This window comes from Elaeis guineensis, chromosome 15 (assembly GCF_000442705.2).
Source record: "Elaeis guineensis isolate ETL-2024a chromosome 15, EG11, whole genome shotgun sequence".
Classification (NCBI taxonomy): domain Eukaryota; kingdom Viridiplantae; phylum Streptophyta; class Magnoliopsida; order Arecales; family Arecaceae; genus Elaeis; species Elaeis guineensis.
The window spans coordinates 47,218,127-47,290,215 of record NC_026007.2 but is presented as its reverse complement, the minus strand read 5'-3'; the positions used below and the strand labels follow the sequence as shown (position 1 = coordinate 47,290,215).

At 38.7% G+C, this 72,089-nt stretch overlaps 2 protein-coding genes and 1 long non-coding RNA gene across 4 annotated transcripts; 2 read left to right on the top strand and 1 right to left on the bottom strand.

Annotated features, from left to right (window-relative positions):
* Positions 1-21,466: 21,466 nt before the first annotated feature.
* LOC105032344 (vicilin-like seed storage protein At4g36700) lies at positions 21,467-24,860 on the top strand. The gene is made up of 5 exons (XM_010906777.3): positions 21,467-21,773; positions 22,117-22,295; positions 22,395-22,475; positions 22,700-23,005; positions 23,113-24,860. Exons 1-5 carry the CDS (start codon positions 21,506-21,508, stop codon positions 24,472-24,474), a joined length of 2,196 nt encoding a protein of 731 aa, XP_010905079.1. The 5' UTR covers positions 21,467-21,505; the 3' UTR covers positions 24,475-24,860.
* Positions 24,861-24,921: 61 nt separating this feature from the next.
* Positions 24,922-29,424, top strand: LOC140854127 (uncharacterized). Its single transcript, XR_012137234.1, has 3 exons — positions 24,922-27,860; positions 27,939-28,535; positions 28,607-29,424. It is a non-coding gene; the product is annotated as an uncharacterized lncRNA (long non-coding RNA).
* A 13,344-nt stretch (positions 29,425-42,768) lies between these two features.
* Positions 42,769-60,722, bottom strand: LOC105032343 (probable protein phosphatase 2C 55). Of its 2 annotated transcripts, XR_829797.4 has the most exons (6): positions 60,411-60,722; positions 59,162-59,992; positions 55,543-55,864; positions 54,105-54,254; positions 53,378-53,722; positions 42,769-43,249 (listed from the first exon to the last, which is right to left on the bottom strand). XR_829797.4 is itself a non-coding variant. In XM_010906775.4 (5 exons), the coding sequence occupies exons 2-5, from the start codon at positions 59,854-59,856 to the stop codon at positions 53,429-53,431; spliced, it is 1,461 nt and encodes a 486-aa protein (XP_010905077.1). In that variant the 5' UTR covers positions 59,857-59,992; positions 60,411-60,722; the 3' UTR covers positions 53,268-53,428. The 2 variants fall into 2 exon arrangements, 1 of the variants encoding a protein (XP_010905077.1); XM_010906775.4 differs by lacking the exon at positions 42,769-43,249 and having other exon boundaries at positions 53,268-53,722.
* Between the last annotated feature and the right edge of the window lie 11,367 nt (positions 60,723-72,089).

Here is a 72,089-nt window from a genome sequence, read left to right as displayed (position 1 = left end):
TAAAATAAGAGCTTGCTATCAGTAGACATGCAACCATTGGTGGTGTCACCAAGAGCGTGAACATAGAATTCATGAAGCCCTCGCTTGAGCCCAAAGATGTTTACAATTACCTTAATAGGATCGCAGCTGGGGCTCGAGAAGGTGGGAGGCAGCCAGGGGCTCACAGTCGGGGGCTCGAAGAGGTGGGAGGTGGCCAGGGGCTTGCGGTCATAGGCTTGGGGAGGTGAGAGGCTGTCAGGGGCTCGAGGAGGCGGCTGGGTGCTTACGGCCGGGGGTTCGGGTAGGTGAGAGGAGGTTGGAGGCTCACGATCGAGGTCTCGGGAGGTGGGAGGCGGTCAGGGGCTTGAGGAGGTGGTCGGGTGCTCACGGCCAGGGCCTCGGGGAGGTGGGAGGTGGCCAGGGTCTCGCAGCTAAGGGCTCAGAGAGGCGGAGGCAGCCGGGGGCTCCAAGAGGTGGGAGGCGGCCAGGGGCTCATGATCGAGGACTCAGGTAGGTAGGAGACGGTCGGGTGCTCGCGGCCAGAGGCTCGAGGAGGTGGGAGGCGACCGGGGGCTCGGGGAGGTAGGGGGCGGTCGGGGGCTCGGGGAGGCAGGAGGCGGCCGGGGGCTCGGGGAGGTGGTAAGGGGCTCTTAGCCAGGGGCTCGGAGAGGTGGGAGGCGGTTGGGGGCTCGAGGAGGTTGGAGGCGACTGGGGGCTCGGAGAGGCGGGAGGCGGTCGGGGGCTCGGAGATACCAGATCCAATGGTGCAGTAGGGCAAAATGAGGATTGGAGGACCAGAGGCAGGAGAAAGAGGGGGTTGGGAAAAGGACGGCGCACAGGGCACGAAGGAAAAAATGAGGGCATGCTGGGGAAGGAAAAAAAAAATACTTATTAGCGACAGCAAGTCGCCGTTGTTAATACCTTACTGTTGCTAATAAGTTTAATAAATAATTTTTTTTATGATGACTAATTTTTTGCTAATAGTGCCATCGCTAATACTTTTTCCACTATCGCTAATAAGTTTAATAAATAATTTTTTTACGATGGTTAATTCTATTGCTAATAGTACCATCGCTAATATGTATTACGTACCGTCGCTAATACTTTTTTCATCATCTTTAATAAGTTTAATAAATATTTTTTTATGATGGCTTATTTTTTGGTTGCAATTGGTGGTCAGTAAAAACTATTATGAGCGATGGCAAAGTTGCCATCGCTAATAGCCATCGCTAAAAATTATTTTTCTTGTAGTGTAATGCCTTTGGCAAAGGGGTCACAATAAGGTACTTTAAGTTTGATCACTCTCTTGCCTTTTCATTTCTTATTCTTTTAATCTTTTCTATTTTCCATTATGTTATAAGACCTTCACAATTGGATAATGCTCTAATAAATTCTTTGCAAGATTTTTGTAGTTCAAGTGAATAGCCTAGAGCTGATGAAGATTAATGATATATTTGCTATTTTCTTCTCTATTTTTGTTAAAGCCTGCTGCATAACGTGGGTTCCATGCTTGTGTTAAACATGTAAGGAAAGTTCTCTATGTATTGGTTTTTGGGGAAGATTAAATCCTAAATTCATCTTTTAGGTCTTTTCAAACAAATTTACCAAGCAACATTTGAATATAGTCCATCAATGCAGAGCAGCAAAGGCGAATGCAACAAAAGGTTAAAAACTTAAAAAGATTGCACAAATACATTATAAATATTTTCTGCACAAAAGCAAAATTTGTATATGTGAACCATTTCATGTGGACAATTCACAAAATCTCTCTATTTGTCACTCTAAATGAACAAAACAGCTGTAACATTCAGTATAATAGTTTGTACAATCATGCACATGTCATATGCACTTGTATATATTGTAACACTCTTTAACACATCTTATAATCAACGACCTAAAAATTTTGTACCTACATTTTCATGTGCCAAGGAATTGCTACCAAGCAATAGACAGTTCTGGATATTCCCTTCCAAAAATGATACCATGTTAACCAAAGTGAATTATCTTCTCCCCCCCTCCCCCCCCCCCCCCCCCCACCCCCTCCCCCACACCAAACCCAAAAAGAAAAAAAAAGAAAGACCAAAGTGAAATACCGGAACCAGATCCTTATCCCTGAAATAGAAAGAGAAAAGGCCTAGATCTTGTTCATTAGAATAGGAATGGTTAGATTACGGCTAATCTTGTCCTATTCACATTTTAATCATGACCATATTGATGCGAGAGAGAGAGAGAGAGAGAGAATATATGACCAACAAAAAGCTTAGTTCATGCTGACCATAGATTACTAATTGAAACAAAAGCAAGATAAGCCATGTCATTAACATTTCATCTAAAAATTGTCACATACAAATGCAAATGCCTACAACTAGTTTTGTTAGAAATAAGAAAGTATTATGTGTTTATCTTTATAAAACTATCTAAAAAATTCTAAACTGAAACACACACACACACACACATATACATAATCTATACAAATATATTAAAGGAGAAATTAGTGGTCTCTCAATGCGACAAGTATCGCACATCCACAATACCACATGTCTCAAATCTAAGATGCCACATGTCATACATCAAAGAGCTTGCAAAATCTACTTTACAATTGAAGACATTATATTTAGAAATAAAAAAAAACATGCTGGAGGCTTACATTTAATACTTTAAAAAAAAGGAACACATGCTCTGAATCTACTTGTTGGTTGATAAGACCGTCATTTAAGAGGATGGAAGACCGGATCTAAGCATTGATTACAGGATGGGATTGCTTTAAATGGAGTGATTCCTGGATAGTTCCTTCTAACTAATGGTTACTCTGATTGATATTTTTGAATTGCTAGATAATAGACTATTTGAGAGGTATTTCATTGATTTGGATAAAGGGTCATGCATGCTGGTGACTCTATTCCATTTGATGGAGGGGATTGCTTAGGTAGAGGAGTAGAAGATCCGATCAGATGGTGGACAGCCAGTAAGAGAAAGGATGATTATATATCTCTTTCTAGATAGTAGGCAGCAGACATGTGTAGAAGAAGGAATTCTCTAGTGATTTTTTTCACTCTAGCTATTGTTTTGTTTATATAGATTTTTTCTTTATTTTGAACTCATCAGGCTGCATGGGGTGATTGCTGTAGGTGTATTGTAGTCATCCGTTTCCTTTGCTGTATCATCTGAGAAAGGAAGGATTCCAATCTAACTCGAGGTAAGGTTTTTTTGTGTTTTACCATCAGAGCTATGGGGCATTGCTGCATCATTTGAAAGCCTTCCTCTTTCCATGCTACATCATATGGAAGATAGGGTTATGGTGATCAATGTGGATATTTGGCCACTATTGATCACCATTTGGGAAGATTGCTACATACAATAGCCTTCCATTCCCAAAAATCACCATGGATGATGTTTTTAGCAGCCCTCCATAGTGGTGTAAGGAAAAGAAAAAAGAGGGATCGGGATGGTTGCTGCTGAAATTCAATAGCCCCCCGCTCCCTAACTTTAGTTTGGGTTTCAAGCTGAGGGTTTGGATCCAAACAATTAGTTTTGAACTCCAAGTTTGGGCTAAGGGGTTCAGGTTAAATAAATTGAGTTACAAATTCGAGTATTAGGATCTGGGTTATCCGATATCGGGTTATCGAGTATTGGGTTATTGAGATATCGAGTTATTAGATTTTGGTTTGTGGGTATCGGGACATTGGATAGTCGAGTTATCGGGTATTGGGTTGATGGGTTTCGAGTTGGGAGTTTTCGAGTTGGTTTTCAATTAGGATTAGCTTGGATGTTGGGTTAGAGCTAGGGTTACCGATAGGGTTTGGGTTAGACTTAGGGTTTAGGTTAGGTCCCTAATTAGGGTTAACATGAGCTATCGGGTCAGGGTTATGGTTAGGGTAAGGGTTAGGGTTGGGGTTTGGGTTGGTGTTAGGGTTTGGACGATGGAGATGGAGATGGTGGAGGAGAGAGCTAGGGTCTTCAATTGGGAAGAGCCATGGAGGGTAAGGGTTTAGGTTAAGGCTTGGGCTAGCATCGGGATAGTGGTGGGGAGGGTTAGGGTTAGCGCTAAGGTTTGGGTTAGGGTTAGGGTTTGGTCTATAGAGATGGAGATGGTAGTGGAGAGAGCTAGAGTTTTGGGTTGAGAAGAGTCACAAAGGGAAAGAATAAGGTTAGGACTAGGACTGGAGTTGCAGAGATCGAGATGGTGGTGGGATTGCAGAGGGCTCTCGGTTAGGGTTAGGCTTAGTGCTAGAGTTGGCATTATAGAGATGGAGATGGCGATGGAGAGGACTAGGGTTGGGGTTTAAGTGGGTAATATGAGAGGAAACGAAGAGAGAAATAAGAAAGAAAAAGAAGAGCAAATCATGAGCAGCCGACTGCGAATAAAGAGAGAAAAAAGAATGGGATAGGAAATGGTACCGGAGATGGAAACCCTCACAGCGATCCATAGGCAGCGTGTCTTGCCGACGGCGTGCTTCCTCATTTGCAAAGAGAACGATGGATCCATGGCTATAGACATGGCCCTCTCTAGTGCAAATTCTCAGATAATGAGATCGAGCCATAGTAAAGGGATCCGACTGGTGAGGGATGAGAGGAGTTGATCCGACATAAAAATAGACCATAAAAGAGAGAAGAAGAAGAGAATCAGAGAGAGATCGAGAGGTGAGGGGTGAATGAGGGAACCGACGGAGTGGAAGAGATAGGAGAGAGAAGGCATTTCAAATGAGGTATTTAAAGAGGTGGTTGCATGGTGTAATCTATGCATTTTAAATACGTAAAAGCTCCATGCACCGGCTTATTACGTAGGTGTCCCTATAAAAAAATTATACAGGAATTGATTTTAAAAATATGTTGCTGCATTTAAATTGTATGCAGTCGTTTGCATATTTTTGATGTTTTGGATTTTCTTTTGTGGGCATCCTCATATAAATATTATGTGAAAATTGCAACAAATTTTATTACATTGGCTTTTATTTTGTTCTAATTTATGGGAAAAAATTGATAATATTTTAATAAACTAAATGTTATATAATATTAGTATAAATTAGTGTGTGACTAGGGTAATATAATATGTTAATTAAATATTTTTTTTTAATTCAAGTTAGTTTATGATTTAGTTAATTTAATATCTTAGTTAAATAGAATTTTTCTTGGTTAATTCGATTTGTGAGAATTTTTACTTTGGCCAAATTTCAAAATGAATCTAGATAATAAATGGATAGGTAATATAACATTTTTGATAAAATAATTCTCATATAAATTAGCCCATGATTAATAGTGTGTGATTAATTTTTAGTATATGATTTGGCTAATACAATATAATAATTACACTAATCCTTCTTGGTTGGATTTATTGTTTAATTATTGTATGATTTGCGAGAGTATTTACTTTAGTTAAATTTGAGAATGAACTAAAATGATAATTTAACTAGATATTATTAATTTGATAGATTATGTAGCTAGAGAGAATGCCCTCTTCCGATTTGTTGGGTTTTAAATATATTTTCTTGATTTTATGTTCTTTTTGATCTGAAACACTAATCTTTAACTACTTACAATTGTAGAACTAAAAATAATAAAAATTTTGCTGAAAGTCATGCTCGGGAAGATAACTGATAGATTAGGATTGGACATGCCAATTTATGAATTAGAGGTCTAGGATGATAGGATGCTGAGGGCACATGTCTAAATTATGCTGGAGCATGATAATAAATCACCTAAAATTCTTAAGATTTGGGGTCATTCGATGCATGATCAAAATGAATTGAAGGAATTTGCTGTAGGATTTGCAATAAATAGATTACAATAAATATTTAAATTTGAAGTTGAAGATTTCAACTTTGAAAATAAAGAATATTATAAGTATATATATCAAAGAATTAATGATGCTCATGAACTTCTTGAGTATGAGCATAGACAATTATGTTGGGAGTATGATTTATTCGGTTGATAGGTATAACAGGTTATTGGATGAATATAGTATCTTTGAAAAAGAAGTTGAAAAATATAGAAAAATATTTCATCCAGATTCTGAATCATCAGTTGGTGAGAATTTTATCTAGGACTATTTGATATATGTTTTGGAAGTATTAGTTCAAAACCAATGCTACGTTTGAGTATTGGTGCATGGGTATGTATTTTATATTTTGGATTTCACTGGGACAAGTTTATCTTTTTTCGTGATATGCCTATTCTACAATTGTAATATTTTTTGAATTAGTCAATAATATTTGATTATATTTTGGCAATGAATGAAGATGATGCTAATTTGACCTATATTTTTTTTGGGCATACGACTCTTGCACCAATTATCAAATATTTTAGTATTGATGTATTGAAATTATCTATACTATAAAATTCGACTATATTTTATTAAAAAATTTGAATATATTTTTGAATAATATTAATGTGGTATCAATAAATATGAAATCTTTTATTATGCATTCCACACATGAAATAAATAAACAAACACTTTTATTTATTCAGAGAATTAAAGAAATTGTTGGAAAATTTTTCTTTCCGACAAAATTTTGTAAAATTAAGTTCCATTGTTATTTTTAGGCCAAAAGGGATCAAATAGGAAATGATATTCTAAATCTTATAACTATAATAAAATATATGATCAACCAACATTTATTGAATTTGAAAAAGGATCAAAAGAAATGGTTTGATCCTCTTATTTCTTTTTAAATTTACATTCAGAATTTCATTTCTTTGTTCTAATTACTACATAAAATATTTATCAAATTACTATTATAGTTCTTTTATCTTTGGTATTTCTCTAGATTGCATTATTTATTGTTGAATTAGAAGTTTGGACTAAAAATTTCCTCTAAAATTTATTTACTATTTATTCTATTTTTATTTATTTATGCTATATTGAAATCTATTCATTGTTTATATCCTCTAAAATATTTTGTTGCCAACAAAAATGTTAGAATATTGTTCAGCTTTGAATTATTTTTTATTTAATTTATTCATTCATACCATAGAATGAATTCAAAGAAAGTACATAGGAAGAATAAAATAAGAAGGATGAATATCATTGCTTAACAAAGAATTAGAAGATTGTTCGAAAAGAAAGGTTGCACGACCAAGGGTTGCAACTTTTCCATAGTTGAAGGACTCACCTTCCTTCATGTGAATCCATTCCGCCATGCATATTATTGAGGAATAATAGTCTCAGAATGGATAGATTATGAAATCTTGTGGTATTTATATATTCTTGGATCTGTATTCATCTAACCATCTGGATTTTTAAATAGAATCTTAACATAGCATTGGGCTCTACATATGAGTAGGTGTGCTAAGGAATAATACGCTCTTATTTACTAATTCATTTGCCGCCCCTTTTTCTAGGTGTACATCCATCTAAATTAGAGGTGCAAATGGGTCAGATCGGATCGTGAGTGATCCTGATCGAATCTGATTTTTTGATCGAACCCTAATGTTGGATCCAAACCCAATCCAATTGAAAATCGAGATGGATCGGATCAGATCAATGATCAAAAAGTCTATCCCATTGGAATTTTTGGGTCAGGTCGGATCTATGTATAATCCGATCTCAATCTAAAAAATTTAGATCTGGCTTGGGCCCAAATTCTAGTCGGACTCAGTTCGTATGATAAACTAATATATGTGAAGTTTATGATAAAAAATAAATAAATATTACTTTGCCTTTGCTATTAATTTATAAGCAATTTCTCAAAATCTCACGATCGAATTGAGTAAAACTATATAAAAAAATAACAATGCTACAATAGCATTTAGAATTCTAATCCCACTCTATTTGCTGTATAGTTTACATATTGAATTCAATATTGAATTTAGATCGGATCAGGTCGGATCGAATTTTAATTCAGTAAACTCAGATTTGACCTGGAATATTGAACAGGTCCAATTTTAGAACCCGATCCGACCTCGCAGGTCTTTTAAAATGGATCGGATTGGGTCTAAGCGGGTCAGATTGGGTTGGGTCATGGGTCAACCCGACCCATTTGCAGCCTTAATCTAAATGCCTAGATTATTAATTAGATTCCATCTCTTGGGTGGGCCATCCATTTGAACATCTAGATTTTGAAACACAATCTTAACACACATCTTAAAGCAATCCAACTTTGTCATTCATCCTTCTGCAGAGATCTTAAAGCGATAAATGGATGCTCCAACGGTGGATTCGTGCGAAGGAAGGTGAATCCTTCTTTTGCGCAGATAAAAGAGACACCCCCAAACCCTCTCTCTTCTTTTTTTTCTAGCTTGGATATTGGTTTGAATTTCATCCAACCTATCTTCATATCATGTAAAATTTGTGTTGTTTATCGCTCGGACATGCGTGCTGGGTCTTGGTTGGGGTTCGGTTAGAAAATGCCAAAGCAATTAGACGGCCCTAGATTTGAAAAAGCTGCATAGCCAACCAAAATGGATTATAAGAAGAAGACCCTCAAATTTATCTAACTAAAGCTAGCCTAAATTATATTTGTTTAGTTTTGAAAGATGCAGATTTAGACATCATTAATTTGTGTTTAAATAAAGCTTCTTGATGGGTGGGTGTTGCGGCTTGTTTTTGATTGACGTCAGAAAATTGAGAAGCACAGCGCTGGAGTAACCTACAAAAAAGTCCGGACCGGAAGATTGTGCTCCGGTGAGGATCCTCCGATGCTCAAGTCAGAATGCGCAAACAGAGAAGTAAAGTTTTAGCTCTCTGAAATAGATTACTTATCTGGATCCTTGGGGTTTGAGTATTTATAGAGGAGATGGTTGTATAATTATTTTTGATAGATAGACTAGCCAAATCTGGTGTGGTTATTTGGTTGTGATTCTCAAGATTAGGTGGTTACATCTGAAAGATTCTCAAGATCAAATGATTACATCTGAAAGATTCTCAGAATCAAACGGTTATGCCCACATAGGATTGACAGCTATGGCCAGATAGCATTGACAGCTATGGCCAGTTGGTGCCTGCCTTTTGGATCTGTATCTGATCAATTTGCTTTTCAGGAGAGATCAGAGAGTGTGGCGTGCCGACTAGGAGTTGAGACTGATAGTTTTTCGATCTAGGGTTGGACCAAATCTTTTCTGCCCAAGGGTTTGGATCAAAAATATGTCAACGAAAGATTGGATAGCCTCCGACCAGGGGTCGGGACAGATATTTGCCAACCAGAGGTTGGACAAATCACAACAATTAGACCGCTTGAAAAGTACTGATATAGATCCGATAGGTCATAATGGGCTTGAATCTTCATACATCACCACACCATTCTAAATTACTCCTAACAGATACCTCCTACTCTCTAGTTTGAGCTCTGATCGAGCTATGGGAGTATTTATCTTAGCATTCTGAATGGTCGGAAAGGTGAAGATCTCTTTTTAAACCAAATGCCTATGCATAATTTTTTAGACAAAAAAATTATCAAATTAATGATGAAAATTTTGAAATCTATGCAGACACTACTCTTCTTACCATGGATGATGTCTTTAGCAACCCTCCACAATGGTGTGAATTTGGGACAGTTGCTGCTAAAGTTCAGTAGCCCCCCGATCCTTAACTTTAGTTTGGGTTTCAGGCTGAGGGTTTGGATCCAAACAATTAATTTTATACTTCAAGTTTGGGCTGAGGGTTTCGGGTTAAATAAATCGAGTTTACGAATTTGGATATCAGGATCTGGATTGTCAGATATCGGGTTATCGAGTACTGGGTTATTAAGATATTGGGTTATTAGATTTTGGTTTGCGGGTATCAGGCCATTAGGTAGTCGAGTTATCGGGGATTGGGTTGATGGGTTTCGAGTTGGAAGTTTTTGGGTTGGTTTTCAATTAGGATTAGCCTAGATGTTAGGTTAGAGCTAGGGTTACCGATAGGGTTTGGGTTAGACTTAGGGTTTAGGTTAGGTCCCTAATTAGGGTTAAGATGAGCTATTGGGTCAGGGTTATGGTTAGGGTTGGGGTTGGGGTTGGGGTTTGGATTGGTGTTAGGGTTTGGACGATGGAGATGGAGATGGTGGAGGAGAGAGCTAGGGTCTTCAATTGGAAAGATCCACGGAGGGTAAGGGTTCAGGTTTGGACTAGGGCTAGCATCGAGATGGTGGTGGGGAGGGTTAGGGTTAGTGCTAAGGTTTGGGTTAGGGTTAGGGTTTGGTCTATGGAGATGGACATGGTAGTGAAGAAAGCTAGGGTTTTGGGTTGAGAAGAGTCACAAAGGTAAGGAATAAGGTTAGGACTAGGACTGGAGTTGCAGAGATCGAGATGGTGGTGGGGTTGTAGAGGGCTCTCGATTAGGGTTAGGCTTAGTGCTAGGGTTGGCATTATGGAGATGGAGATGGTGATGGAGAGGACCAGGGTTGGGGTTTGAGGTGGGTAACATGAGAGAAAACGAAGAGAGAGATAAGAAAGAAAAAGAAGAGCAAATCATGAGCGGCCGACTGTGAATAAAGAGAAAAAGAAATGGGATAGGAGATGGTATCGGAGATGGAAACCCTCGCAGCAATCCATGGGCAGCGTGTCTTGCCGACGGTGTGCTTCCTCATCTGCAAAGAGAACGACAGATCTACGGCTATAGACATGGCCCTCTCTAGTGTGAATCCTCGGACGATGAGATCGAGCCATAGCAAAGGGATCCGATCGGTGAGGGATGAGAGGAGTTGATCCGACATAAAAATAGACCATAAAAGAGAGAAGAAGGGAATCGGAGAGAGATCGGGAGGTGAGGGGCGAATGGAGGAACCGACGGAGTGGAATAGATAGGAGAGAGAAGATATTTCAAATGAGGTATTTAAAGAGATGGTCGCATGGTGTAATCTATGTGTTTTAAATACATAAAAGCTCCATGCACTGGCTTATTACATAGGTGTCCCTATGAAAAAATTATGCTGGAACTGATTTTAAAAATGTGGTTGCATGTAAATTGTATGCAGTCATTTGCATATTTTTGATGTTCTGGATTTTCTTTTGTGGGCATGCCAATTTATGAATTAGAGGTCCAGGATGATAGGATGCTAAGGGCACATGTCAAAATTATGCTGGAGCGTGATAATGAATCACCTAAAATTCTTAAGACTTGAGGTCGTTTAATGCATAATCAAAATGAATTGAACAAATTTGCTACAGGATTTACCATAAAGATTTAAATTTGAGGTTGAAGATTTCAACTTTGAAAATAAAGAATATTATAAGTATATGTATCAAAGAATTAATGATGCTGATGAACTTCTTGAGTATAAGCATAGACAATTATATTGGGAGTATGATTTACTCGGTTGATATGTATAACAGGTTGCTAGATGAATATAGTATCTTTGAAAAAGAAGCTGAAAAATATAGAAAAATATGTCATCTAGATTCTGATTCATCAGTTGGTGAGAATTTTATCCAAGACTATTTGATATATGTTTTGGAAGTATTAGTTCGAAACCAATGCTACGTCTAAGTATTAGTGCATGGGTTCGCATGTTATATTTTGGGTTTCACTGGAACAAGTTTATCTTTTTCTGTTATATGTCTGTTCTACAGTTGTAATATTGTTTGAATTAGTCAATAATATTTGATTACATTTTGGCAATGAATGAAGATGATGCTAATTTGACCTATATTTTTTTTGGGCATACAACTCTTGCACCAATTTTCAAATATTTTAGTATTGATGTATTGAAATTATCTATACTATAAAATTTGACTATATTTTATTAAAAATTTTGAATATATTTTGAATAATATTAATGTGGTATCAATAAATATGAAATCTTTTATTATGCATTTCACACATGAAATCAATAAACAAACACTTTTATTTATTTAGAGAATTAATGGAATTATTGGAAAAAAAATTCTGACAAAATTTTGTAAAATTAAATTCCATTGTTATTTTTAGGCCAAAAGGGATTGAATAGAAAATGATATTCTAAATCATATAACTATAATGAAATATATGATCCACTAACATTTATTGAATTTGAAAAAGGATCAAAAGAAATGGTTTGATCCTCTTATTTTTTTAAAAAAATTTACATTCAAAATTTCATTTCTTTGTTCTAATTACTGCATAAAGTATTTATCAAATTACTATTATATTTCTTTTATCTTTGGTATTTCTCTAGATTGCATTATTTATTGTTGAATTAGAAGTCTAGACTAAAAATCTTCTAAAATTTATTTACTATTTATTCTATTTGTATTTATTTATGCTATATTGAAGTCTATTCCTTGTTTATATCCTCTAAAATATTTTGTTGCCTACAAAAATGTTAGTATATTGTTCAGCTTTGAATTATTTTTTATTTAATTTATTCATTCATACCATAGAATGAATTCAAAGGAAGTACAAAGAAAGAATAGAATAAGAAGGATGAATATCATTGCTTAACAAAGAATTAGAAGATTGTTCGAAAAGAAAGGTTGCACGACCAATATTAAGGAAAAAAATAATTATCAATACATACATTATCATTTTATGGTGAACAATGAAAGAAATTTAAATACCATTGCATATGAAAGTTTTCAAAGTTCTGACCAAAATAGAATATCTAGCGCTGAAGAAAAGACATGTACGATAATGGACGAGCATAGTATCTTAGAGAGAATCTCAGATTGACTGTAGAAAAAGGTATCAACTATTAGATTCTGATCTAAATTATTTATATTCTAATCTTATAGTATTCATTAATATTAGGATTCATTGAAATTTCAGTTGATAAACGATTATATAATCGAGAAGATTCTAGTCCAATTTCCCGTAATAGATAAAGTAAACCCTTTAGGAAGAGCACATTTGTTTATTTTTAATTTTCTTAAAGTTAAAGAAAAGTTCAATTAGATTTAAGATTTTTACTTTTCTTTTTTATGGTATAGAAAAGTTTACCGAACCATTAAACATTGGACTTCTTGAATATTGGTGTCAATTTTGTAGAGCTTTATTTTGATACAAAGAATATGTGCATAAATCACATGGTACATCTAGATCAATATTTAGTTTATGTTGTCACGAAGGAAGAGTAGATTTATCATTGTTGAAATAAACTCCAATTTTTTTGGATGCTTTAATAGATTATGATGGAGGGAGAAGGACTTTAAAATTTTGAGAAAATATTAGAGCATACAACTCAATGTTTATCTTTACATCAATTGGAGTCAAAATTGACAATGAAATCAGTAATAGATCTGGGCCATATGTATTCCAAATTAATGGCCAGAATCATCATATGATGGGCTCACTTCTTTCGATCGATGGAGGAAGATCTAAATTTCTACAGTTATATATATATGATACAAAAAATTAAGTAATAGATTGAACACACTAACTTTAGATGATGATTCATCGGATATAGATCAAGAAATTATAGAAAGATTGATAAAGATATTTGATGAAAAAAATCAAATTGTTAAAGCTTTTAGAATGACTAGAGATCATTTTGAACTATCTCAATCGTCATCTGTGCATCTAAAATTACTGAGAAGATGTGATGGAGATAGTTTACAGTATAATGTGTTGGGTGGATGTCTGGCCAGGACACTACCTCTCAAGATCTTTTCGATACTGCGCGATACAGTAGGAAGAAAGAAGAAATAAAATAGAGAATAATCAAAATACATGAATCAGCCAAAAAAGGACTCGCCTCCATAGGGCATGCAAACTTCACTATGAGAAAAAAAATTTTACAAGAGGAGATCTCACCCTCAACCCTCGTATACCTAATTTCTTCTTCACAGAAAATTCTCCCTCATAAAAAGCTCTCTCTCTAAGAAGACCCCCCTAAACTCTTGAAGTGATCGCTATCCGCTATCTAGAAGCCTCTTTGGAACTTCTCCTCTCAGCGTCATGCCTTCTCTCTCTTCACGAGATTCAATTTTCTATGTGAAGCCGTTTGTGTCCACATCTACAAGACCAACAGGCCACCATACACCCTGCTGTTCATGTACAGGCCCTTTTAAAGGGCTTAAAATCCAATTAGAACTCGTTTAGGAATCCTAATCAGGCCCAATCAAGCCCGTAAAAGCTTCCCAGCCACTGGATCGAGATCGGGATCAACCCATGCCCTCCAATCACACGTCGGTCCATGAAATAGTATCGTGGACCATGGAAAATATGTGAGAAATACCCACGCAGTCCACACAGTGGACTATGCACCGTTCGATCCACCATGGATCAGGCAACGAGCCTCACAGCGGGGTGCTGGGCCTGGGCCACACCCCAGTGCGCACAAGCCTGGGACGGCCCACGCGCTCGTGCACCTGAACCTGGGCCAAGCCAGCCCACTAGGCCGTACCCCACCGCATGCGGCCACACCGTCGTCACTCCGCCAGCCCGCCGCCGACCGCCGGCGATCCTCCGCTGCCTCGGATTCTATGCCGACTTCAAAAGCATGTATCTCCTCCGTCCGAGCTCTGTTTGGGATGATCTTAGTCTCGTTGGACTCTATTTTTCATCACGAACCTTACTGCGGGCTCAATATAGATTGAATCTCGAGACATCCAATCCTAATATAATGCACCTTCAACTTCTAAAATAGTAACATTGATTATTGGTGATCTAGGACAAGTGGGTCACCAACATAATATTATTATTGAACATAGAATAGAAGGATTGAGATGTATCAGTGATCTACATCCTAGTTTTATGGCCATGCAATATCCAGTTTTATTTCTATTTGATGAAGATGATTTTAGAATTGATATTAAATATAAAGAATTTTCACATGGACATTCAAATATTAGATAATATATCACTATGAGAGGATTCTATGCTTACAGAATACCATAAAGAATCAGCAAAGGAAAGATATTGATAAAGGATGGGAGATTATTTTAACAACATATAGTTGATGCTTTTTCACGTATTAAAAAAAATTGGATTATATTAGAAGAAATCAGAAGAATCTTCGATCAAAAATTTATCCAAATATTAAAGATGCCATTGTTTGTGGTGATATTGATGGTGATGCAATAGAAAAAAACTTTATTTTACTATCAAATTTTATCAGAAATCCAAAATATATGATTCAGAACTATCATAATGCTATTGCTATTCATAGATAACATGGACATCCTAATTTATTCATTATATTTACCTACATTGCGTAGTGGCCTAAAACTCAGACTGCTTTAGATTTAATTTTTGATCAAAAAGCTAAAGATAGACTCGATATTGTTAGTAGAGTCTTCAAAATAAAATTTGAAGAATTGATATCAGATATTACAAAGAAGCATTATTTTGGAAGTAACATACTGATTTTTGGCTTAAAATTTTATAGAGATAATTATAAGCAATTATTCTAATATATATTTTTTTTGTTATTTATAATTTTATGTATAATAAAATTTCAAAAACATGGTTTACCTCATGTACATAACTTACTTTATTTGGATTCGAAGGATAAATGTCAGGTGGTAGTAGATATAGATTATATAATATATGTTGAATTATTCAATAAAGTTATTAATCCTATTGGATATGAATGTATTGTAAAGTTTATGATGTATGGCTGTGTAGATTGGATAATTCAAAATCACCATGCATAATCAAAGGGTGTTGTTTGAAATATTTTTTCAAAAAAAAAATAGAAGCAAACAATGATTGATAAAAATAGATTTGCTACTTATAGAAGAAGAAACGATGGATGATATGCCATTAAAAGTAAAATTAAGCTTGATAACAGATTTGTTGGTCCATATAATTTAGATTTAATCTGCGATATCAAATACATATAAATATTGAATGGTACAATAAATCCAGAATGATTAAATATTTAGTCAAATATGTTAATAAGGGTGTGGATGGAACAAGAGCCGCAATAACAAAAAATATATCGATCAACAATGATACTAGAGAATGAAGCTATGAAGAAGTTGATGAAATGAAGATATTCCTTGATCACAGATATCTATAAGTATATTAAGCTGTATGGAGATTGTTCCAATTCGGTATTCATTTTAAAGAACCTACCATTGAATACTTAGTTGTGCACCTTCCATTTATGAATAGAATAACTTATCATAAAGATCAAAATTTATTATCTGTTCTTGCAAAAGAAATATAGATAAAATAATATTTATAAAATGGATACAGGCTGATGAGATTTTTGAGGATAGTCAGGATTTGGTGTATGTGGAGTTTCCTATGAGATGGGTGTAAAATTCTAAAGATAAAATTTGGACCAAAAGAAAATAAAAAAATAGAATTGATGGCATTGTGTATATTCATTCTAATTTAGGTAAATTATATTATTTACAAATGCTCTTAAGTATGATGAAAGAAGCAAGAAATTATAATGAATTCAAAATCATAAATAGTATTATACATCCCACATCTCAATCTGTATGTAATACATTTGATTTATTAGGGAATGATAAAGAATAGCATGAACCATTGGATGAAGCTTCTTTTTGGACAATGATAATTGAATTAAGATAGCTTTTTGTTATATTGATTATTTATTATAAAGTAGTAGATCCGAATAAATTATTTCAAATGCATTAGAATAAATTTGTAGATAATATTATTTATAATTTGAGAAATATATTGGAGCTTTTCAATCTATGTATTTCAGAATCACAGTTGAAAATCATATTCTATTTGAATTGAAAAAATTATTTAATAAAAATTTTTGATCTCTTTCATATCATAATCTTCCGATGCCCCATAGAATTATGATGGAGGAATGAAACAATAAATTACTAAGGGAGGAAATTGATTATGATGTACAGATTCTATAACAAGAGTATTTAACATTAGTTGAAAGATTAAAAGAAGACAAAAAATATTAATGACACAATCTTGGATATCATAAATAAAGATAAGGATGGATTATTTTTTGTATATGGCCATCGAGGAACAAGCAAAATTTATCTTTAAAAAATTATTTTATCAAAAATTAGATTAAATGATAAAATTATTTTAACTGTTGCTTCTTCTAAAATAGCATCACTTCTGTTATCTGATCAATGAACAACATATTATAAATTCAAAATTTCAATTCAAGTTGATGACTACTCTACATGTAAAATTAAGAAAGATACTCTATTCATAATATTAATTGAATCGATAAGTTTAATAGTTTAGGATCCAGCCTCTATAAATCATAGAAATTAATTTGAAGTACTCGACAAATTTTTGAAGACTGCTTTACAAATGAGAGATTCACATAATTAGAAAAGTCATTCGATGGAAAAGTTATATTAATTAGAGGAGATTTAGATAAATTCTTCCAGTTATGGCTGGAGAAAATAGAATAGATACAATTGATACATTAATAAGTCGATCATATCTATGAAATTATTGTATAAATTTTTGTCTAAAAAGAAATATATGATCATTGAGTGATGACAGAAATAGAGAATCCAAGATATTATTGATGAATTTTGGCAAATAGATTTTGGATATTGATAATAAAAAAATATCAGCTATTAAATTACATCATGATAATGAAGAAGCAATAAAAATTTTGAATAATCTAGCATAAAAATAGATAAAGATCATGTTCAATATATTACTTCTACAATTTATTCAAATTTTGAAAAAAAATTTTGTTGTTCTTGTATATTCGAAAGAAAGGGCTATCATTACACCTACAAATGAAATGAATGATGAAATAAATATGTACCTACTTTCTCTACTTTCTAGTGAATAAAAATTATATTTAAGTTTTGATACAATATATCGAACATCAACGAATGCTGCATGTGAGGATGTTCTTTATCCCGTTGAATTTCTAAATTCTTTAAAATTTAATGGTATTCTACATCATGAATTGAGATTAAAAAAGGGTGTGATAATAATGTTATTACGGAATATAAATCAATATACAGATCTCTATAATAGTACCAGATTAATAATGACTAATATGACCACAAAAATTATTGAAGTGGAAGTTATTACGTATGGTAATATTAGTATCAAGATTTCTATTTTTCTTACATTATAATGCAAGTAGAGGAAATAAAATGGCTGTTTAGCTTTGCTATACCATGACAATTAACAAAAATCAAGGTTAGATAATAAATAAAGTTAGATTATATTTGTCTAATCTGATATTCAGTCATGGTCAGCTTTATATTATACTATCGCGTGTTACTCCACATCAAAGTCTTAAGATTCTGATAAAAAATAAATATACAAGGTATGAAGATTACACCAAAAACATTGCCTACAAAAAAATTTTTTGGATCTACTTTCAGATATTTTTATAGTATTTAATGATATATTACTATACTTATATAATTATATAATTATCTATATCATAACATTATATGGTTGCTTGTATAGAATTTTGTATATTTATTTAGATATTCCATTTGTTCAAGTAGTAATTGAAAACATGGAATATAATCTACTATCATATTTATTATTAGAAAAATGAAACTAGAAAATAAAAGTCAAAATTGTAAGGATTTGGGATTCAGTTAATCTCAATGCTAATAATCAACTACTGAGTGTTAATTGTATCTTCATCAATGAAAAGGTTGTAATAGATCACTCTTTTTTTATTCTTTTTGATATATATACATTATGTATATTTATTTTTAATGAATTGATTTCATATAGAAAAATATTATTTAAGCATCAATTCGTAGGGATGATTTGGTGCAATTCAAGAACATATTCTCATTAAAGAAAATATTTATTTTTTTGAAAGATTCAATATTGCACAAAATAAAAAATGTCAAAGCTGCTATGCATAACTACATTATCTACATTAATAAGTGGACAATTGTGCAACAAGTTGATGATGCTGACAATACTATACATCTTTCAAAAATTTAATTTTATTAATTTTTTATGAATTACTGATTAAAAATTATAATGATCTTTGTTTGACTGGTATGTATAAATTTTATTTATTGTAACTTATGATTCTATGAGAGAATGCTTCAACTGTACTGATCGAATTCTTTCTAAATGTTATTGGTGACAGTGATTGTTGGATCTCTTGAACAAATATATGTCGAACAAAAGTTAGTTTATAGGAGGAATTTAAAAATTAAAAATTTGAGGTAACATATAGGAGATTAATTTATCTTTCAATGATTATATAAAATATTATTATTTAAATATATATAAATATTTTATGGATGTAAAAAATATCCATTACCTTTCAAGTTAAATTTGTTAAAGAGATTGATCAAAATATCATTCGATAAAGAGAAAAAGAAGGACCGGTTGTTTCTATTTTTACAAGAATGATAGTAAGAATATATAAAGGTAATTTTGTTTGTTCTATAAATTTAGCTATTATAGTTAAATTCATGATTTCAAAGGTACTTTATACATATTTTGTCTATATAGAAAATATGTCTATCATCGTGTTCAGGATCAAAATTTTTTGTGGCTCTAAAAATGCAGGAAATAGAAGAGTATCAAAGCAGATTAGGACATCGATTTTTTTTCAATATTATATTGAATGAAAAATATAAAGCATCTATTATGGTATAAATATAATTATGAATTTTTGTATGGGATAAAAATATCAATTCTATCAATTGAATTTGCAGAGCAAGAGCACCGCATTGTTATTCATTCACATAATAAAAGCATTATCAATAGGAAAATAATAGATGAATTATTGAGATTAGACCAACAAGAGTTTTAGATATAATATAAACTGATCAAAAGGATGAAATATGCTCATATTCAAAACTTAAATTATTTTTTTATTTTTTAGAAAGTGAAATTCACATGTAAAGTAGTTATAAAAGAAATTGATATGTCCTATGGATGATGGAACAAAGCATGCCGCAGTGAAGGTTTATGGTGACAGTTTCTGGTGTAATCCATGTGAAAAGAATGATTAACCTCTAGTACTAAGGTATGGTCATTACATCTTCAATCTCATTTTTATTTTGTATAAACATATATAATTTTCTATGTAAAGAAATAATTTGTAAAATCTTAAAATATCTAGGTATAAATTAAATATTGTTGCTGAAAATAGTATGGGTACAATAAACTTTACCATTTTTGAAAACTTGGCTCAACAATTAATTAGAGTTTCAGTGATTAATCTTGTGACTGATACAAGAGCTAATAGATTCACTCTTCTGGCCATTATAAAAAAAATTCTCAATGGCATCTATATTTTTCAAATTATGCTTAGTTCATAGAATTCTGACGACAGTAGCTATAATTTCAAGGTAATCAACATTTTTTAAGAAGATGAACCTGAGTAGGATAATGTACAAAAAAATTCTGCATCCATATCTTCATCTATGGTACAAATTTCATAAGTGCCTATTTTTTCAACTCCTGAAAAAGAAATCCAGTATGAAACTTTTTCAAAAATCACTCCTACAAAATGATTATCGAGCACGATCCGGTGATATATTTTTGTTATGCGTCTTCTTTTTTTTTTCTTTAAGAAAAATTCGTATAGATAACATCACACCATATGTACAGAAAGATGCTAACAATCTTGTTGTTAAAAAAAATATGATCAAGATACTTTAAATCTGATGGTTATGTGTGCACCTTTTTTTCTCCATTTTGATTTTCTTTGTATTACAAAATTTTCATATTTAAATGATGTTTCAGAAAAATTCTCTATGCTATTTTTTTCGATTCGAGTGAAGAACCCATTGCTGATGGGGATTGATGATATATTTCTTGATTTTTAATCTACATCGATTGAATCCCACCATGCATGATGATATCAAGTGTTTTATAGTTAATGTATATAACCGTTTATCATGATATCAAATAGTACCATCTATTTTGTATTGAATGGTAATATGTTGCCAAGATGAGAAAGAAAATCAAGATAGTTTTTTTTAGAGAAAAAGATATAATTCCAACTGAAAATTATTATTCCTTTTAAATTATTATTATATTGTGATCAAATGTTTTTGTTTACCATCATTTAATTTCAGCCCGCTACATAGCACAGGTTACTTGCTAGTATTCAAGAATAGCCATACTCTATTGTCCAAATCTTAAAAGTGTGGCACCCACATCTCCAATCCAAGGTTTTTAATCTCCAACTCCCATTGACCCCCGAAGGCAAAATGATAAGAGGTGATCTCCACCAAGACCACCACCCAATTCAACTCCACCTCTTATTTTATCCCAAAAGAACACATCTTCCTTTGCCACGTATCTCCCATGCCAACATCCAATGAGACATCGCGGTCTACCCCGATGAGGCAGTGCCAAACAAACCTAAATCCCAAGGCCCAGGCCACTCAATGGGCCTAGAACATCTAAAGCCCAATCAAAGAGGCCCATAATGATCAAATGTACGTCCAACCAAGTCGGCCACCCTGCTACTCCGGCTTGAGAAGTTTCAACATTTTTGGGCCCATCAGAGCCTTCTGCTGATTAGTGATCCTGTCTCCACCGTCTGATCAGTCTCCCATGTATCAAAGACCCAGTCACAGCCTGAGAAGTTGAGAGACTCCACGTACCACCATCAAAACCAACACGTGGCATCCATTCCGTTCGACTCCCGACGCAACGTGGCAGCCATGCACGTCGCCTCCCACGGCTCCCCACGTAGCCTCCCATTCATATAAACCCTCGTCCCAACCCTCACATCTCTCCGAGTTACTAAGGGAAACATAGTGTGAAAAGATGGGAAAGATGGCATCTACTTTGCTAGCAGCGATCTTTTTGTGGTCCCTTGTGGCCATTAATGGCGAGGAGTTTCCAAGCTTTGGGCCGCTGGTGACCAGGGAGAGCAGGAGAACTTTGGTGACAACTGATTCTGGGATGATCACAGCCGTTGATGTGCATGATGGGTACAAGGGGCTTTACCACCTTCAGTTCATCACCATGGAGCCCAGCTCGCTCTTCCTCCCTGTGCTTCTTCACACTGACATGTTGTTCTATGTGCAAACAGGTATTCTTACATAATTTTAAGCTGGAAGTGAACAATTTGTCAATTGGTGTGGATTGAGCGACGTTATAGTACTAGGAACTTGAATAGATCTTAAGAGTTATCATTAATATATATATATATATATATATATATATATATATATATATATATATATATATATATATATATATATATATATATATTATTTTTATTTTTATTTTTATTTTATTTTATTTTTTTTTTTTGAAGTACTTCCTTTTTTCGCCCTGTACCTCAAACATCATTTTTTTTATTCGGGGAAAAAAAAAAGACCTTTATGTGGTGATTAATAGGATGTGTGATCATGTATATATCTATGCTGCAGGGAGGGGAACGGTGAGTTACACAACTGAGGATGGTACCACCCAGGTCGATGTGAAGCGCGGTGATATCTATAGGCTGGAGGAGGGCACCGTTTTCTATGTGAGAAGCCACCCCGATCCTATGAGAGAGAAGCTAAGGATTCATGCCATCTTTGACACCAATAATATGGAAAACCCCTCGGTATGGTTCCTAACCTTCAAAACCCCTCGGCATGATTCTATTCTTTCTTGAAGGTGGCTTATGTACCGTGATGATGGTTACGTGCTGGGTTGCATGCAGGAATCCTTTGTTGGAGCTTACTCAAATATCAGTGACTTGGTCCGAGGCTTTGATGAAAAAGTTCTCGAGATGAGTTTTGCGGTAAAAGATTCTGCTTGGTTGAATTTTCTTCTTACAGATCTCTTTAATAAGAAATGCAGGATGTATTTAGCTAGCCCGTATGGATGCATTCTTTTTCTATATTAAATTTTATGTTGTTCTAGTGTCCATTGATTCTGATAGCCACTTGATGTACGTGATGGTACTTCGTGGTGGTGGAGCATATTCGATCTTGGGATAATTTGTTGAAATTTTTGTTTGGCAAGGTTTCTGAGGAAATCATTCGCAGTATCGAATGGGTTAAGCCTCCATCAATTATACCTTTCACACCTAAGAAGAATGAGAGTAGGAAGCATAACTGGAAAGAGGGAATATTTGAAGCTCTTGTAGGATTTCAAGGTCCAACTGACATCATAAACAAGAAGAAGAAGACAAAAACTAAGACGTTTAACATTTACACCGCCACTCCTGATGTGGAGAACTGCAACGGATGGAGCATTGCAGTGACTAAAAAAGAATTTCGATCTCTCAAGGGCTCACAGTTTGGGGTGTTCATGGTGAACTTGACCAAGGCAAGCAATCTTCGTCATCACCAGTGCTTTGCGTTTCTTAAAATCTTATTCTTTGTACAAGCTTGCTTTCCACATGATGCACTAAATGAAGGTTTTAATGCTTGAAGGGTTCTATGATGGGGCCTCACTGGAATCCCACAGCAACGGAGATCGCTGTAGTGATCGAAGGGCAAGGCATGGTACAAGTTGTTTGCCCCAGCAAACCTTCAGGTGAGGGTGGGGACACGTTCAGATGTCGAAACACAAAGTTTAGGGTTAAAGAAGGGGATCTTTTTGTTGTGCCAAGGTATCATCCAATGGTGCAAATATCATTCAACAATAATTCATTCGTCTTTGTGGGGTTCAGCACCATGGTAAAAAAGAACTATCCTCAGTTCTTGGTGGGGGAGAGGTCGGTTCTTCAAACAATTGAGAGAGAGATCTTGGAAGTGTCCTTTAATTCTTCAAATACCACGATTGAAACTTTGTTAACATCCCAGCGGGAGTCCATAATGCTTGCTTGTACTTCATGTGCCGAGGAACTAGAAAGACAAATGGAGGAAGAGATTGAGAGGCAAAAGCGAGAAGAAGAAGAAGCAAGAAAGAGGGAGGAAGAAGAAGCAAGAAAGAGGGAGGAAGAGGAGGAAGCTAGGAGGAGGCAGGAAGAAGAGGAGGCTAGAAGGGAGGAAGAGGAAGCTAGAAGGGAGAAAGAGGAAGAGGCCAGAAAGAGGGAAGAGGAGGAAGCTCGAAGGAGAGAGGAAGAAGCTGAAGCTAGGAGGTGGCAGGAAGAAGAGGAGGCTAGAAGGAGAGAGGAGGAAGAGACTAGGAAGAAGGCAGAGGAGGAGACTCGAAGGAGAGAGGAAGAAGAAGAAGAGGAGGCTAGAAGGAGAGAGGAGGAAGAGACTAGGAAGAAGGAAGAGGAGGAGGCTCGGAGGAGAGAGGAAGAAGCAGAAGCTAGGAGGAGGCAGGAAGAGGAGGCTAAAAGGGAGCAGGAGGAAGCTAGAAGGAGAGAGGAAGAAGAGGCGAGGAAGAGGGAAGAGGAGGAAACTAGGAAGAGAGAGGAAGAGGAGGAAGAAGCTAGAAGGAGAGAGAAAGAAGAGGCAAGGAAGAGGGAAGAGGAGGAAGCTAAGAAGAGAGAGGAAGAGGAGGCTAGAAAGGCGGAGAAAGAAACTGAAAGGAGAGAGGAAGAAGAGGTTAGGGAGAGAGAAGAGAAGGAAGCTAAAGAGGAGGTTAGAAAAAAAGAAGAGACAAGAGAGAAGGAAGAGGAGGAAGCTAAAATGAGAGAGGAAGAGGAGGAAGCTGAAAGGAGAGAGGAAGAGGCTAGAAGAAGAGAGAAGGAAAGGGCTCAGAAAAGGGAGGAGGAAGAAGAAGCAAAAAAGAGAGAAGAAGAGGAAGGTGGTGGCACAAGGGAGGAGAAAGAGCCAACTAATGGGAAATGGAGGGGAAAAACAAGCCTAGAGATTAGAAAAATAAAGGGAAGGAACATATGATAGAGAAAAAAGAGGATGAAAGATGAAGAAAATGGAGGGTAAGAGTAGTGGTGGAACAGGTAAGAGCAGAAGGGAGAGTTCTTTGGAAGAAAATGTAGAGGGTTTAGGGGAATGGAGAGTTCTTTGGAAGCAAATGTGGAGAGTTTAACGTACAGGTTTGTTCTAGTGGAAGGAATAACAGCATTTAATAGTATATTGCTTTTTGTGTAGCTTGTGAAAGCTTCTATTTGTAATCATTTTAGGATTCGACTTTGTTTCCCTAAATTCCTTGTTTAATAATTTCAGTGCTATGTATTTTGTTGCTAGTTGTTTTACCTTTCCGGACAGCTAAAACATGTTGGTTTGCAAGTGCTCTGGTATCTTATGTTAGCGCGTTTGTCCCCTTATTTCTTCTGTATTCTTTCTTCTTTATCCATCTCTTGTTTTTTTTCTTTTTTTTTTTTTTTTTTTTTTTTTTTTTTTTTGCCCCTATCAGATTGTTTTGAAAAAACATAACAATATATTTCTCATATCTAACAAGGCTAAATGTAAAACAAAAGTCTTTCTACAAAGGCCTATGACTTGCTTTAATTGCGGTCACGTGAAATACATTCCCATTGCCAAATTAAAGCTACAATTCATTAAACTCTGAACTTCCAGAAGGTCAACAGGAGAGTTTAAACCAATAGCGGGTTTGTCTTCCTACCTAGAGTTGACACAACCAATGTCCGGGAATTAGCCATCTATGTTCTCTGGCTTTCATCTTCTATCATGGCGTTCTAAACAACAAATAATCCAATAATCATGATAAAATCAACCGCATAAAATACTCTTGTTTCGTGTCCCTGTTGCTGTTGTTGCAACTGCTGCTGGAAACCTTACAAATCATGAATCAAAATCTATGTGCCTGATGTCATTGCTTTTTTTGATAAAAATCCCTACTGCTATTGTTGCGACTCCTGCCGGATTCTTATCCAAAGGTGCGAACTTGAAAGACAGACTGAATAGTTCCAACAAAGTACCATTTTCTTTTTTTTTTTTGGGGTAAAAAATAAAGTAACATTTTCAGAATGGGAAAACTAGCACTTGTTATCCTTATTATGTTAATATTTAAATAAAGTTTTGAAACAAAATAACTGTATAGAGAAAATATACAGTTAATATGTAGCTAATCATTCTTATTACGAACAATCTCTGATTGCGTTAGACTCCAATGAAAAGTAATCCGCAAAAAAAAGTTCACTGATCGAAACTGTATCCGACGGAGATCCTCCGATGCTTAAGTCAGTAGAAAATGGTAAACAATAGATATTTTAGAATAGAATCTGACAAGGTTTAGCCCAGAAGTATCTTATCAATGTTGTCCCCTTACCTTCCCTTTATAAGCAATTTGGGTGTAACTATCGAACATGTAGGATCTCGTTTATTGTGGTACGAAAGGGTAGTTAATCTTCATTATCAGGCTATAATCAAGGAGTTAGTAGGTGACTTATGCCCACTAATAGTCATGGTATAGAGCAGTTTCTCACGATTGTGGTATCATAACTATAGATTTTAATATACCGACTGTGTCGGTGATCTTAGCGTATCTATTGTACGTCGGTGCTTTTGATATACCGACTGACTATCAGTCGATGACTCTGATATACTGATTGGTCATCGGTCATGTAGTCGATCGAGTCGTTATAGTTTGTAGCCATCAGAAAAGTCGATTGAAAGTTACCGATAGTCAGTTGGCTTATCGATCGATAGTCGGTTGTCCGTATTCATGGCGTCAATAGAATATCGGGTGATGAGCCTTGTAGATGCTGTAGTCAAATCGGATCTCCTTTGGCGGTCCGATCTTAACAGTCTACCATCCATTGCTGGCACATAATCGGGAGGCCGACAGTGAGTTGGAGGGAGCAGGTTTGATTGTTCCAACAGTTGCTCCCACTCCCAAATCCAAGATGGCTTGATATATTGGATGATGGGAGTTACCATGTGTTGCCTCGAGTCCAAAATGGCTTGACACGTTGGATGATGGAGGTCACCACGTGTCACCTCGAGCTTCGATTCCACGATCATTTCGATTGTAGGTATTAATGACCTTGAAAATCAAAAGTCTCCAACCATTTTGTCGCTTCGATGGTCGTGCGATCATTATTAGCATGTCTAGTCGAAGAGATGATTATTAATGTTGCAGTCAATTAGACAGTCGAACGATTTGATTAATTTGAATTTAACCAGTCGGGTGCCGCCACACGTCCAATGATAATTGGCTCTTGATGATACACGGATAGTACTAATGTGTCTCGATCAGACGGTAGGTGCATTCAAAGGTCTGACTTTTTTTCGGCCATCATACTGCCAAGTGTCAAGATCTGAAAATTCTTAATTTGGACGAATTCATCTCATCCGTTGGTAAGCTCTATATAAAGGTTGTCTTCCTTCGTTAAGATTTTTTTTTTGCTGCAAACTCTGAGAGTCCGAGAGTTTTTGTGGGTGTCGACCATCGAGAGCTTCATTGGGGTTCCAGTGGGTATTGAAAGCCTCATCTTCTTCTTCCCTACCTTCGTGGTCTCCAGGTCTCCACAGCTTTAGCTTTTAGGTTGGCCTCTTGTCCTTCCATCCTTTTTGCTTCCTTTCAGTTTTTTTTCACCATTATCAATGGCAAGTAGCAGTAGGAAAGAGAAAACTAAGGTTAGGAAAGAAAACAGGCCTGTAGACAGGGCTCCTAGCCTTGAACCCTCTCAGGGTAGTCGATCGGTTGGTTCGGTTGGCGATTCTCTTTCGAATCCGACAATAGAGATTTTCTCTCTGATCGAATCCATCGTTATCTGCCTCCGAAAGCAGTATCGCATTACGAAGTAGTTTCAGCTGTCTGCATCCGATCCGGATGATCGAGTAGTTTTCCCTCCTTCGAACCATGTAGCATTTTACATAGAGAACCTTCGGACCGGCCTTCATTTTTCGATTCTGGACTTTGTTCGAAATGTTTTGGATTATTATAGTATCTATCCGGACCAACTTACTCCGAACCCCATTCGACTTCTTATTAGTTTTGCCATATGCTTCCGACCAATCTTCGAATGTCACTTTTCCGACCCTTCTTTGTACTCCGCCCCCACCCTAAGACTGAGAATTGGTGGTTCTTTAGTCCGAAAGAGGATCTGTCCTTCATTACCGATCTTCCTTCTTCCATCTATAGATGGAAAAATCAATTCTTTTTTGTCTCTTCTTTTTTACCGTTGGACTTTCCTTCCACTTGAAAAATTTAAAGGTGAGCCCGAATGAAAACACCAAAGTCGATGCCACCGACAAAGAAGACTTCCTCCGATTGAAGGATATGAAAGTCCCTCCACAGCAGGAGCTATTGACGGAGTAGGCTCTGTATGATGCCGGACTTAGTACGGTGCTTGCCGCAGGTATAGCATAGTGTAGTTCTTTCATTTTTCATTTGACTTTAAATTTATAGCTAAGTTGTTGTTTTTTTCTATTTGCAGTTATGCGACCGTCTGCTGAAGAGATCCGACAAGCTACCGTCAAGAAGAGGCCCACTGTTGGTGTGGGTCCCTCTCGATTTCGAAGAAGAGTCGGTCCAACACACTATTGGTGGTTGTTCCTAAGGTCGGCATCGAAGTGGTTGTTGCATTGTCAGCCCCGATGGTCCTTCCACCACCTGAAGTCTTATCACCTGTTAGGCAATCAAGCAATCATGACATCGTCGTGGTCGTCGATCCAGAGCCGGCCAGCAAGGGGCCGACAGTATCTCGGGTGCCTCCAACGCCCGAACCAAAACTGACCAGCATGGGCCTGACAGTATCTCGAGCACCTCCTAGCCCGAATGGATGATGACTCCAATCGACCAGCCATCCGCTCGGAAGTGAGAGAAGGCACCAGAAGTTTCGATCGATGGTGAGGCTCAAGAAAGGAAGACGAAGCACTGCGACATTCAGGTATCTACTGGGGAGTCGGCCCTGGGTGATCCGAAACTGGTCAAAAAGCTCTTGGAGGTCGCACGTCTCCCGATAGATCAGGAGAACAAGAGGAGTCGAATCATGTCCGATATATTTTCATCATTTTACCCGACAATCCTTAGTGTAAGTTGGTATTCTGTTTTCCACTTGCCTTTCTTCTACTTATTTTTTCTAACTGTTCTCCTTCTTTTCAGCTGGTGCATGACATGTCGGCATTGGAGAGAGGATATTAAGGGATCGCAGATCTTCGTAGGACATGGGCCGAGAAAGTTGCGGCCACAAATGCCGACAAAGCTGTTGCCGTAGAATGTCTACAAGCGGCAACTGAGCGAGAAGAGATGTATCAAGAAGAGACTTCCCATACGAAGGTCAAGTTGGAGTCAGCTTGGGCCGAGTTGGAGTCGGCTCAACAGTCCGTCAAGTCCCAAAAGGCCCAGATCCAGAAGAAGAATATAATCAGTCGACTCTGGGGGGCGTGCGCAACTGTTTCAAAAAGCTAGAGGGAGAGTAGAAGAAGCATCGGACCATCGAAGCAAGGCTGGCACTAGTCGATGCAGAGTCGGCTTCCACCAAGGAGGAGGTGAAGACCACCCAAGAAGCTCTCAGTCAGGCATAAAAGACTCTTAGTCGAGCCATCGAGGACTACAAGAAGTCTGAAGACTTCAAGAATGAAGTCCTCGAAAGCAGCGAAGAAGCCTACTAGGTCAGGTACATGGACAGCAGGAATGTTGTCAGAGAACTCTATCCGAAGCTAGATTTAAGCAGCATCACAGTTCCATCCCCTGAAGAAAAGGCGGCAGAAGCAGCTCCAACTGTCGAAGGGACTGCCCCAGCCATTGAAGAAGTCACACTGGCATTGATCAAAGTAGAGCCGGCTACTGTCGAAGTCCAAGAGATTGAAGCAGTAATGGTGGTCGAAGCAGCTGCTGTGACTGAAGTTGCTGGTGAAGACGAGCAACAGTCGGCGTAGATAGGTTTTTAGTTTTTATTGTCAGACTGTAGTCTGATTTTTCTTTTATAATCGGACCTTAGTCCGATTTTGTAATCCTCTATTGATAAATAAAAGAAAATATTTCTCAAGTGTTGAACTTTTTGAAAGTGATCATCATTCGTAATAGATAATTGCTGCCAATATAGTCAAATAGCAATCGGTAGTTGATGTCGTAGAATTTGTCGAATATCTTTGGGCATATTATTCTGCTCAATCGTAATCGAGTCGGTATTTACTCTGTCTGACCGTAGTCGGATCGACATATTACTCTGCTCGATCTTAGTCGAGTCGGCATATAGTTCCGCACAATCGTAGTTGAGTTGGCATAAGATTTTGCTTAGCCGTAGTTGAGTCGGCCTATATAGACATCCAACATGTGTTGTTATGTAGATTCGACCAACCTGAGTTGGCATGTAGATTAGTTGATAGGTCGTCGGTCAAACATCACATTTGTAGATAGTCAGATATTCGATTGAAAGTAGAAAATCCATCATATCATTTCGAATATACTGTATATATAGCCAACTTCATTAGTAATACATTTATAGGTTGTCGGCATTCTATGTTGGGGATGTCTAATCAGGACATCACCACCACAAAATCTTTTTGATACCACTCGTCGTAATAAAAAGAAAGAAAAAAAATAATACAGACACAATCAGATACGTAGAACAGCCCAAGCACTGCCTCCACAAGGTATGCAAGCTTCACTATGAAAAGAGAACACAAGTATAAGAAGAGAATATTCACTTTCAACTCTCCATATACGACTCTCTCAACCAGAAGCTACCCTCATAAAAGCTCTCTCAAATTTTTTAAGGAGACCCTCTCACAGACCTGCCAGTACCAGGGTCCTCAATGCCCCTAGACACTTTCTATAAAGTAAACCATTACATCATGCCTCTCTGCAGCTTCTCTGTCTGACGTTCTGCTCTACCTTTAATCCCTTGTCGGTGCTCTACAGGGTCTGCTCTGCCCGCTGCGCACACTCGGAGCTCTATCGGACTCCTTCCGACAGCTGCACGAGCCTCCCTTACACTGATGCCTCTGCTCACGACTTTCTATTGCGCTCTCAGCATGTTCACGGTTTCGTTCACCCACAGAGCCTCTTAAAGGCCCTAAAACCCAGCTCAAATTAGAATCAGACTCTGGATCGGACTCCTATAGCTTCTCGGGCATCTGGTTGTGCCTCAAATCAAAAACTGACCATTGGATCGTGTCCCATCATGTCAGATCACACCTCTGATCTTCCTAGGATGGCTCATAGCCGCCTGATTGTGACCGCAATCATCCGAAGCCATCTGATCGTGCATCGATCCACATGAGCCATCGTGAGCCGTCGTGAGCTGTGAGAAACCAGCCCGAAATGCTTGCTCGTCCACCAACACCATGTGAAATGCGGTGTGAAATACTGTCGGTCTATGCATGGGGTGTGGATCGCATGAAAGCACTGGGCTGCACCCACGCATCCATTAGGCCGGGCCCGTGCGCCCTCGCGCTGGGCCGCGCACTTGTGGCTGACCCGCACACACCCACATGCTAGGCCTAGGCCTGGCCCATGCGCCTGTGGGCTCATCTGCCACCCATGGGCCCTACCAATCCACCTCCTCGCCTTCTTTCATGCGTATCTTCTCCATTTAGACTCTGTTTGGACTGTTCTTTCACTCGTTGGACTCTGTTCGTCATCTTGTATCTCATTCTAGACTTCTTGTGGATCGAATCTTGAAATATTTTCTAACAATCTCCATCTCGACTCAATATTCGATCTCCATCTGACTTTAAGAATTTTTGGATCTTCTCACCCCCATGTCCTGGGACAATTGCCTGCTACTCATGGATGGGCAAACATGGGAGTCAAGCCAGACTGCTCGATCCCATCTCCGTCATATGTTGTGCACCTCACATCATCTCTTATCTAAGACCTACTCGGAGTAGCCTCCGTGCGATGTCGCTCATCCTCCCAAGTCTCTCGTCCTGTGTCCGATCCATCTCCATCTGGAGCTCCACCTCACATTGGGCTCCTGCTGGCATCCTCCATGTAGACGATTTCTCCTTGCAAAAAAGAGCATCGATCAACCCTCCATGATCGATTTTCACCTTGATTGCACCAGTCTTCTCCATCTTCAATCTTGCTTACCACCGCCGCAATCTGCGTTCTAGTACCATCTCGCTCTGATATCAATTGTTGAAAATGTCTGATCAAGATACCACCACCACAGGATATTTTCAATACCACTCATCGCAGCAGGAAGAAAGAAAAAATTAATACAGACAATTAGATACATGGAACAGCCCAAGCGCTGCCTCCACGGGATATGCAAGCTTTATTATGAAAAGATAATACAAGTACAAGAGAAGAACATCCACTCTCAACTCTCCGTACATAACTCTCTCAACTAGAAGCTACCCTCACAAAAGCTCTATCAAATCCTCCAAGAAAATCCTCTCACATGCCTGCCAGTACCAGGGTCCTCGACGCCCCTAGATGCTTCCTATGGAGCGAAACGCTATATCGTCTCTCCGTAGCTGCTTTGTCTGACATTCTGCTCTGCCCTGATCCCCTGTCGATGCTCTATAAGGTCTGCTCTGCTCGTTGCGCACACTCGAAGCTCTGTCGGATTCCTTCCGATGACTGCATGAGCCTCCCTCGCACTAATGCCTCCACTCGTGGCTCTCTGCCGCACTCTCAGCATGTTAAAGGTTCTATTCGCCCACAGAACCTTTTAAAGGCCTTAAAATCCAGCTCAGATCGAAATCAGACTCTGGATCGGACTCTTGTAGCTTCTCGACTATTCGATCATACGTCAGATCAAAAATTGACCGTTGGATCACATCCCATCGTGCCAGATTATGCCTCTGATCTCCCTGGGATGACTCACAGCCGTCCGATCATGACCGCAATCATCCGAAGCCACCTGATCATGCATCGATCCATGAGAGCCATCATGAGCCATGAGAAATCAGCCCAAAATGCTCGCTAATCCACCATACACTACATGAAATGCAGTGTGAAATGTTGTCGGTCCATGCATGGGGCATGGACCGCATGAAGGTGTTGGGCTGCGCCTGCGCATCCGTTGGGCCGTGCGCTCGTGGTCGGCCCACATGTGTCCGCATGCTAGGCCTGGGCCTGGCCTACACGCCTATGGGCCCGCCAGCCCTATGGGCCCGTCTGCTGCCTGTGGGCCCTACCAGCCCATCTCCTCATCTTCTTTCATGCGTATCTTCTCTATTTAGACTCTATTTGGACTGTTCTTGAGCTTGTTGGACTCCGTTCGCCGTTCTGGATCTCGTTCTAAATTTTTTATGGATCGAATCTTGAGGTATATTTTTTAACATTCTACATCCGGGAGACAGTCATTCTGTTAAGGGTCTCAGTCGATATGCACCCAGGTGAAGGATTTCGATCATCCTGTAGGGTCCTTTTCAGTTTGGAGATAACTTTTCTTGATCCAAGGCTTTCTTAAGATCAAGTCTCTGAGATGAAAATTTTTTGGCTTGATCCTTGCATTATAATGCTCGGCTACCCTTTGTTAGTATGTAGCCATTCTTATTTGAGCTTATTGTCGAACCTCTGGAAGCAAGTCCAAGTCGGCCCTTCAATAGTCAGAATTGCTTGGTTCTACATACTATTCGACCCTCATTGATGATAATCTGATCTCTAATGGGATCACTGCTTCTATTCAATATGTCAGATTGAACGATGACTCTTTCGTTCGGATGCATGGAGTCATCCTATAAGCCCATAAGATTGGGTATAACTCTTCTACCTATAAGTCTTTGGCTTCATTCAGTCGGAGCTTGAGACCATATAGAATTATTTGGTTTATCACTTTCACTTCACCATTTAATTGTGGATGGCCGATAGAGGTGAGTTTATGCGTGATATAAAGTTTTGCACAGAACTCTTTGAATTTTTGATTGTCAAATTATCAATGATTATTAGTGATGATGGTGTGTGGCAATTCAAACCGACATATAATGGACTTCTGAATGAAGTCTTCCATTTTGCCTTCGATGATTTATGCTTGGGGTTTTGCCTCCACCCATTTGGTGAAGTAATCAATGGCAACCATCAGGAACTTCCAATAACCAGTCGCTAGAGGAAAAGAATCGAGTATGTCGGTTCTCTAATGTACGAATGGCCATGGTACAATGATTGACGTTGACTAGCTAGCCGGTTAATATTGTATGTTAGCATACTTTTAACATGCTTTGCATCTCCGAACAAGCTCAACTGCGTCTTTCCTTATGGTGGGCCAGTAGTTCCCCAGTCGTAGAACTTTGTAGGTTAGTGGTTTGCCCCCCAAGTGATTTTTGCAAACCCTTCATGGACTTCTCGAAGAGCATAATCAACTTCGGTAGGTCTCAAGCACTTTAGCAGTAGAAGAGAATGATCTTTTGTATAGCCATCCATTCGTTAGTACATACAGTGAAGCCATCCATCTTAGTCGTTTGGCTTCTAACAAATCTCTAGAAAGAGTACTATCAGTTAAGTATTAAATGATCGAATCCATCTAGCTTGGTTTGTCATTTATTCCTTGCACTTTATCGACCTTGTCAATACACGATTGTTCGAGATATTCGACGAACGTTCAGCCAAGTAGATTGGAAGAAGTAATCACTAGTCAAGAAAGTGCATCGGTACGTGCATTCTCTTTTCTTGGAATGTGAGAAATCTCGAAATATTTGAAAGTTTGAATAAGATCCCTCACTTTTCAAAGGTACTTCATCATGGTCGGATCTCGGACCTCAAATTTGCCTCTGACCTGATCAGTAATCAACTGCGAGTCGGTGAAGATCTTCAAATTTTCTATACCAAGCTCTCTCACAATCTTCAAGCCAGCTAGCAAGGCTTCATATTCGATTTGATTATTGAAAACTTTGAAGTTGAACTAAAGGGCATATTCAGTCACTGTCCCTTCGAAGTTGGTGAGGATGAGGCCAGCTCTACTCTCTTGAGCGTTGGATGCTCCATCAACATGTAACACCTATACAGATTTTGGTTTGACTTTTGAATTCTCAATTTGCTCTGACTTATCGTCAGATTTGTGATCGATCTATCATCAGGTACAGCACACTCAACGACGAAATCGACTAAGACTTGGGCTTTCATTGATGGTCATGGGCGATATTGTATGTCGAATTCACTGAGTTTGATCGTCCACTTCGTCATTCGATCGGAGGTATTTGGTCGATGTAAGATCACCTTTAAAGGTTGGTCTGTCAAGATGACTATCAAGTATGCTTGAAAATACGATCGAAATTATTGAGTCGATATAATCAGAGTGTAAATCATCTTCTTTGTCTTTGAGTATCTTGTCTCAGCATTGTAAAGTACTTTGCTAGTGTAATAGATGGACCGTTGAATTTGGCTTCCATCCTTCCAGATGAGAACTGAACTTACTGCTTCTGAAAAAATTGCCAAGTAGAGATACAGTGTTTCCCCTTCCTTTGGTTTTGTAAGTAGTGGGGGAGATGTCAAGTACTTTTTCAAGTCTTCAAAGGCCTGTCGGTATTTGTTTGACCATGAGAAATCTTTCGTTTGCCGTAAGATCTTAAAAAGGGGCAGATACCTTCCTGCTGACTTTGAGATAAATCAACTAAATGCGGCAATCCTTCCATTCAGCTGTTGTATCTCTTTGTTGGAGCTGGGATGCTTCATATCGAGAATAGCTTTTATCTTCTATGGATTAACTTCAATTCCTCATTGTGATATAAGAAATCCAAGAAACTTTCCAACAGTCATGCCGAATACACAGATAGTCGGATTCAACTTCATACGATGTCGTCAAAGTGTGTCGAAAACTTCTTCTAAGTTTCAGACATGATCATGGGTTTCGACGCTTTTCACCAGCATATCATCGATATAAACTTTCATGTTGCATCTAATTTGTACCTTGAACACTTTATTGACCAATCATTGGTATGTCATCCCAATATTCTTCAAGCCGAATGGCATCACTTTGTAGCAATATATGCTCTTATCGGTCATTAAAGTTATGTTCTCTTCATTCTCGGATGTCATTCAGATATGATTGTATCCCAAAAAGACATCCATGAAGCTCAAGAGTCTGTGCTCTGAGGTTGCATCGACTAACTAATCAATCTTCGATAGAGGGAAGCTGTCCTTCGAGCATGCTTTATTCAAGTTGGTATAGTCGATACAGATCCTCTACTTTCGATTGGCTTTTCTCACCATCACGGTGTTGGCTAGCCAATCCAGATAATTGGCTTCTCTAATGAAGTCTGCCGCAAGAAGCTTGTCCACTTCTTCATCGATAATCTTTTGCCTTTCAGGGGTAAAAGGTCTTTTTTATCGATTTAACTTTTGGGTCGACGTTTAGCTGGTGAGTTATTATTTTCGGAGGTATTCCGGACATGTCAGCTACCGATCAAGCAAAGACATCGACATTTGCTCTCAATAGATCTACTAGTTGCTTCCGCTCCGACTCAGATAGTTGTGACCTGATCTGAATAGTTTTAGTTAAGTCATCTTCTTTTAGTAGGATCGAAATTAGTTGTTCAACCGACTCTCTCTTTTTTTTATTATCTCTTTGATCTAGTTTGTCGATCGATAGAGGGTCTTCAGGTTTGTTACTGTCGACAGACACCATGAAGCAGCATCGAACCAGTTGTTGATCCCCTCGCATTTCGTCGATCTCATTCTTTCTCAAAAATCGAACAAATAGATGGTAAGTCGAGACAACCGCTCTTAATGCATTACGTCCCGATCATCCGAGTATAGCATTGTAAGTCGAAGGAACTCAAACAATCGTGAACATTAAGAAGATGGTGCTTTGTCATGGTTCGGTTCTTGCAGCTAGGGGGAGAGTAATTTTTTTCTCCACACGGACTGCATCTCCAGTGAAGCTGACTAAAGGCATAGAGACTTTTTTGAGTCGGTCAGTCGGTGGTCGCATTTGAAAAAAAATAGAATAGAATAAGACATTAATCGAACTTTCATTATCCACAAAAAATTTTTTTACATCAAAATTTGCTATCATCATCGAGATGACGACAGCATCATCATGAAGAGTTTATACTTCTTGAGCATCATCATCCAAAAAAGAGATTACATTATCATGTCGTTGCTTTTTAGATAAATCTTTTTCGAAGTTTGCCCCCCAATCTCTTGATCGATCGAAAATTATGTTGATGACTCCTACCATCGGTCGGTTGTTGTTCGTCTCCTCAGGTTGAAGCTGAGGTTGTTAGGTGATAAGAGATTGAGTCAGGCGATCGCATCGAAACTTCCCAAGATAGCCCTATCAAATGAGATCTTCTATCTCGTCCTTTAATTGAATACATTGTTTGGTATCGTGACCATGGTCATGATGGAACCGACAGTATTTTCTCTTGTCATGGTTCCTCAGAGGCATTTTCATTAGTGGAGGACGTCGAAGGTAGTCTTCTCTCTCTATCTCCATCAAGATCTATGCACGAGTAGAGAGAGGAGTGTAGGAGTCATACTTGAAACTATAGTTGTTCGGTTTCGAACTCCGTCGTCGGGGTGAAGCTTCTTTGTTGGCTGATGGCTGACTTGGCTCGGTCAGAGCTCCACTCTTTTGCTTTTTTTCTAATCTTTCTTCTCTGATTCGCATCGGTTAGATATGCTTTCTTTCGCGCATACGTACTTGTATGCATGCTCAAGAAGTTCGAAGGAGTGTTTTGTTAAGCGACCAAGCGAACTTAGAGCTTCTGAGCCCCCTCTTCATCGCTGAGATAGCTATGTCTTCATTGAGGTCCCGAACCTCAAGTGTGGCCGTGTTGAAACATGCCATAAAGTCTCTAAATTTTTCTCCCTCTTGCTGTTTGAGAGAGAATAGACTGTCAGATGTTCGTGGCATCTTCCTGTTGGTGCTGAAGTGGGCCATGAATGATTGCTCCAGCTACTCGAAAGACTGTATGCTTCCCGACTGGAGTCCATAATACCAGGTCCGAGCAGCTTTCCAAATGGTGGCCGAAAAATCAAAATATAAGTGGGCATCGATTGCCCCTTAAATCATCATGAGAGTCTTGTAGCTCTCCAGGTGGTCAACAGAGACAGTGGAGCCGTCATAAGGCTCCATTTGTGGCATTTTGAACCGAGTCGAGATCGGCTTGTCCAAGATACGTCAGGAGAAGAGTGGAGTGGCATGGATGCCAAAGTCGCTGGAAGACCCTCGGCCATCAACCTGGAGCTGGGTGAGTCAGCAGTCAAGGTCCTTAAGCTTATCCTCATAGTCATCGAACCACCGCTGCTGAGAAAAGATAGAGATAGAATCCCCTGAAGAACTTGAGGATGAAGAAGTCGAAAGTGAATGCGGCCTCTTCCCCTTCTTGATACTGTGGTAGCAAGAAGACCATCGCTGATGGCGGATGGCACGGTGGGAGTGCTGGGATGGTGGTGGCTTGACATGATGGGAATGTTGAGCCGATCATCGTTCTGGGAATAGAGAAGGAGATCATCGTGGGCTATGATGACTGTGCCTGGATGGTACAGTATGCGACACTGGCTCCTCTACCACCGGTTGTTGCTACTGCTATTGCATTTGTTGTTGCTAGAGGTTGTGCACTACCTCCATTAATATTTTCACTTGCTGCACTAGCGCAGCGAATTGCTGTATGTCTACAATGACAACTGGATGCGAGAAATTGAACTCTATCAATGGAGGTGGAGGTGGGGTATCTTTTCGATGGAAAGATTGCCTGACGGAGCCGATGGAGTTATTCTGGACTCTTGTTTTTGCCATGACTAGATTTTTTTTCCCTTTTTGGTGTGTCAATCTATTGCGATCAATCTTCGATTGTGCCTGACTCTAGTGAAAAATAACCTGCAAAAGAAGTCCACTGGCCGAAATTGTGTCCGACAGAAACCTTCCGATGCTTAAATCAGTGGAGAGCGGTAAACAGTAGATATTTTAGAATAGAATCCAATAGGATTTAGCCTAGAAGTGTCTTACCAATACTGTCCTCTTACCTCTCCTTTATAGGCAATTTGGATGTAATCGTCGAACACGTGAAATCCCACTTATTATGGCACGAAAAGGTAGTTAATTCCTATTATCAGGTCATGATCATAGAGTTAGTTGGCGGTTTATGCCTACTAATAGTCGTGGTGTGAAATAATTTTCACAATTGTGGTATCATAACTGTAAATTTTGATATACCAACTGTGTCAGTGATCTTAGCGTACCGATTGTATATCAGTGCTTTTGATATATCGACTGACTATCAGTCGATGACTCTGATATACCGACTGGCCATCGATCATGTAGTCGATCAAGTTATTATTGTTGATTTGTAGCCGCCAATGAAGTCGATTGAAAGTTACCAACAGTCAGTCAGCTTATCAATTGATAATCAACTGTCCATATCCATGATGCTGATAGAACGTCGGGTGATTAGTCTTGTAGATGCTGTAATCAAATCGGATCTCCTTTGACGATCTGGTTTTAACAATCCAACATCTGTTACCGACACATAGTCGGGAGGCTGACAGTGAGTCAAGGGGAGCAGATCTAATTGTCCCAATAGTTCTATTATGATGAGGTTTTGGCTTTTTATTTGTCACACAGACATGTTATATATTTACATTAGAGTGGTGGCATTACATGACCTGATTGTTTTGCGATGATGGCATCTGTAACTCCTAAGCGGGGAACATTTTATGAAACTAGTCAATAAGAGTCTACCCATCAACGAGATCAGGTGGCCTGTCGGACATTAGCTTACACGACATTGAGATCTAAGCAGAATTGCATCTATTAGCTGTCAATGGAGAATAGAGCAACAGCATACTAATTCAAACAACAAAAGAAAATTAGGAAAAAAAAACAATTCTCCATCATAACTGCCGTTCAAATATGAGCATGATGGATGGCTAAAAACTTTATAATGCTGATTCTTGGAATCGTTATATTGCTTTTTTTTTTTCTTTTTCTTTTTTTTTTTGTGTGTGTACGATCTGGATGAGCATGCTCCACCAATCCCAAGAAAATAAGCACCCAATCGATACTACAACAGATTCCATTCCATCAAAAAAAAAAAAGTGTTTCCATATTACTTCTACACAAGGGTGGCAATCGGAAAGAATGATAAACAGATTGGATCAAATACAGATCGGATAAAAAATATCTAAATTTGAACCTAACTTATTTATTAAATAAATTAGATATTGAAATCTGAATCTGATCTATTTAATAAACAAGTTATCCGATCCGATCTGTTTAACCTATTTATATTTATAACCCAGTTAAAAAAAAAAATATTTGTGAATTGTGATCTATTTAAAAAATAAAATAATAAAAAAATAAAAATCTGCTTCTCACCTCTATCTTCGATCTCTGTCTTCGATCTCTGTGGCTCGTCACGCTCTCGACCCGACCGCGACCCACCCCTCCACCCTCGTCGGAGTCATCGCGTGCTCGCCCCTCCGCCCGACCCCCCTCTGCCCTCGCCTACATTGCTGCACTCTCGGCCCAACCGCCCCTCCGCCCGATGCTCTCGGTCTGACAGCCCCTCTGCCCTCACCGGTGTCGCCGCATGCTCGCCCCTTCGCCCAACCCCCTTCTGCCCTCGTTTACATCGCCGCACTCTCGACCCAACTACCCTTCCGCCTGATGCTCTAGGCCCAACAACCCCTCCACATGATGGTCTGGACCCGACTAACCTCTACGGCTTTGCCTCACCTGCATCGCCCCACTCTGGGCCCGACCATGCTCTCGCCGCCTCCAGCTCCTTCGCCTCCAGAAAGTCTCCATGGTCTTGGCCTCTGTGGTCTTCACCTCCGACAAACCTTCGGCAGCGCGAAAAAGAAGAAAAGGGGTGGCCAAAAGGAAGAGCAAAAAAAAAGCCCTAACGGAGCTGCAGGATAGGAACTCAGGCTCAATCACTCGGAAACGAAATCAAGGGATAGCATGGTGTGTTATCGACAATGGGATGTCAGTCATATCATGCAGATGCGGTCATGCAATCCAATTGCTTATGCGGTCATGCAATCCAATTGAAAAAAATCAAAAACGAGCGCGCTCCATACCACAAGCCCGCATAAGAGGAGCTCATTACCTTATTACCCAATGGCCTAATTCATAATTAATTTAAAACTTATATAAGTTAAACGGATCAAACAGGTTAGATATATAAAATCTGAGTTCGATCCAAATAATAAATAGGTCAAATGAAGCGACCTGTTTATGATCCGAATCTATTTAATTTAAATCCAAATCTATTTATGGTGAATCGAATATGGACCGAATTGACGAATTAGATCATATTTGCCGCTCCTACTTCCACACTAAGTAACAATATGCTCGAGACCCGAAATGGGCAATGGCAAAGTAATAATACATTTTAATCTGGATTTTAAGAGATAAATCTCTCGCACAAGCCAAAGGAAAAAGCTCTCACACAATCTCAAATTCTCAATACCGGTCCTTGGTCACATGAAGCTCAACTGGCTGGGAGAGTAGATCCAGGTGAATTTGGGAGGCAACTTTTTTAGAAGGGAAAATGAAAAAAGAATTGGAAAATGACATGGAAACAATTGTCTAAGCAGTTACTGATACGTGTGATGTCATAAACAAAAATGGATGCCGGATTCAGTAGCATTTATTGCACAAAAATAATTTTAAATTAAAAAAAATTATAATGAAATATTGAGAGATATATAGAATATCATAATATACCACAGGATGTCATAATTTTTTCCAAACAACAGAAATATTTTTATCATTCAAAATTTTCAAATAAAAAAAAAACTATAAATATTAAATGAGTGTTAGAAAGTGATGACTACGTGGACCAATCGGATAAGGCAATACACTCTACATCGAAATTTCTGCACCACCCATGATGCATAAAGAATTTCCCTTTCAGCAATAAAGACCAGTTTGATATCTCTGTAACTAGCCAACGAGGATCATAGATCCTGCCCAATGAATGTAGTAATCTCAAGGCAAAAGCATCTCCAGCCTCCTTCCACATGCTCCATGACGGGATACTCGTGGAGTTCATCAGTGTTTTGAAGCGGATGATCAATTTTGCCGAAATTTATTGCAAGGGAAGGGTGGTCTTGTAGGAAGCAAGAAAGAGTCTTGAGAATGTGAAGTCCCCTTTTCTGAACAATTCTTAACTAATGAGAGAAAGAGAAGAATTCTTTCTAAAGAGTTTGAATTCTAAGATTCAAGATCATCAGTTCCAAGATATTATATATTTTCTCATGATTGTTTGAAGACATCAAAGAAAGCATTTTTGTATTCACATGTGGAAGTGAGAGTTTGGTTTAAAAGGTCCCAGTGACGTGAGTGAAGAGACCTTGAGGTGGATGAAGAACCTTGATACCATGCTTTAATGATAGATCTTGGACTTAGTTGGACAAAGAAACGAATGAGAATAATGCAATTACCCATGCTAGGAATAAAAGGTGATAAAGTTGAATTGTTACTGTAGTCCAGGTGTATAAACAGACCTATATTTCAAGACCAGAGATTTTGACTTTATTTGATGTCATTAAAGTTCAGGTTCTCAAGTCTTTGTTATGCTGGCAGCTTTATATTTCTTAAAAGTAGTTGCTTAAACATCTGCTGATAGACGGTCAAGACCAGATATCAGCATCTTCCAATGGTTTCTACATACCCTTCTATGATCCATAACTCATCCCATTTAGCGTTTAATATCATCAACTCAGAGGTAATTCGATGGACTGTGGAGCCATGTCAAGACAAGAATAGGACTCAAGGTCACCTGCCACCCTCCATGCATCATATGGACATAGCAAGCCAATGACTAAAACCCATGAAATGGGGATGCGAACAGGACTAGGATGCACGCCGTCCTGCCCCGTACCCACCTTTTGGTAGGACAATGTCCCAAGATGATCTGAACAAGACACTAATCGTGGGAAGGTCCCACCCTGACACTTGGGATGGTACCTCCATCCCAACCCTCGAGATGCCCCACCAGGATTTGAAACTTGGATGCAAACCAAACTGAGCACTTTTCTCCTCCTAGGGCCTTAGATATATATTCTCTAATTTATTTGCAACACTGATTGAAGAAGTAATTATTCCTAGGATTTGGTTTGAGCCTTTTAGTATTCAAGTATCACGAATTGAGTATATAATTAAATTTGCAGAAAATTAACAAAGTTTCAGAACTTTTTTTATCCACCCTCTTTCTGGGACTTTTCCTTGTCTTTAATTAACCCTGATCCAAGGTTGTCAAGAGCAAAAGGCACCCTAAAGATGACGACCCCCACATTGCTTAAGGAACTAGACACCATAAAGGCATACGTGTGGGGAAACCAAAGCATTAATTTACAAAAAGTTCAATAATTGCCTTAGAAAAAAACAATATAAACATTATAAGTTCAATTATCCAAGATTCAACATCCTAAATCATGACCATCTTGAACATTAGATATTATGTTTCACAACTTTCAAACATCACATCGAAATACCATCTCTGGTAGCATGCTTTTAAACAATAAGTCAGCCAAAATAAACCACCAGACATATTAAAATGGCTTCAAAGTTCACATGTGACAACAAAATATAGACACAGATGATGTTTCTCGACAACAACAACAAACAAGTAAACTATTGAACATCCAAGAGTAACCCGTATTTATCAAGGCTCTTATCTATCAAAATCAATATCAAAACAAAGCTTATAAAGCTCTAAAAGAATAGGTCAAACAGTACAAGAAGAATAGTTTTCGACAACGATGCCTCTCACTTTGCCCTAGGTGCTTGCCTAGGTGCCGCCTTAGTAAACCTTCGTCACTTGGGGATGGTTAAGGTGCTCGACATTTGCTCGCCTCTCCCAATCACTTAGACAAATGCATGGAGCACTTTCGACAACACTGCTTGCTCCAACATGCAAAAATTAACCAATAACAAGTAGTTCATCTCATTGTCCTAAACTATAGCAAAACAATATAAAAATTAAAATATGGAATTTATGTTCGGAGTTAGGTTTTCTTAGGAAATCTAATACAGGATAAAATCAAACTGCATTTCCGAAAGTCTTCTCTGTCATGTAGGGCTTTTAATGGGACAGTCCAGGTGACTCAAAGATCTAGCACAGAATAACTAGCAACTTTTAGGCCATAAAACCCAATTGGCCCTAGAAAGTTTGAGACGCAATGTTTTATGGAAAAAATTGAATAATGCCTGTTTTGAGCATGGCCTGAAAAAAATTGACAAGCTCTCATGCCCATGCCTCGCACCTTCAGTGGAGCCGACCTTGGTTTGAGGAATAAAAATATGTCCGAGCCAGCCATGGCTCGGTTTTGTCCGACCCAACACATACACGCCCCTATCATCCTAACACTTCTCATAATAGAAATGAAACCAAAGACATCAATTAATGGAGCCAATAAACTAAAAATACAAAATTAGAGGTTTCATCACTCACATGGAAGAAATTAAGCACTCAAAAACTCAATGGGCTTGCAAAGAATGAGTTGCAAGCACATGCAGCTGTTAGCTTGCTTGCAAGTCATTTACAAGTTTGCAAGTCAGCTTCAACAAAAAAGGATCCAAAAATAAAGATTGCAAACTCATCTTGCTTGCATATTGCACCAAACCATGGCTGAGTCAGCCATGGCTTGATCTGGTCTGAGGCAAGCAATAGACACCCCAATCAGTGTGACACTTTTCCTAACAGAAATGAAACTAATGACATCAATTAATGAAGCCATATAAACTCAATATATGGAATTCATGGTTCCATTGTTCACACAGAAGAAATTAAGCACTCAAAAACTCAATCAGCTTGCAAAGAATGAGTTGCAAGCAGAATCATGCAGTTGTTAGCTTGCTTCCAAGTCATTTAGAAGGTTGCAAGTCAGCTACAAGAAAAAGGCTCCGAAAACACTCATTCCGCTTGCAACTTGCACCCAACCAAAGATAGGGACACCACAAGCCCTCAAGAGCTTGAGACCTTTGCATTCTCCACTATCTTAGTGCTCTCCACGCAAGGACCCCTCTTACCCATGCCCTCTGTCTAGTCCAACGAGCATCCTCCCCATATGGCAAGAAGATTGCACCCAACACCGCCCCCCACCCCCCACACACTCTTCTCCTTTCTTCTGTCAATCGCCACCTTCCACTTCTACTATCAGGCCTGTTTGGTTTGGTGAAAGTGGGCTAAGAATGAGCCCATGCTGTTAAAGTGGCTTAGGCTTACTGGGCTGAAGACAATTCAAGCCATTTCCCCGAAATTGGGCCATTGCTCGAACTTGGTTCAGCTCCACATCAGGCCAAACAAATTCCCCCTAGGTCAAACTAAGTTTGGATGTCAATTACAGGAAACCAAACAAGTCTTTGGCTACCTCCTCTCTCTCCCTTTGGTAGGAACAAGGAAAGTGGAACAATCCCGAACCGCCCGGTTCGGCACATGCCGAGCTGTACAGATGGCAGATTGGGACGGTTCCAGCAAACAAAACAAGAAACAGGCAATGAAGGTGCAGGGTGAAGGAGAGAGGAAAAGAGAGAGGGAGGGCAGGAGAGAGAGAGGTAGGGAGAGGGATGCCATGAGAGGGAGAGGTAGGGAGAGGGATGCCATGAGAGGGAGAGCCCGCCCACCCGGTCATCCGCTGGGTGGGCCAACTTCACTCAAAGAAATGAAAAGGGTTTAAAAATGGGCCCTGCCCAACAGACAACTAGAAGAAAGGAGGGCTTCCAAGCCCACCCCCCTCCTTGGCATGTCTCCTCCCCCTCCCTCTCCCTTTCTGATTTTCTTTTTGCGATACATGCTGGGACAGGACAGTATGATACCGTAACTTACCACAAACCAACCCGGATGAGTGCTTGTTCCAATATTGCAGACCTTGGATAGGGAGCTTTTTTCCACCCATAATCAAGGATATGTCACAGTTGGGCCAACTGCTATTTCCCAAGTTAATAGCATCCAAAGTCATTCTATATGAGCCATGGCTTGAAGGCCAAGCCCCTAGGACATAGTGGCCAGTTAAGAGATGGTTGCGCCATCTTTTATGAAACACAATGCACTAAAATGTGTTATATAGCACCACAAAAGCTATTATATTGCGATGTGTTACACCTTTTAAGATCATGTTTTGTTGATTTAGGTGTATGACTATGATCCATGGTTTCACAACTCTGCTTTGTTATAGTGTATGACTATGATCCATGGTTTCACTTATTTTCCTTTAGAACCATGCTGTTCACTTTGTATTTCCAATTAAATATCAGCAATAGAGTTCAAAATAGATAACAAACAACCAAGATTTGGCTATCCATTGATCCAATGTAATAAAATATACAAATAATTCATTGTTCCCCAGAAGTAATCCTACCATGTAACTTATAAGGTTGCTACTGTTAGGACCGCCATGCACCTGCATGGACATGAGGAGACCTGCGACAAAGCCCTCTGCAAGAGTCCATGGCAATTCGGAGGGCAACAAACACCATGCCCTAGATCGCTGCGCGTCAAAAACTCTGCAGCAGCGACCTAGTTTGCATCTCCCCCGCTTTTCAGGACCTAGGACGCATCTCTAGATCTGATCTTCCACCATCAAGACCCTTGGAACCAGGACTAGGGACGTGAATCCTTGGAGCCAGCAGATCTAGACGAATCTGGACCAGATTCCTTGGATGAGGAGAGTCCCTGTTCATGGCAAAAATTTCAACCTACATGCTTCCAACTTGTGTGCCTCGTCTCCCACCTTCCTGATCTCTTTTGGATGATCTATCAAGATATTAAGGACATCTGATAGAGCCCTTCTTACTGTTTTAACCAGAGCATAAAAATCGATCCACGTGGAAAGAAAATCCCTTGTCCAACAGGGACTACCAGCGCACACCCTGATAGCAACCTACGCAGCCTTTGCCAGTGCTCGTCACCTCGTGCACTTCCTCCACTCATGCCCACCTCCGAAGCCTCCTTCCATGTCCTCCTCTGATCCCTGATCAGATCAGATGGCTTCTTGGGCGTGGAGGGTCCCTGAGCATGGAGTCTTAAGCAGCCACATAAGGAGGGATGCCGACATGATGGGGTGCCTCCCTCTTTCAAACCCTAGGGTGGCTAGGGCTTGAGGGAGGCGCCCCCTTCTAGGATTTCCTCTTGCTGTCTAGGGTGGCGTGCAAACTAGAGAGAGAGAAGTTAACGAGAAAAGCCGTATATTAATCACTTCACAAACTATTACAATATATGGGTTTATATATCTTAGAATTTCCACATGAACCCTTAATAAACCTTAGATTAAAAACTCTCATGGCTAACCCACATGAAATTGCACTCATCCAAGCCCATGTACACCCATGATTTGACCCAATCTCACTCTTGGACCCAAATCCAACCCAATACAAGTTAGCCCCTTGAGGTCCAAAATTCTTGAACCTCAAGATCCTGAAGGCTGACAACCTTCACCCTAGGACCCAAATCGGTCCTAAAATCCTGGAACCAAGCCTATGGCTCCTCTCATGACCTCCCAAGGCTTGGAAGCACCACACATGTACCAAGAATCTCCACCTTGGTGCTCCCAAACCTTGACAAACCTCCGCACAATCTATCCGCACGATCCTACTATCGCTGCTCGTCCTAACAGCTCTCTGTGCAAACCTCCATCGTCGATGCCAATCTTCTTCAACTTCTGCGCATCCTTGGAGACCTTTGGGATGACCGCCTCCACAGCTAAAGACCCTTGCTTGTTTCTTGACACCATCTTGAAATTTATAGGCTCTTATGCTTGACAGCTGCATCACTCGCCGTGGACTTCCCTGAAGAAACCGCAGTATTCCTAAACCGACACTCGTTGCTACTGAAACCCTCTCCACCTGTGAAGCCATTTCTGTCCGCTGCTCCATCTGAATCTAAAGTCCTTCTGATGCCACAGAAGTCAACTCTATACCCAAATCACTCGAGGCCAACCACCCAATGCTGCCCTGTTGGACCTGCCGCTGCACCTTAATCACCGTCGCTGCCCCTTCAGACCCTCCGCACTTCGTGGACCCCTCCGAAGCAGTCTCGAATGCACCGCATCCCGCAGGCATCTCCGAAACCCAAGAGCTCATCCAACTCTTCAAATCCAGCGACTAAACCTAGAAAATTCCATCCTAACACCTTATCCTCTTCTATCCCTGCACCAACCGTCGCTTCAGCATCACTAAAAGAACTGCAGCTCAAATCCTGTCCTGAGCTCAGACCCACCTATCTCAACCCGAGACTCATCTCAGCCTCATAGATATCCAGATCTTCTCTTACTGCAAGCAACCCATCTGACATAATCTCCCCAAAGCCATAGCTCTCCAGTGCCTGCACATCCCACATAGAACCATGCTGTGCATCACCACCGCTGGTACTGAAAACTGACTCCATCCCTGCACCCCTCGGTTCTAAACCTATGCCAAACCATCCTCCACCTGTGGAGGAACCTCTGGCCGGTGCTCCACCTAAAGAACGACTCCTGATGCCCCTATAAAAGATAAAATCTGATCCGAGATCAGCTGTCCAACACTGCCTTGCTGGATCTCCTGCTGAACCTCCACCGTCGCTGCTGTCATTTCGAACCTTCTGCACTCCGCAAACACCTACGAAATCACCAGAGGACCTCCTCCTTTGACCAGCTGCGACACAATGTGGATCAGCCATCTCCATCATCCCAAGGCTTCGCAAATCCATGCTCTGGTCGAATTGCTTAATGCATCCCGACTACTTTCCCACCTTTCTGCATCCAAAAGTTGTATAATCGCTTCTTCAGCTCCACCTCGACCATTACCCCTTGGGGAACCTCTCCTCTAGCACGCCAAACATGCCAAACACTCCTCATCCACCAAACAGCCCCCTGCTGCCCATCTTTTCTAGAGAACCCTATCGCCTAACCATCATACACCCCAACCTTTCCACCAAGACCACCTCCAAATACTATTGGACCAGTAAAATATACACCCAAACCTTCCACCTCAGGAAATTCTCTTTCCATCAATCCTCTCAACCTCCACCTTCAACTCGCTCCTCCCGATTGGCCAAACCACAGCAATAACAAAGATAAATCTGAGATATACCGTGGAATAGATGTGCAGATTTCAACTTTCATCCTGTATGACTTCTCCTTCACTTTCACGCTCCATTAGGCTCTGATACCACTTGTTAAAACCGCAATACACCTGCGTGGACCTCAGGAGACCTGCAACAAGGCCCTCTGCAAGAGTCCATGACGATTCGGACTCTCTAAGGATAGCAAACACCATGTCCTAGATCGCTGCACGTCAAGAACCCTGCAGCAGCGACCTAGTTCGTGTCTCCCCCACTTCCTGAGATCTGGAACGCACCTCCAGATCTGATATTCCACTCTTAAGACCCTTGGAACCAAGGCTAAGGACGTGAATCCTTGGAGCTAGCAGATCTAGATGAATCTGGACCATATTTCTTAGATAAAGAGTCCCTATCGAAGGAGAATCCCTGTACGACAGGGACTCCATGGCAGAAATTTCGACATGCACGCTTCCAACCTGTGTGCCTCGTCTCCCATCTTACTGATCTCTTTTGGATGATCTATCAAGACATTAAGGACATCTGATAGAGCCCTCCTTACTGTTTTAACCAGAGTATAAAACCTGATCCAGGTGAAGAGAAAATCCCTTGTCCAACAGAGACTACCAGCGCACACCCTGACAGCAGCCTGTGCAACCTTTGCCTATGCTCGTCACCTCGTGCACTTCCTCCACTCATGCCCACCTCCGAAGCCTCCTTCCACATCCTCCTCTGATCTTTGATCAAATCAAATGGCTTCTTGGGCATAGATACTCCCTGGGCATAGAGTCTTAGGCGGCCACACAAGGAGGGACACCCACATGATGGGGCACCTCGCTCTTCCAAACCCTAGGATGGCTGGGGCTTAAGGGAGGCGCCCCCTTCTAGGATTTCCTCTTGCTGTCTAGGGTGGCATGCAAACCAGAGAGAAAAAAGTTAAGGAGAAAAGCCATATATTGATCACTTCATAAACTGTTACAATATATGAGTTTATATACCCTAGGGTTTCCATATGAACTCTAATAAATCCTAGCTCAAAAATTCTTATGGCTAACCCACATGAGATTCCTCACCCAAGCCCATGTACACCCATGACTTGACCCAATCTCACCCTTGGATCCAAATCCGGCCCAATACAAATTAGCCCCTTGAAGCCCAAAACCCCTGAACCTCAAGACCCTGAAGGCTGACAGCCTTCACCCTAGGACCCAAACCGGTCCTAGAATCCTGGAACCAAGCCCATGGCTCCTCTCATAGCCTCCTAAGGCTTAGGAGCACCACACATGCGCGAATAGCTACAACTCTTCAATATCATGCAACCAAATAATAGGAAATACATTTGCAGTTGTCAATATCAAACGACCAAAATATCTACTTGCAAAGGATTCATAGGCACAATCCAATATTGCTAACAAGACATTGATTGATGTATATAGAGTGGTAGAATCACAGTCACGTAATTTGCTAAATCCTTAGCAAATTGCAAATGTGTACAAATTAAATACATTTGAGACAAGCCTTGTTTTAATATGAGAAAATAAGAGAACTAAGAATTCTATACAAAAGGTAAGACTAATTTATTTATTCAATCTCTATTTTATCTTATACTTTCTTTCAGCTGAATTGTTAATTCATATGACACCTTACATCTCTTCAGAAATTTCAAATCACGTTACTAAAAGACTTTCTATAAATCAAAATAAAATTTAATATTAAAAAATAAAATTAAAAAAAATGATTTTGTTCCCATCATACTAGCAAAACCAATTTATCAAGCAAATGCACATTCTGAACTATAAACATGAAATTGATGAAAAGAAACAACAAGCAACTCTATAAAAATCTGTGAGTTATAGGACGGAAAGGAGCATCTTATGTATAGAGTTGCAAGGGAGATAATAGCCAAATCAGCAAGCACCAAAATAATGATAGTGTGGCATTTAAAGTTGAAGAATCCCCTAAAACTTTTCACCTCAATCTTCAAAATGTTGAAAAGCTGATAAGATACTATCATTTGCAATCATGGACTTATTTTAACAATCTGCATATAACATAATCATTGATTTATTGAACAATTGATATCATAACATATAGTAGTGTACCATGCCATAACATATGGTAAACTACAATTATCCATACCCCTAGGATAATTGTACAATATACTATTGCTTTTTATGTACTATAACATAAAATAGTATCTTAGCACATTAATGAAACACAGTAGGCTGTTATAAAACAATCACACATCCTTCACAATATTGCGTCTTTCAAACAAGAAGACTTCCAAATTCCCTTTTCACTCCCCAAGGGGCTCTCAAAAAATCATAAATGCCCCAGCATGGCACAGTATGTGCAGCATCAAAGATAGCAGCCAAAGTGTTAAATCCTAGTCCCATACCCAGTACCGGCCATGGATGGAGACAATATCATACTAAGACAATACCATACCAATACTTGGGACAGGTAGGTGCCCCGATACTTCATGGGAATACCATATTTGTTTTATTTTTCCTTTTTTACGTTTTTTTTTCTTTATTATCTCAAATGATTATTCAGAGATTTTTTGGGGTTTATTTGTTATAATTAAGAATCAGGAGAGTTTGCCAAGCTACTAAGTTGCAGATTGGATCATGAATCATAAGGTTTATTCAGATCTCTTTCAAAATTTTTTCATCATATAAGAAATTTAAAAATTGAAATATGAGTCATGAAGAATAAAAGGCCACACATACAAGAAGTCTAGTTTCCACCAACATAAGCCCAAGTATAGCATGTCTAATGAAACAAACACTCTCTGTTTATTCAAGATATTCACATATCTGTCAATTCAATTATCAATTTAGTTAGAACATTTTAGGAAAAAAATACAAGGATAAAATTTTAATATATGGTTTAAGAAATACTAAAATTTTTTCCTCTTATTTTAACTCCATAAACTACAATGACAAGCTGGTTAATTTTACTACTCAACACTTAATAAATAGTTTAAAAGCAATAGAACCAAATGAATCATAGAAAAACGAAATAGCACATGATTTAATATTCAAATAGCATAATCAAGTCGAATCTTATCATCCAAAGGAGCTATAAAATAAATAACACCATAGTTTGCTGTGCTGCCCCATACCGCCTGATACGGGACGTACCGTACCACATTGGACTGCCGTACTACCCCATACCAATACTATCGTACCATGCCGAACCGTATATCAAGATTATAATAGTATTTTACCGATATGGGATCTGGTATAAAGACGGTGAACCTTGAATAACAAAGATCCAGATCCTCTTTTTCTAAAAAGCTCGATCCAGAAAATGAGACCTAGATTGTTTAGGGCCATTTTGATCTAATCCAAATTGTGAATCATAAGATTTTAGCAACAATATCGCCAATGAGCCCTTGCTTTTCCCCTTTTCTCTTTTCTCCCTTTGCTCCTTTCTCCCTCTTTCACATGCAAACCAAGAAGGCAAAAGAGGCCTCCAGCCTCATTTTTTGTTTCACAGGTCCCAACTGGCACTGACAAGTACCAGTTGATCCCCATCACCAACTAGGTCTACACCAACTTGTAGACGAGTACCTACTAAGACACTCAGTTTTATAGGTACTGGGTTTTCAAACCTACCAAGGACCTGATATCTGACTAGTCTGATCTAGGATGCAGACCAAGACATACCAGATCCTCAATCCTTGGTAATAACTAAGATGTCACTGTAGTCAATGTTTATGAAATATAGAGTTCGTCCCAAACATAAAAGATTAGTAGGTTAGAAAAAACAATCAAGTCCTGCAAGCATGGATCTTACAAAATGGTTGGAGGGATGAGCGATTGGCTAAAAAGATGGGTGAAATATGGGTAATATGGTTGCTTTTGGAATAAGATAATAAAGTGGAGACAAAGTAATTAACTAGATGGTTGCTATTCTTTAAGAAATTAAAAGAGGGATTAAGAAAATTATTATGGAATGTAAATTTGGATGAGACAACTCAACCAACTGAGATGCTGAAATAGAGTCTTGTTGCCATTGAATTTGACACGCAAAAGCAACTAACCTATTCAAGAAAAAAAACATGCATGGCATGACTTAATAGTACTACTTCCAATAAACTACCATCCAACCCGACGGTTCTTTTAAAAGAAAAAAGAATCAAGATCTGTAAATTTATTTAGAGATCAATGATTTGGCGGGTGTAGTAATGAAGATAATGCAGAAAACCCACAAGATATTATTTGTGAATTTTAAAATTGTTTGTAGACTAGCTTTCATAGCGGTTCCCACTAAAGTATAAGTTTGTCTTCCCTTTTTCTTGTGCAGAATTTTAGGGTTACTACATTTCTTCTGACAAATAGAGGACATAAAATTTAGAAGAGCCAACACAGGATATCTCAATGTGTATAAGTTTAACAAGGTCCACACAGGGTTCACGGTTAAGTAGGCTGAGTCCAATTAAGGGACAAAATTTTTTTTGATAGAAGATACGAGTCTGTACATTCCACTCTTTTTTCTGAATTACTAAATCTGGATCTAATCGATCAAAAAAGGATTTTAGTATGACATTGAAGATAAAGCTAGACTCCTGATATATTAAGATTTAGCCAACAAGGAGACTCCTGAGACAGTCAAGAACGGGAGCAAATGTGGATGTAAAGAAAGAAACAACAGGAACTTTCCAAGAAAATAAGCACTGTACTCAACTAAGTCGACTGGGAATTGAGGAGGAATGCCATGTTAGATAAAAAGGTAAGGAAAAGGATGAAGTGAAAGAAAGAGAAGTCTCTCCAATGTAAGGCATGAAGAGTGTATCGCTTCGAACTGCTTCCAGACGAACAAAATACATGTATACAAGATTCTAATGAACATCAGCTTTTCACAAATTTAAATGAAATCCAAATGCAATGGCAAGACACCCTGGATTTTCCTTTACATTATAAGATGCAACTGTGAGACACATAAAATGAAAAGGGGGGGTGTATTTTTATTGATTACATACCTCCTGATTGCTGGCTTTAAAAATTGTATGTACAACCAAGAGTAGTATGTCTCAAGCACCAAAGGCAGCGACATAGGATACCACAACAGTAATGTCATCAAGCTTCCCTCCATAATAGCGATATCCAGCCTCTTGGGCTGCAGATGAGAAAGGAGTTTGCCTGTTCTTATCCTGCGCTCTCTGGCGAGCAAGTGCAGCTATCTTCTGAGCTGTCACTTGAGGCTCCAGCCCAGCTCTGATGGCATGAACAACAACAGCTGTAATCTCATTATTGTACAGGTTATCAAACAGTCCATCAGTTCCTGCAACTATAACATCACCAGCTGCGACAGGAAAGGTGAACACCTGTTCCCAGTAAAATGAGGAATGTTTTATTTTCCACGAGAATATAAACTAACACAAGCTTTAAGAAGCATTTAATTCCTGGAGCTAAGATAATTATCTACCTTCCCGATAGTGATTTAAAAAGATAACTATATGGTGCTACAAGTATTTAGGTTGACAGTTCTCATCACCCATTAATATCATTTCACAATACAGTGACTTACATATGAACCTCGACCTCCTCCACATACTCCAGGCAAAAGGAGTCCAGAGGTTCCCTTGTCAACCCCTCTAAAGGGAAAAAATTTAATTATTTTGTGGCATATAAACTGAACTCAAGCCTCTCATTGATCAAATGGTCCCAAACTGGCAACAAGAACGACTACATAAAATATGAACTGACCTGGGCAGCACTTGGAAGATCACTGGCATTGCCACTCTCAAGTTGATATGTGAAATTGAAATCATGTTGTTGAACAGGTGACCGGAAGATTGTGCACCCATCTCTTACAACAATGAAGCCACTGTCCCCTAGGTTGACAGCATGTATCCCCTACCGGTATAAAAAAAAAAAAAAAAGCGTAAAAGTGTTAACCATGAAGAAAAGAAAAAAACAAGATAGATGTATTATTACATGCTCATATGTATGAGCACCACTTCAGCTCCAACATACAGGAATTTTTTTCGAAAAAAAAAGGGCAGGGGGGGGCCACCCTAACATAACTGGTTGCAGCACAACATTCACCTTTTTCTTGTGTATATTTTCTTTTTCTTTCTTTTTAGCTGGTAAGAGAAGTTTTTACACAGCAACAATAGTGTAACATGATATACAAGCAGTCTCTTCCAAATCTAGCTTACCAGCCAGCCAATTAAAAAAATAGGCCAAAAGCCATGGAAAAGAAGCAAATTATGAGGATAACTTTCAAGAGGATATTTTCAAATTCAAGAATCATTTGAGACTGCCAGAAAACAGACCAAGATTGAGTGTACTTCCACAATGTGCTGATATGGACTCTTCTAGGGAAAAGGGTAGGAAAAGAATATTTCACATTTCTAGAAAAGGACAACAATTGAAAAGAACGCACACATATGAGGGCTTATAGCCAAACAGAATGATAGTAGATAGGTGGAAAATCATGGGTAAGCCAGCTAAGTATGATTAAACAGTTCGCTGCATAAGAATAGAAATAGAAAAGGGTAATCTCCTTGTTGATTGGAAATGGACCGTGCTACCATTCATACACCAGCATGTTTTGTCCCAAGTTCCATAACACACAATAGGCTGCACACTTGTAAAACTCACTGAAACATTATCTCTTCTCCCAATAATTCCATATTCAACCCTCCTATCTTCATGAAACAGCATGAGAAATTATGAAAATCTCCATAAATCTAAGATTGACATTCTTAATGCAATTTCTAGTCATAAGCCAATGGGTGATAAAGGACAACATAGAATGGTGTTTGAAAGAACCAATGGAACAGTGGAAATGATGAAAATGAAGTTCTTAGTACTAGCAATCCACATGTAAAAGAACTCCTACAAGGTATGCATAGCTAAAACTCTTACCTCTACTGCAATAAATATGAAGGACTCGCTTTTCTTTTATCTCAGAAGAGATTTGTTTGCACAAGCATTACCACTATGGGAAATTCTGACATAACTGGCAATAGAAAAGGCATTGCAGCAAATTGCAAGTGTGATATTGGGAAAGTTTCTTCTATAAAATCAGCAACATAACTAAAATGTTTAAGTACATGAAATTTTCCAAAGCTCAAAGAAATTACAATAACAAACCATACATAGTGAAAATAGAGGCAGACCAAAGAATTAGCAAAACCTGATCTGTGAGAGCAATGATGCATGCTGTTGATGATCCTTTAGCCTTAGTGCTTGAGTAAGCCTTCTCTAACACCCTTGCTGGATTAATTGATCCTTTGGGCTCTTCTTGGATTGCAGCTACCGAATGAGACATAAGTTCTCTGGCATACTGTCCAGCGTCAACTCCAAGATCTGCCCAGCCACCAACACCATCTGCTACACCAATGGCCTGCTCATCACATATAAAATGAGCATCTTCCCCTCCAGTTTCCTCCTTATCTGGGTGTGGCAAATAACAGGATCCAGAAAGCAGCTTCAAGGTTCTATCACCCAGCTTTTTCCTGAACACAAAAGGCAGACAACTTAAGTTCTCATTAATGTAGCCCAGTCAGTAACAAGCATCTGCATCCTTGACCGACTTTAATAGTCTCCACTTATCACACAAAATAAAAATTGTTCTTTAACAAACTAATATATTGAATTTTTTTCTTGGTAATATGGAAAATGCAATTAATTAACATAGGCCTCGCAAACATTCTAGTTCTGCTTAAACTTCCATTAACAATTAGAAAGGTTTCAAACAGCCTTCTTAGAAATTGAGCTGGTAGAGCACAGTCATTCAGTTCTCATAAGAGATTGTGAGCATCAAAATGACAATAAAGCAAGAAATCAATCATAAGAACAACAAATAGGCATATCTCAACACAACTTAATCTCTGTAATCAATACTCAGAACTCTAGCAAGCAATGTTAGCAAGGGCAAATAGCATGAGGACATGCAGTATAAAATAATAATAATGATAAAAATCAAATAAAGAGAAATAGTACCGAACCAACATACTGCTTAATACTGGTGCTATCTATCAAGAACTTAAAGGACACAGAAAGTGAAAGAACAGATCATCTAACAAGATAATAAAATTAACATTTTTTTATAAAAAAGTTCTATTGGATAAAAAAGCTAATTACCAAAGTTTGATACATTAGTAAGCTAAAAGGAATTTACTGAGTAGAAAACAAAAGAAAAAAGGAGTGAAGATTGAAGGGTTGTCAAGAAACCAATCCACCTATCTTCCCAATATAAGGAATGATCCAATATTTACGTGATTTCAGCATATTCTTAAGTAAATTAGTTTCTTAGATGATAATGGACATAAATCATTTTTGTGCTTTAATAAATATTTTAAATACTCTGATTTATTAAAAGATGCTAATCCAGCAACCTGCACAATCTGCTTTATTAACAGATGCTTTAGTAAATATTAGTGATTTCTTAATATCCTTACTTCAAAATATTTATTTAAAAAAAAAAAAATCTAGTCAGAACTTCTAAAGATCTATCACAGTCTGCACAATCTAATTAAAAACTCTATGGCTCACTCCACTCTAGACTCTCTCTAGCATCTACTAGGAGATGCCACACCAAGGATTGCCGAACTGGAACCGGAGCCCGAGCCAGCCGGCCAGTGGTACAGTTCGGTATGGATCTGTACCATTCCATGTCTGGCTGAACTGATAGGGCAAAGAAGGGGAGAGGGAGAAAAAAGAGAGGAAGAGAGAGGGGAGAGAAGGAGAGGGAGCGGCAGTTGTCGGAGGCCGTCGAAAGACCTGAGGGTGGCCGAGGCCCGAGGAGGGCCTCCGCTCTCCTCCCGTGCAGAACAGAGGTTCATCCCTATTTCGTATTTTTTTCAGTTGCCGACTACAACCGAAATTATTAAAAAAAAGAGCGAAGTCGGCAACTCCTGTTGCACATGGAAGCAGGGCGGAGGCCCTCCTCCAACCTCGACTACCTCAAGTCCCTTAGTGTGGGCTCGCCGGCCGTCAGAGACATCGCAACAGCGGCACTGTCCGTCTGGAGGCCTCCGACGGCTTCCGAACATCCGATAAGGCTATCCCCCTTTCTCTCCTTCCCTCCCTCTGCCTGTACCGAGCTCGATAAGAGCTCGGATGGCCTCTAGCGGCTGCTAGATGTCCCCTCTTCCTCTCCCTCTCCTTCTCTCCCCCCTCTCTCTTCCTCTCTTCTCCCTCCCTTCGAGACGACCGCTCTGCCATTTTGTACGCCGAAATCAAATCAGTTTTCCACTCGTACGGTTCAGCATACCTGAACCCTCCAGTTCGGAATGGTTCGGAGAACAATGTGCCACTCAGTGTTTAAACAAGTGTCAAAAGCCTCTAGAAATTACATAAATAATAGCACATTTGCATAGTTGTACATCAGTACCCTATGAAATTGGAACTGGTTTACATAGCTCACATTTTAGACTTCACAACAACATAGACAACAGTGTGTCTCCTTTTCATAATAACTGTCCATTTTTCATTCAATACCAAAACCAAAGTTAGTGCAACTTGTCAGCTCAATATACTACTGCATAAGTTCCTCGTAATATACAGAAAAAAGCTTCAAGCTCCTTTATACTTATGAGACTTCCAGAGTTATAGGTAAAATAATTCAAGAACCAAAGCAAGCCATTAAGGTTTGGTTTCATTTCTGCATGTCAACCTACATAGAGAAAAGGTCAATTTAACTGTAGTGTTGATGAATATTTTCATAGTGGATAATTAACCTCAAGAATTTAGAAGCTACATTACGCCAAAGAGAAGGGAGAATCGAATTTATAGAGTGCAAACCTAGGTTTAGCTAATAAATTTGATTAATAAGCCATAAAAACATTAAGAAATTACACTTCTCGAGGATATAATTATATTCAACTCAATCAGGTTATCATTTTTCTTTAGCATTAACATTTTTATTTCACCTAAATAATAGCACTTTGGATGAACAGGTTTCAAGGTGGAAGAAAGAAAGGGCAAACAGCTGAAAAGAAAAAGAATATATAGAAGTGATGTTCTAAGAGAACTTGCTGTAAATCATTCAAAGCAATGAATTCAAAAATCAAAAAGATCACATTTCAGTTTCTGGATTCCCTAGTATTTTTGATCTGGCTAGAGATTAGAAAGAAATATCCGAGCTGTGCCATTATAATAATTCACAGACCTCTAGTCCTAAATTTTCCATCAAACTTAAAATTGGATGGCAATTTTATTTGTCTTACATGATTTAATGGTTGTATGCTTTTTAAAATTTTTTTATCTAAACAAAGAAAGTGTTCATACAATCAATAAAATGATTTTAGAAGACAAATTTCTTTTCTTAAGGAAAAGGTAAGATGCACATGCACACACTGTACAACCATATCCATGACCATCCAGCTTTACTCGAATTGAAAGGGAATACTGCAAAAGATGACAATTAAATTTCCCCACAGTTTTCTTCAAACAAAAGAATTCCACCTAGAATACTTTTTATCTATTCTTACATTCTACATGTGCCAAAAAACTGCCATATGAATGCTACACAAAATTAATGGCCCTATGAGTTCCTCTATAAATTAATACTGCAGAAATGTTTGCTAACAGTGAAAATACCACCGAAACTCTTCATCACATTTGTTTGCATAGCAATCTGAATAATTTTTGATAGTCCTAGTGTTGATTTCCAACAAAAAAAAAACATAACCATAACATACATTGAAAAGCAGAAGTTTTAGTAAAATTATTGGTGCATCACTGCAGTCACAAATGTAACTAAAAGATAATTGAAATGAGCCATTCTAAAAGGCCACCAGGAAACATACTGGTGGGAGGAACATGAAGAATTCTCAGGCTGCTCTTCCCTGGGAGAACAATCGAAAGATACATCAGGAGCTGCTCTAGTAGAATATGCTGCAGACCACAATGACAAAATCCCCTTGTTCCTGGACTCTATAAAAGGATTGGGCCCCAAACTTTTTCCAACTGCATTTGACCAAAAACACTTATATATCATATTGTTACCCCATGGTTCTTGGCTTTTCAAGCTCCCAGAAACTCTTGTGCAGTAATCAAGACTCTTGTTGCGAAAACAAACATCAGCTCTTGTCAGAGTGTTCAAAATCTGCCCACTCTTCAGATGTAAATTGTCCAAATGCCGTGCAGCCATTTCAGCTTCACCACATAAAGAATTGCCGGTGGACATTATATTCCTCTGGAGCAAGATAAAGGGAAACCTCTGGATGGGCTCAGAAACCAGGCAATCAACTTGATCCAAACCGGACTGGCAAGAAGGTCCAGTAACTGAAGGAACACGTATTGTGCAGGGAAGTGCTCCAGTGATGGGTAATGTTGTCGCGTGATCAGCTCTACGAAACAGCCAAATATTGTTCAATAGACTAGCAAATGGATGTGATTGAAAGAAACCAGAATTGCTAAATGGCAAGCTCTGGACCCGTCCAAGTAGAATGTCCACGGAGGATTGAAGCACTTTCTGCCTCGAAAAATAAGAAGATGGCATCTTAGAGCCGCGAGCAAAGATGCAATATTTCTCGAGTAATTAAATTGCAAGCCCCCAAGCAATGTATCGCAGGAAATCTCATAACTTTCGATGCATCAAATCCGGGCTCGTTCTGTGCCTAACTGACCTGAGATTCCTGAAAAGAAAAAAGAGAAATTTCGGTGACAGAACGAGAAGATGGATGCAATTGCACCGAGTCCTTGATTAAAAGATGCCCAAAAACGACATGTTTTTTGCCAAAAGAGAAGCGAAACCCCAGAATCCAGAAGCCGCCCAGATCAAGAATACTTCTTTTCCCTAAAAGAATTTTTTTTTTTTGGGGAGAAATTAGGGCTACCCCCTACCACACCATATAAAACTTGTCCCCCAAATCGCCGGACTTAGATTTTTCACAATGGAATAGAAACCCAGAACCCTAGAGAAACATTTTTGGCACTAAAATCCCTATTATGAAAGAATATAGAAAGAGGAAATCTCGAAGCCAAACAAAATAAACCAGGAAAAAGAAGCCGAACTACCCACTTAAGAGAGAAATCAAAGAAATAGAATCACACCTCGCACTGGTCGATGATAAAAGGGTTGAGCAGCTCTCCTCGTTTCCAATCGAGAAAGCCCGAAAATAAAGATCGACAGAGCCTTTCTCTAACTCTGGCTTTTTTCACCGCCCGAGAAATGGAAGGCTAATGAGAGGAGGTCGTGATAGAGAGGAGAAAAATGGAACAGACGGCTTTGCTTTCTTTCCACCTTCGTTCCAGATTTAGGTTCAACAGTGAAACGGGAGAGCGCCGGGAAAGAACGGGAACAAGAAAGGGACGAGCTTTCGGGGCTCTCCCGAATTCAAGCCCTCGAGAAGTTTCATGTGGGCCACGGCGTTTTTGTGTCGAATCTTTGCCAGCTATCGTACCATTTACGAATTTTTGGGGGAAAAAATAAATATTTTATCCTTAATTGGAATAAATCCTGTTTCGTCCAAATTTTGCCTCCGACTCCGACGAGCGCATGTTATACGCAGCTCTTAATTTCTAGTTCTGAATCTCCTGTTTGTTTTCTACGGAATTATATTCATGTATCGACTCTTATTCTCGATTTTTTTTTTTTTTTTTGATGAAAAAGAAAGACAGGGACTGCCACCTAAAATTTATCAATAAAAAAAAAAAAAATTGACAGTGGATTAGAGGAGAAAGGATGCCCAAAGAGACTCAGCTGTCGACAAAAAAAAAAAAAAAAAATTTACTTAAATTACTTGAAAAATATATCTTCACATTTATAAAATTCATTAATTCTATAAATTTGTAAATTCTATCTTAATCACGTACATCCCCACTAGTTGATACGCTCTCTTTCTAGTTCAGCATCCTAAGAGTTCTTGTATATTCGTCGAATGCATAGTCCCATCGGTGATCGACTGTCTTTCATTGTTCGATGCTCTGCTATGACTTCATTTTTACCCTTCACCTTATTATGTCTCGCATTTTTTTTCTCGCCATTCGCCATCAAACGACGAACACTACGGTGCCAAAACATCGGGTTTGCTTTGAAGTTGCAGCAGCAGATCAACAGTCTTTATCCTAGACTTTCAAGAATGCTAGGAATTTGGGTGTTGTTGCTGAAATTGGCATGAGTTAGTCAGTCTTTGAGAACTGACTAAGTTATTTCCGTTGTTTTGAGAAAAGAATTTTCGATGAATTTGAAGATCCTGTTGCTTCTTTCCTTCCAAATGCCCCAGATGTTAGCAGTAGCAATGCAGTCCCATTCGAGCTTTAGGGTCTTTTGCGGCAGTCTATTTCTCCATTCTCCCCAGAAATCGTGAATGGTGGGTGGCAGGGGTGCCAGTGTTGCTAAGTGTAATTTTTGAAAGAGGTATGTCCAAATTTGCATGGAGTATCTGCAGGTGAGGAAGAGATGGTCTGTGGTTTCTTCTTCCAGATAACAGAGCACACATTGAGGTGGAGCTGGAAAGTTTCATTTTTTGAGATTGACTACTGTGAGGATCTTATTATTGAAGACCAGTCAATTAAATACTTTAATTCTTATTGGAAGTGGTATGCTCCAATTTACCTAGGCAAAGCTTGAGAGAATATCTCCATGGCTAAGAAAGGAGTAGCATTCGCTGATTTTGAAATTCTTGCTTTGGCTCCATCTCCAAATGACCGTATCAGCCCCCCTTGATAATAGTTGAATTAATGAGGCATCGAAGTTGCTAAAATTCATTCATTGCATGGGTGCTGAGTGTCCAGTGGAAGAGATTTTGAAAGTCTTGGATGCTAAGAATATCATGAACACATATCACCAGATTGTATGTATAAATGTATAGTGTTGGGAAGATGTCTTTTAGTAGTTGACCCTCATACCAGCGGTCAGTCCAAAAAGCTGTTTCTTTTCCATCCCCAATCCAATACTCAATCCCAGCTTCAAACAATTGCCGAACCTGGTGGACACTTTTTCCATGCAACCGATGCCCGTTGAAGTCCATGCGATTCCCTTAAAGATACAGCCTTATTTTTGTAGTGGATGTCCGATATTAATTTCCGCCAATCTCTATGATATTCTGTGTGGTATCTCCACCATCTTTTAAGTAGCATACATTTGTTGAAGAGGCAAATATTCAGAATCCCCAATCCTCCGAATTTCTTTGGCCTACAAACTTGATCCCATCTAGCTAGATGGTGTCCACTTATATATTGTTTCCCTCCTCTCTAGAGGAAATCCCTCCTTTGCTTATCAATACGATCTACGACCTTGAAAGGGAGAAGGAAAGTTTACATCCAAAAAATGGGGAGAGAGCTTAGGACTGCATTAACCAGTGTAAGGCGTCCTCCAATAGATAGAAACTTACCTTTCCAAGCTGATAATTTTTTATCCACTTTCTCCACTAGGAAGTTCCAGTCAATCGATCTCACTTTTCCATTGTTTAGTGAAAATCTTAGGTATTTGGTCGATAGGGAGGAGAGAGGACATCCAAAAATAGCCGCCAGCTGTTTACTCCTTTCTTCTGATAAGTTGATTCCATACAGCACATTTTTATCGAAATTAATCTTCAGACCTGATAGCTATTCGAAGAAGTAGATGATAACTTGAGGTGTTAAATGTGTCCTAGGTTGTCATCACTAAGAATCACTGTATCATCAGTGTATTACAAGCATAAGACATCTGATGTGGTTTTTGAGTAGCCGATTTCATGAATGAGCTTGGTTTTTGCTGTCGGTAAAAGAATTCAGTATAGAAAGTCTGTAATGAGAATGAATAGGAGTGATGACATAAGGTCGCCTTGTTTTAACCCATGCTTAGCGTTAATCCATCTGGTGGGGGTGCCATTTATGAGTAAAGCCATCTTATTGGAAGATAGGATACATTCAATCTAATTGCACTAATGTTTCCCGAATCCTCTTGCTCTCAGGATGACGAGAGTGAATTTCTAACTGACATTGTCAAAAGCCTTTTCAAAATTCAATTTAAGTGCTAACTCTCAAGATTTTGACTGGATGCTAATAGCTATAATCTCTGCTATGCTCAGATAGGGGTCATTTATATGTCTATCTTTAATGAAAACAGATTGAGCATCTGTGGTCAGGAAGCTGATAACTTTGGACAATCTAGTACTTAATGCTTTTGTGACGATCTTCAACACCCCGTTCATTAGACTAATTAGGCGGTAGTCTCTAACCATTCTGCAATCTTGTTTTTTGGGTATCAATGAAACAAAAGTGGGGTTTAGTCTTGAGACGTCTGCATCAAGTTTGTAAAATGCATCAAAAAGTCTAAGGAGGTCAGGTTTAAGTAGATCCTAGAATCACTGGAAGAATTCGACAAGGAAACCATCGGACCTGATGCCTTACCTTTAGGGAGACTAAAGACCGCTTTCCTAATTTCCTCTTCAGTGAACGGCTACTTAAGTGTTGCTGCATCTTATAAGTTTTCAATGAATACTGTTGACCGGTCAAGCATCAAGGAGTTCTCATTCATCCCTCCAAAGAGTTGAGAATACACTAAGGAAAAGGCATCTGTAATCTCTTTTGGATCTGTCATGACGTTCCCTTGGTGTTCAATGCTTGAGATAAAATATTTTTTCTCCTATTAGACGCATAAGCATGAAAATACTTGGTATTATTATCTCCATATTTTAGCTAGTTGATTCTCGACCCTTGCCTCCATAGAATTTTCTCTTTTCTTAGTATCAACTCCAGTTGTTGTTTGAGAGACGGCCTTTCTTGAATCTATTCAGATGTGAGAATTATAGTCTCTTCTAAGGAGTCAAGCTTTAAAATTTCCTATTTAATACTATTTTTTTTGTGAATAATGTTGTCATTGATTGACGTATTCCATGACTTGAGTTTGATCTGAAGTACCTTAGCTTACAGACCAAATTTGCTGATGCATCAGTAGCATTCGGCACTGCCGACCAGTAAGCCCTTACCATTTCGTCAAAACATGGATTGAGGAGCAAGAAGTTCTCGAAACAAAAAAGTTTGCTACATTGTGGGTGTCGATTAAACTCCAAGAGTAATGAAAAGTGATTCGAGGTTGTTTTTGGTAACGAAACAAGCACAGCTAGGGGATTTTGTTCCAGCCAATCAGTGGAAACTAGGCAACAGTCCAACATTGCCAATGAGGGGGCATCTCTATGATTGGACCAAGTAAATGTTAAATGTTTTTGTTTGATCTCAATAAGCTAATGATTATCTATGAACATATTGAATTCGTCAGAGATAGATCTATCACCGCCAACACCCTTTCTTTCATTAGCAAATCGAATGGTGTTAAAATCTCCAACAATGACCCAGAGGCCTTGCCAAAGTTCTCAATCAAGGTAAGCTCTGAGAAGAAGTTTGATTGCAAGCTGTGATCGTTTGATCCGTAAACATTGGTGATCAACCAGTCCAAGCTACTAGGAGTAGAATGAATAAAACTACGGAGGGTGCTGAAAGAGTATGTGCCCATGTAGAAAAGGATTCCTTTAATTAGGTTTGAGCTCCAGCAATTGAGAAGACCCCCCTTCAAGCCATTTGCATTGAGGGCCTACCAAAAGTCTAAGTTCATACTGCAAGCAGTGGTGACATGATTGAAAATGGTCTCATTTAGCTTTATTTTTTAAAAGCAGAAAATCGTGCACCAAGATTGCACTACAATGTCACGAACCAATTTCCTTTTGTTTGATTTACCTAGTCCTCTCACATTCCAAAATAGTAATGATATGGTAGAAGACGGTGAAAACCAAAAATTTGCATTGCAACACAGACAGTATAGAACCATGAAACATATAAAAGCAGTTTGGTTAACCCTAGTTCGTGAGATAGCTTCCTAATACAAAAGGCCAATAGAAAAGGATCGTGCTGTCCAAACAAAAGTGAAAACAAATCCATCTGAGAGTTGATTCTGAAGAAGAAGATGAAGAGAAGGGCTATAGGCTACGATGAGGTCTACTTGGATATTGCCATTCCAAAAAGTTGCTGGCTCATGGATTTCAGAGCACTATGAACAGGCCTATTCAAGGGCAAATAGGTGTTGCCTGATTGCATCTTGCTTTCTTCATATCCCTCAGTTTGTCGATGTCTGAAGTGCTGGAGTCATTGAAGATAATGCCGCAACGTCTGCCCAGAATTTTGACTTCAGCAATGATGAGGGAGTTGACGAAAAGCAGATCTTGCGATGAAAGCTCAGACTCAATTAGGCCCAAGGATTTAATCTTCTTCGCATGCAATCTAGTGCTGCACTTTGCAGGTATGGAAGGTAGAGTTTTAGCAGAGGGTTTACAGTAGTCGGATGTCTCACTCAACATCGACAGTTTTCATATTTGTTTTTCATTGGTCCGTCATCATTTGCAAATAAAGCTGATAGGATAGTTGAGAAGGCCCTGGTTACTAGAATAACTTTATTGTCAGAGACAACTGGCGGCTTATAGTGACAGGGGGAAGAAGCAAGGGGTAATGAAGTCACACCTTTAGATGAATCTAGGTTGAAAGATTTCGAATGGAAGGAGGCAATGGTTCTCAGGAATTTGAAATTTGAATATGAAGGAGTCATCCAGTTTGGCAGGCAGATCTCTTGCAGTAAAGCAAAAATGAAATGGATGATGGGCATCTTGTCAGTGTAATGGAGCATAAGAAAGTTACCATTAGCATTAACGAGGACTCAGTTAGGTCAGACCAGATTCCAAGTGGTGACGGTCAGGTCGAGCCGGTCACTAGTGTGGTCTCTTCCAGCGATGAATGGAGTCTACAGCTAGAGGTTTGGCTGGCTAGCAGCGAGTGATGGAGGGTGGATTATTCCCCTACTCTTGATGTTTCATGATCCATCAAAGAAATGGTATTGTCCTATTGCTACTGCTAATGTCCTTCATCTGAGTAAGGTGTATGTATTTCATTATTTGTCCAAAAATCCCACCCATCATCTTCTCCGTTACCTTGACTGTTCGACGAACCCATGGTTGTGCCATCAAAGGTTGGCTCCTATTCCAAAACAAAGTTAATCACTACAAAAACTTTGAAAATGTGTTGGCCAATATTAACCTCAACTGTTTCGGAGATGAGCTTGATTTTTGTTGCTCCTAGATTGATTTTGATGATTACAAAGCAGATTGAAGGGATACAAATAATTTTAAAATGAAAAAGTCCTTATGCTCTTCAAGGGCAAAATCGTAATTTCACTGAAATCCTGATTTGATAGTACCATTTGGTAGAACAAATGATTTGAAATCTATTGGTGAAAATTTTATTGTGTTTGGACTTATATTCTTGAAGTTATGAAGGTTTGAAGTGCATGAGTCGACTCATGAGTCAACTCATGGCACTGTGAGCTGATTGGCACGCAAAAATTCTCCTTGGCACGCTAGTTTTCTGGCTTGGCACGACCTGTGAGTCGACTCATGAGTCGACCCACAAGGCATGAGTCGACTCATGAGTCGACCCCTGCTAATTTGAGCCAAGAAATTCCAGAAAAGCATTCTCTGGTTTTTGCAACAGAGGTCGACTCATGAGTCGACCCCTGAAGCATGAGTCGACTCATGAGTCGACCCCTGCGACGGGAAATGTCAGCAACGGCTATTTTTTTGTCCGTTTTAATTGCCATTTATGCTTCCTAAAAATCCTCTAACGGCTCTTTATCTACCTAAATTATTTTCTCTTGCTTCTAATGCTATAAAATGCTTTAAATGGTGAAAGAAATTGCAGATTAAATAGCGGATCAAACGTGAAATCAAAAGAGGAGCAGAGAAAGAGAGAGAAGAACAGAAGAAAGGATCCAAAATTTGCAAGAAAAAGCCTGAGATCAACGAAAAATCCAAAAAGAAAAAGAGAGAGGATCCATAATATACCAGAGAGATTGTGAAAGAGAAAAGCAAGATCTTTCAAGGAGAGAATTCTTCACGCCTATTGTTTCAACCTTGATCTAGAGATCGTTCAAAGCTTTCAAGAGATCTTCAATCAACAATCAACCTCTTCTCAAGCATTCAAGCGTTCATCCACTTTGAGAAAATCCGAAAAAGGGGTTCTTCATTTGAGTAAAGCTTTTATTGTTATATTCGCTCATTTAAGGAGCTGTTATTGTATTAATCTGTGCTCAAAATTTTCTAACTCTTTGTGAGTTTTTGTTCTTGTTTTTGGAGGATTTTCAAAACAAGGAAAGGTTGATCCGAACCTGAAATCGGAGTGTTTTGGGTTTACTTGTATCCGGGAAACAAGTGATCTAGCTTGGGATAGCTAGTGTCGGAGTTTCCGACGTTTTGTATTCGGGTTGAATACAAAGGATAGTGGATTGAAATTCCCAAGTAGGATCTTGGGGAGTGGATGTAGGTGCAAGGTTAGCACCGAACCACTATAAATCCTTGTGTTTGTGGTGTGCTTTATCGCTTCACTTTATTTCTTTATTATATTCTTGCATTCCTGCTTTAGGTAATTAATATTGAATTAAAGTCTTTGTTTTGATCTTCATAAGTAATCTGTTGGGCTTAAAATTTTTAGAAATCCAATTCACCCCCCCTCTTGGGTTGCATAGCTGGGCAACAAGTGGTATCAGAGCCGGTGCTCTAGCCCTTCTTTGATCTAATAATCAAAGAGCCAAAGATCTATGGCAACCCATGTTGGTACTTCTCTAGCCGAGGGCAATAAACAAACCGACCTCCACTTTTCAATGGGTCTAATTACACCTATTGGAAAGCTCGGATGAAGATTTTCATACAAGCACTTGACTATGATATGTGGAGTATCATAGTGAATGGTCCTCACACACCCACCAAGATTAGAGATGGTGAGGAGTCAACCAAACCCGAGAAAGAATGGGATGAGGTTGACAAGAAATTGGCACAATTAAATGCCAAAGCTATGAATGTTCTTTATTGTGCACTAGATGCAAGTGAATTTAATCGCATTTCTACTTGTGCATCTGCTAAAGAAATATGGAATAGGTTAGAAGTCACCCATGAGGGAACAAATCAAGTAAAAGAGTCTAAAATAAACATGCTTGTACATAAATATGAATTGTTCAAAATAGAGCATGATGAGTCCATAACTGCTATGTTTACTCGTTTTACTGATATAATCAATGGTTTAAAGAGTCTTGGCAAATCTTATACTAACAGTGAACTTGTAAGAAAGATTCTCAGGTCACTGCCAAGAACTTGGGAAGCCAAGGTGACTGCCATCCAAGAAGCAAAGGACTTGAACACTCTACCTCTAGAAGAGCTTCTTGGATCCTTGATGACTCATAAACTTAGCATGAAGCAACATCAAGAGGATGAAGTCAAAAAGGAAAGAACCATTGCCCTCAAATCCACAACTTCGCCTGATTATGAAACGGATGACTCTGAAGATGAAGATCAGGATGAAGAGATGGCTCTCATCACCCGAAAATTTAAGAAGTTTCTAAGAAAAAGGAAACAGGGGATGAGAAAGAAATTTACAAAAGGGGAACAAAGTAAAGAAAAAGAGAAAGATCAACCCCCTATATGCTACGAGTGCAAGAAGCCAGGACATTTCAGATCCGAATGTCCACAATTGAAGAAAGGTCCAAAGAAGTTCAAAAAGAAGGCAATGATGGCGACCTGGAGTGCGAGTGATGACTCAAGCTCCGACGAGGAAACCTCAACAGAACAAGCCAACCTATGCCTGATGGCACATGAAAATGAGGTAACTTCTGAATCCACTAGTGAATTTACTTTTGAAGAATTGCATGAAGCATTCTATGATTCAATTGATGAATTAAAGAAACTAGGGAAGAAGAACAAAGAGCTGAAATTGGAAAATCAGTCTTTAGTGAAACAAGCTGAAAATCTTTCACTTGAAAAATTCACCTTGATTCAAGAAAATCAAAACTTAAAGGATGAAATGAACAAGCTGAAATCTATAGTAGATAAGTTCACCTTAAGTTCAAACAAACTAAATATGATCCTTGAAAATCAGAAAGCTATATATGATAAGGCTGGACTTGGTTATAAACCCCTGAAGAAACAAAAATTTCTGAAGGATATTTATGTAAATTATTCAAGTAACAAGTCTACAAATATTACTTGTTTTAAATGTGGAAGAATAGGACATAAATCATACACATATCTTATTAACAAATATGCAAATACAAAGAAAATATGGGTTCCAAAAGGAACCATTCTGACTAACCTGAAAGGACCCAAGAAAGCTTGGGTACCTAAGACAGAAACGTGACCTTTGCTTGCAGGTGTGTCTAGCATCCTAAGAAGGAAACAGGAAATGGTATCTTGACAGCGGATGCTCAAGACACATGACTGGTGATGAATCACAATTGATCACGCTTGATGCTAAGGATGGAGGGATGGTCACCTTTGGAGATAATGGCAAAGGAAAGATCATCGGGATAGGTAACATTGGTATCACTCCCTCCAAATACATTGAGAATGTTTTATTAGTTAAAGGTTTAAAGCATAACTTACTTAGCATTAGTCAATTCTGTGATAAAGGATATAAAGTAAGTTTTGAATCATCTATTTGCATTGTGACGAGTCCTATTAACGATGGCATTAAATTTATAGGACATAGGCATGGCAATGTTTATATGGTAGACTTGAATGATTTAACAAAATTAGACATGCAATGCCTAGTTTCCTTAAATGCTAAAATAAATGAGACTAGTTGGCTGTGGCATCGTAGACTTGCACACATTAGCATGCATTCTCTCTCAAAATTAATTAAAAAGGATTTAGTTCTCAGTTTGCCAAAACTGAATTTTGAAAAGGATAGAATTTGTGATGCATGCCAATTAGGTAAACAAACTAGAGTATCATTTAAATCCAAAAATACTGTTTCAACTTCTAGACCTTTAGAGCTCTTACATATGGATTTGTTTGGACCAACTAGAACCACTAGTCTAAGAGGAAAACGATATGGATTTGTAATAATTGATGATTACTCTCGTTTTACTTGGGTTTTCTTTTTAGCTCACAAAAATGAAACTTTTCAAATTTTCACTAATTTTCATCGAAAAGCCACTAATGAAAAAGGATTTTCAATTCAAAATATTAGAAGTGATCATGGAACAGAATTTGAAAATCATGACTTTGAAAATTTTTGTGATGAAAATGGAATTGGCCATAACTTCTCTGCTCCTAGGACACCCCAACAGAATGGGGTAGTAGAAAGGAAAAACAGAACCTTAGAAGAAATGGCCCGTACCATGCTTTGTGAAAGCAACCTTCCAAGATATTTTTGGGCAGAAGCTATTAACACAGCATGTTACATTTTAAATCGTGCTTTAATTAGATAATTTTTAAAGAAAACCCCCTATGAACTTTGGAAAGGAAGAAAACTAAATATTGCATATTTTCATGTTTTTGGTTGCCGATGTTTTGTATTAAATAATGGCAAAGAAAAACTTGATAAATTTGATGCAAAATCAGATGAAGCAATCTTTCTAGGTTACTTCTCCACTAGTAAAGCATTTAGAGTGTTCAACAAAAGAACTTTAGTAGTTGAGGAGTCCATAAATGTTGTCTTTGATGAATCTAACGATCTTCCTTCAAGAAAGAATGAGGGTGTTGATGATGCAGATCCACTAATAGAAGGTATGAAGGAGATCACTCTGAAAGACTCAGCAACTCCAGAAGACAAGGATCAAGAAGTCAAACAAAATGAGAAAGGTGAAGAAATTCAAGAACAACCTCAAGGTACAAATGACTTACCCAAGGAATGGAGGTATGTTCACAACCACCCTAAGGAGTTAATAATTGGTGATCCTATGCATGGGGTAAAAACCCGTTCTTCACTTAGAGATGTACTTAATCATTGTGCATTTGTATCTCAACTTGAACCTAAAACTTTTGAAGAAGCTGAAAATGATCATAACTGGATTAATGCTATGCAAGAGGAACTTAATCAATTTGAAAGAAATAATGTTTGGACCTTAGTATCAAGACATAAAGATTATTCAATAATTGGAACAAAATGGGTCTTAAGAAACAAATTAGATGAGCATGGAAATGTAATTAGAAATAAAGCAAGACTGGTTGCTAAGGGATATAATCAAGAAGAAAGAATTGATTTTGATGAAACCTTTGCACCTGTTGCTAGATTAGAAGCCATTAGACTTCTACTTGCTTATGCTTGCTTTATGAAATTCAAACTATTTCAAATGGATGTTAAAAGTATATTTTTAAATGGATATATTTCTGAAGAAGTATATGTAGAACAACCCCCTGGATTTGAAAATCATGCTTTTCCCAATCATGTCTTTAGATTAAATAAAACTTTATATGGTCTAAAACAAGCACCTAGAGCATGGTATGAAAGGCTAAGCAAATTTCTACTAAATAATGGTTTCTCAAGAGGCAATGTAGATACAACCCTATTTATTAAAAGAAACCAAAATGATATGCTAATTATACAAATTTATGTTGATGACATAATTTTTGGGTCTACTAATGAATCCCTTTGTCAAGACTTTGCTAAGCTTATGCAGGGAGAGTTCGAGATGAGCATGATGGGAGAACTCATCTTCTTCCTCGGACTCCAAATCAAACAATCAAAAGAGAGAATCTCCATCACCCAAAGCAAGTACACCAAGGAACTACTCAAAAGATTTGGAATGGAGAACTGCAAACCAATTGGCACACCAATGAGTCCCTCAAGTAAGCTTGACAAGGATGATGAAGGTAAAAGCGTAGACTTAAAATACTACAGAGGTATAATTGGCTCATTATTGTATTTAACTGCAAGTAGGCCTGATATCATGTTTAGTGTTTGCTTATGTGCAAGATATCAATCTAATCCTAAGGA

Coding starts and splice junctions, on each gene's coding strand:
- LOC105032344 (XM_010906777.3), top strand. CDS start 21,506: ATGGGAAAGATGGCATCTACTTTGCTAGCAGCGATCTTTTTGTGGTCC. Junction 22,476..22,699: donor TTCTCGAGATGAGTTTTGCG/GTAAAAGATTCT, acceptor TTGTTTGGCAAG/GTTTCTGAGGAAATCATTCG. Junction 23,006..23,112: donor TCATGGTGAACTTGACCAAG/GCAAGCAATCTT, acceptor TAATGCTTGAAG/GGTTCTATGATGGGGCCTCA.
- LOC105032343 (XM_010906775.4), bottom strand. CDS start 59,856: ATGCCATCTTCTTATTTTTCGAGGCAGAAAGTGCTTCAATCCTCCGTG. Junction 54,255..55,542: donor TCATTGCTCTCACAGATCAG/GTTTTGCTAATT, acceptor TTATACCGGTAG/GGGATACATGCTGTCAACCT. Junction 53,723..54,104: donor ATCTTCCAAGTGCTGCCCAG/GTCAGTTCATAT, acceptor TACTGGGAACAG/GTGTTCACCTTTCCTGTCGC.